This window comes from Populus nigra, chromosome 3 (genome assembly GCF_951802175.1).
Source record: "Populus nigra chromosome 3, ddPopNigr1.1, whole genome shotgun sequence".
Classification (NCBI taxonomy): Eukaryota; Viridiplantae; Streptophyta; class Magnoliopsida; order Malpighiales; family Salicaceae; genus Populus; species Populus nigra.
Window position 1 is genome coordinate 2,555,511 of NC_084854.1, and position 70,373 is coordinate 2,625,883.

General features: G+C 32.3%; 7 protein-coding genes, 1 long non-coding RNA gene and 1 pseudogene across 11 annotated transcripts in view; 4 read left to right on the forward strand and 5 right to left on the reverse strand.

The window, feature by feature from the left end:
* The first annotated feature begins 4,703 nt into the window (after nt 1–4,703).
* LOC133688772 (probable 2-oxoglutarate-dependent dioxygenase AOP1) lies at nt 4,704–7,565 on the forward strand. The gene is made up of 3 exons (XM_062108384.1): nt 4,704–5,305; nt 6,665–6,989; nt 7,112–7,565. The coding sequence occupies exons 1-3, from the start codon at nt 4,926–4,928 to the stop codon at nt 7,349–7,351; spliced, it is 945 nt and encodes a 314-aa protein (XP_061964368.1). The 5' UTR covers nt 4,704–4,925; the 3' UTR covers nt 7,352–7,565.
* Nucleotides 4,754–6,281, reverse strand: LOC133688773 (uncharacterized). The gene is made up of 2 exons (XR_009841200.1): nt 5,914–6,281; nt 4,754–5,807 (listed from the first exon to the last, which is right to left on the reverse strand). It is a non-coding gene; the product is annotated as an uncharacterized LOC133688773 (long non-coding RNA).
* Nucleotides 7,566–11,569: 4,004 nt separating the features above from the next.
* LOC133688690 (uncharacterized) lies at nt 11,570–16,508 on the forward strand. 2 transcript variants are annotated; one of them, XM_062108265.1, is made up of 9 exons: nt 11,570–11,804; nt 11,913–12,032; nt 12,140–12,319; nt 12,451–12,530; nt 14,189–14,228; nt 14,335–14,442; nt 14,896–14,976; nt 15,333–15,455; nt 16,190–16,508. In XM_062108265.1, exons 1-9 carry the CDS (start codon nt 11,694–11,696, stop codon nt 16,235–16,237), a joined length of 891 nt encoding a protein of 296 aa, XP_061964249.1. In that variant the 5' UTR covers nt 11,570–11,693; the 3' UTR covers nt 16,238–16,508. The 2 variants fall into 2 exon arrangements, with proteins under 2 accessions (XP_061964249.1, XP_061964250.1); XM_062108266.1 differs by having other exon boundaries at nt 14,335–14,430.
* A 4,474-nt stretch (nt 16,509–20,982) lies between these two features.
* On the reverse strand, nt 20,983–23,107 carry LOC133688588 (ammonium transporter 2 member 5-like; annotated as a pseudogene).
* Nucleotides 23,108–24,111: 1,004 nt separating this feature from the next.
* On the reverse strand, nt 24,112–27,609 carry LOC133688986 (gibberellin 3-beta-dioxygenase 1-like). The gene is made up of 2 exons (XM_062108673.1): nt 26,973–27,609; nt 24,112–24,929 (listed from the first exon to the last, which is right to left on the reverse strand). Exons 1-2 carry the CDS (start codon nt 27,440–27,442, stop codon nt 24,371–24,373), a joined length of 1,029 nt encoding a protein of 342 aa, XP_061964657.1. The 5' UTR covers nt 27,443–27,609; the 3' UTR covers nt 24,112–24,370.
* A 9,661-nt stretch (nt 27,610–37,270) lies between these two features.
* On the reverse strand, nt 37,271–42,475 carry LOC133689876 (protein TIFY 8). 3 transcript variants are annotated; one of them, XM_062109964.1, is made up of 6 exons: nt 41,701–42,474; nt 40,592–40,779; nt 40,038–40,483; nt 39,834–39,921; nt 37,695–37,890; nt 37,271–37,597 (listed from the first exon to the last, which is right to left on the reverse strand). In XM_062109964.1, the coding sequence occupies exons 1-6, from the start codon at nt 41,984–41,986 to the stop codon at nt 37,518–37,520; spliced, it is 1,284 nt and encodes a 427-aa protein (XP_061965948.1). In that variant the 5' UTR covers nt 41,987–42,474; the 3' UTR covers nt 37,271–37,517. The 3 variants fall into 3 exon arrangements, with proteins under 3 accessions (XP_061965948.1, XP_061965947.1, XP_061965949.1); XM_062109963.1 differs by having other exon boundaries at nt 37,271–37,600; nt 41,701–42,472; XM_062109965.1 differs by lacking the exon at nt 37,271–37,597 and having other exon boundaries at nt 37,748–38,064; nt 41,701–42,475.
* A 7,129-nt stretch (nt 42,476–49,604) lies between these two features.
* Nucleotides 49,605–52,968, reverse strand: LOC133689726 (pentatricopeptide repeat-containing protein At5g11310, mitochondrial). Its single transcript, XM_062109728.1, has 2 exons — nt 52,344–52,968; nt 49,605–51,781 (listed from the first exon to the last, which is right to left on the reverse strand). Exons 1-2 carry the CDS (start codon nt 52,933–52,935, stop codon nt 50,553–50,555), a joined length of 1,821 nt encoding a protein of 606 aa, XP_061965712.1. The 5' UTR covers nt 52,936–52,968; the 3' UTR covers nt 49,605–50,552.
* A 90-nt stretch (nt 52,969–53,058) lies between these two features.
* Nucleotides 53,059–55,351, forward strand: LOC133689727 (photosynthetic NDH subunit of subcomplex B 3, chloroplastic). The gene is made up of 6 exons (XM_062109729.1): nt 53,059–53,338; nt 53,430–53,543; nt 53,779–53,832; nt 54,131–54,193; nt 54,437–54,499; nt 54,992–55,351. Exons 1-6 carry the CDS (start codon nt 53,132–53,134, stop codon nt 55,025–55,027), a joined length of 537 nt encoding a protein of 178 aa, XP_061965713.1. The 5' UTR covers nt 53,059–53,131; the 3' UTR covers nt 55,028–55,351.
* Nucleotides 55,352–64,499: 9,148 nt separating this feature from the next.
* LOC133689021 (cyclin-A2-2-like) overlaps nt 64,500–70,373 on the forward strand; it is a 7,091-nt gene continuing 1,217 nt past the window's right edge. Inside the window, exons 1-10 of the mRNA XM_062108723.1 lie at nt 64,500–64,623; nt 66,271–66,630; nt 66,817–67,099; nt 67,365–67,498; nt 68,047–68,139; nt 68,872–69,005; nt 69,159–69,234; nt 69,963–70,039; nt 70,135–70,168; nt 70,261–70,373. The exon at nt 70,261–70,373 is cut by the window's right edge and continues 37 nt beyond it. Coding sequence (XP_061964707.1) covers nt 66,331–66,630; nt 66,817–67,099; nt 67,365–67,498; nt 68,047–68,139; nt 68,872–69,005; nt 69,159–69,234; nt 69,963–70,039; nt 70,135–70,168; nt 70,261–70,373 — 1,244 coding nt within the window. The 5' untranslated portion in view covers nt 64,500–64,623; nt 66,271–66,330. The remainder of the gene's footprint in view (nt 64,624–66,270; nt 66,631–66,816; nt 67,100–67,364; nt 67,499–68,046; nt 68,140–68,871; nt 69,006–69,158; nt 69,235–69,962; nt 70,040–70,134; nt 70,169–70,260) is intronic.

Below are 70,373 nucleotides of genomic sequence, written 5' to 3' on the forward strand. Positions count from 1 at the left end.
TACTGTTCAAGTGAATTATAATAATTCACTTGAACAGTAAAACATAACAATGAAAGAACAAATGCATGCAATGACAGAAAAAAATGCAACGTGAACAGAAATTTATGAAGCTTACCTGGTAACTGAGACAGATGAAGAAGATGGCGATGAAACTGCTGCGCAGGATCGGTGGTGACTGGTTCTGGGGACGATGAAGACGATCAACGCTGGGTCTTTTTTTCTTCTGGTTTTTCTCTGCCCTTTTTTTTTGTGTTAGTTCCCAGTCTTCATTTTTTCTTCATCCCTCTATGTGCTTCCCCTGTTTTTTTTTCTCTGTCCGGCTGGTTTGCGTCTGTCTTTTCCTCCAGTTCCCTCGGGTTCTTCTGCTCGTCCCCCCACTTTTATTTTGTTTTTTCACCCCCTTTTTTTTCTTCTCTCCATCTCTGTGTTTTCTTTTCTTTCTTCAGCTTCTCCTCTGTTCTCCTCTCTCTGCTTTCTGTTTTTTTCCTCCTGTGTTTCCCCCCCTCCTGTTCGGTCCCTCCTCTGGCTTTTATAGCCAGAGGATGCATGCGTTATGGCAGGAACATGGTAACGGCCGGCGTGTATTATGGTGGTGAGGAATATCATCCGCGAGACATACCTCCCCTTGATTGCAGCTCCCCTGTCTTCCCCCGTCTTCATTGCCAGCGAAGAAGACAATGAATAGTTTCGGCGCCTTTTTTAAATTTCAAATGGATATTTCTGATTTGGTCCTTGGATGTTTTTACAATTTTATAATCAAGGCCCCAGAAAAAATTTAATTAGATCCCTTGATTGTAGCGCCTTTTCTGGTTTGGTTCTTGATTTCAGATTATTTCAATTAAGTTTCTAATTGGCCATCAAACTTCAATAATTATGCAATTAAACTTCTGATTTGACCAAATTTTAGCTTTTTTTTGGTATTCCAGCTTCCTTTTTTTATTTTTATTATTTTTTTGGATTTCTTTCGAATATTTTTTGATATATTATTTTTGTATTTTTTATGCGGAAATCCAAAAATAAATAACAAGAAGGTTAATGTTTCAAGACAGAAGACAAAATGAACAGATATATTAAAAAAAAAAAAACAAAAAACAAGTTTGGTTAGGTTAGAAAGATAAATACATTTCTAAAATATATTTATATCATTTTAAAATAAAAAAAATGTTTTTAAAATTTATATCGAATGAAAATCTACATTCTTATGCATACAACTCGTTGACGTATATAAGCTGCCAGAATCAAGGGCATTATTTTTTCTTCTTATTTTTTTCAAGACAACAAGCTAGTACATGACTCGAAAAGATACCCTTCTAATTATCTTCTCCCTGTATGCTACAGGGAGGGTGAGAGCTCATTGAACAATATTGGTGCTGGTTAAACAGAAAGAAAAAAACAGAAAGAATACAAAGTTGTAAAACTTTCTTACGATCAATGTCTCTGGTTGGGCAATAGAGATAGTGACGGAACCCTAAATGTTTATCTCATATTCATGGCAACGATCCTGCCATCATGTGGCAAAACATTGTCAGTCAGGGATGATGGGTGATGCTCTAAGAAATTATGAAAACCCCACCCTATATATATAGAGTACTGGTCATGACTATACCTGTTTTTGAAAAACACTTAAAAGTTTAATTTAAAATAAAAAAAATCAAATTTTAACAAAAAAAAAAAGAGAGAGGTTGAGTTCGTATCCCGAGATATCCTATCCTATACCACAACTCTGACCTTGTGATTTGAGTTATGATTTGATAGTCTAATCAAACACATGGTGAAGCAGCAGAACAATGCTAGCTTAGGCAAGAACTTTTTTGCTACGCATGCACATGGTCTACAGTGTGAGCCAAACTTATTTTGATTGGATTCCTCTGTTATAACCCTATCATACTTGCATATATGTGTATACAGCTACAAAGGTGACCCATCAGAAACTTTTGTCAGCGTATATTTATAGCTAAAACTGGCTTCATTAGCCATTGTAATTTTGTGTTTTGGACCTCCCCCACTCATACCAGATATGGTAGCAACTAGCAAGATAGAAGACAAGGAAAACGTTTTATATATATATATATATATATATGTGTGTGTGTGTGTGTGTGGGCAATATGCTGTGAAATCCCTTTATCTTGTGGAACCAAATTAAGGAGAGTAGGATCCTTTGAGCTAGGTCCATGTCTTCCCCTCTTATTTTTTTCTCTCCTTGTGTGCGCAAGGGAGTAGGTACAGAAGTTAGTTGGCACAGAACTGAATTAATGAAAGATGCAGCCATCACTTAGGTCCAAGTGGAAAGGGACAAAGTTATAGTCACCCTTTCTTTACTGTAAGAAAGCAAATCCTCGTGTAATAAATTACATTGAATTAAACAGCTTCCTGGGGTACCTTGTGCAAAACACTAAATGGGTGTTTTTTTTTTCTATTTACGAAGTGTTTTTTAAACTATTTTTTATTGAAGAACATTAAATTTAAATCATTCATTTTTATAGATCTTTTGACATGTAGATGTTAAAAAAAAAATTTACCATATTTTTAATTAAAAAGTATTATGCACCCATTACTAAAACACACAATAACTTAAACAACTTCTCAAGATAACTTGTGCAGCAGATATTTCAATTTCTTCCAAAGCACAAATCATTCCCTTATAAATTAATAGTGTGAGGGAATTGCAGCATACACAGGGTCGTTATGAACCGAACCGACTTGTGAAGTGGGAGAACCTAGCTATGAAGTTTGCCAATTGTACTAGCCCTAGCACCCGTGTGTGTGTGTGTGTGTGTGTGTGTATATATATATATGTAGGAAAGTGATTTAGATACAGCCTATATAGAATATTATTGTACCGTGTGGCTCGCCATGCCAATATTTCAATCAGCATATATAATTCTTGACGATGTATCATTTTCGTATGCCCCATTAGGGTCAGTACTTGTCTCTCCAGGTTTATGGGTGGCAATATTGCTACGAGACTTCATATCCTTCTCTCTCGTAATCTTCCATTGTAGTACTTGAAGGAAGAAAGGCATGCTTAAGGTTTAGGGTTCTCTCCATTACTGCTATATATATATATATAATGAGGTTTGAATTCACTTGGAGGTAGCTAGTGTATGGTTCTGGACCCTCCTTAAAAATGTAGCTAGTGTCAAGATTTAATGCCTTCAATGGGACTACAGGAGACCTCTCTGGCTAGCTAACATGTGAATGCCACCTTTTCAACAGACCAACAAAGATAGATATAACCAGTCATGTTGTTATGATCATGTGTAAATGCATCCAAAGAGACATTTTGGTTGTTTATGTTGGTCTCGTTACTCATTGATGAATTGAGTGAAGAGAGCTCTGGGGGCCTACATTGCCCCTATTTCCCAATACATTCATTGAATAGTGGTGGTTTTATTTCCCAAGTCTTCACAATAAATATCTAGTTTGTATCGCTTTTTGAAACAGTGACGGCAAGCACGAATTATGCTATTATTTCATCAATATTTTAATTTTTTTTGTGCTAATAGCACAAAACCTTCATTTTTTAGTGGATTAAATTGATTTTTATTGAATTAGTTGGATTTATTAGCAGATTGAGTTGACTTTAAGTAGCTAGGTACCCTAATTGATTTCATTCAAAATCCACATATATAAAGTTTTAGATGTCTAGATTAACACCTTATATTATAACCTTAAACACTAAATTAAGTAGTAAGATTTATTAGTGGATTCCATCCAGTGGCGGAAGTAGAAAATAAAATTAAGAGGGGCCAAGATTTTAATTACTTTATTACTTAAGCTAAAATTATACATATCATAAAGGGAGGGGCTGGAAAAAAAATTCCTTGCAGGAGCCGGGGCCCTTGCTAGCCCCTTCCTGGCTCCGCCTTGATTCCATCCATAACCTACTCACCTAAATCTTGATTATCTTTAAAACACTTTGGATCATAAAAATTTAAATTTAAATTTAATCTTCTTATATGTTTCATGTATACTTAATATATATATGTATGATCATTCACTATCATGGAACCACGGTGGAAACAAAAATGGAAGATTTGTATGGGTCATTGACAACATAAGGATTGGCTGGCCTCATTGTCTAATTTCATCAAATAAGTCCTTGAAACTGACTAAATAAGCAAAGCAGTTAAACTCATTATTGTCTGGGTACGTTAATGTCGCAGTGCCCTTGAGTAGAATGTGTTTGCTTCTGCATATATGGCAAAATGCATTGACGGTAAGTAAGATCATCATAAATACCCGAACAATACAATACAGGCATAAATGTGCTGCCTCTCTAGCTAGAAAATCATTTCGGGAACTTAGGCTATGGGCACCCACAAATTCAACAATGGAACTTGTTAGATTTGTAGAGAGCTGAGCTGTATTCTGAAGGAAGACCTTGCTAGCAAGCTAGATAGATACTAATCACATAATGCCTCGAATTAATGATTTTATAATGACATGTTTTGGTTAATTTAAAGAAGTTTTTTTTTTAATTTCTTGAATTTAAATATTAAAATCAACTTAATATTCTCTTAAATATATTATAAAGTCGTTTTTAAACTTATCTTTTGTGTTTTGAAAAATTAAAATGATTTATGATGTAAGATACATGGTAAAATATAGAATATAAATTATAATTTTTAAAAACACAGGGAATATATAAACAACTAAATTTTTTTCTAGAAGTCAATTGCCACCGATATAGAGCCAGAAAATAGAGAGACATCCACACATGGAATAGTGAAAATAAAGAGCAAGCAAGGACTAGGAAGCAATGATGGGTGCCCAGATCACTTCTTCGAAAGTAAAACCCAATTTTTGGACATACTTGAACTACTTCCTCTTATTTAATGAGATATACCTCTCTAGCTAGGAGTACTTGTACTACAGCAAACAACAGCATTGAGAGAGTGAGAGAGTGAGAGAGAGAGAGAGATATGGCTGTAGCTAAGGTCGAAATCCCATTTCTTGATTTCTCTGAAGAAGCTTTGACAGGCTTAGAAGTTAAGAGTGAGAAGTGGAAAGAATTGTGCAACCAAGTTAGAGAGGCATGTGAGACTCATGGGGTCTTCTTTTTGGTTTATGATAAGATCCCTGGTAGCTTACGTGAAGAAATGTTTGGTGCCGTGAAGGCACTGTTTGATCTTCCTGAGGAGACTAAGAACAGGCACGTTAATCCTAAGCCATATCGAAGTTACTTAGGTAAGTGTCCTGTAATTCCTTTTCATGAGAGCTTTGGTGTTGATGATGCTCCAACTCTTGATGCTTCTCAAGCTTTTACCACCCTTATGTGGCCTGAAGGGAACCCAAGTTTCTGGTAAGAGTACTACTCTCCTGATCCCATCACCGTTCTTGATGTTTTCTTCTTTTTCATGTGGTTGATGTAATTTATGCAAATGATTGAGTTTCTCTTGAAGACGTTGCTTTTCTCTCTCTAAGATTATCATCAAATTCCAGACTATAAATCATGAGTTCTACCCACAACAAAAACTAATTTAATGTGTAATGGCTTTATAGCATGCAATTAAATTCTATATTTGTTGACTGTTTCTAGTTGATTAGATAATAATCAGTCATCACTAAATGATTGTCTTCTCATTAATGCGTACCTCTTAATTCCTTGGTCCTTATCATGACACACACAAGAAAGAAACTGCCCCACTTCTTTAATTAATTTCTTTCAAAGCCAGCTTTCAGATAATTAATTTCCTTTCTTGGTTGGGATGTTCCAGCTGTTCTTCATCTTCTGACCTCTAACATGTGTTAATGTCATGGCCAGAGACCCCTGATCGCTATCCACGGAAATTGATCTCCAAAAACTGCAAGAAAAAGAAAAGGAAAAGGAAAAGTCAATAAAATAAAATTATAGCAAAAACATATGAAAAGGGTACGGTACAGCTATCATAGTATTTGATGGGATCTCACCTTGGCCAGTAGAAAGTAGAAACTAAGAAATAATGGTGGTTTGTAGCTTTTGTCACATCAGTAGCTATACTTATTACTTAAACATGATAATGGCTGCTACCAGACAGGCGCTTGCTAGCTGCCAATGCACAATTTATTAGGGGCTTATCCTTTGAAACAGATTGAATTTATTACAATGCCAGCTTTAAAATGATTGTTCTAATTCAAAAACTCTTGCACATGTCTTAGCAGGAGGAAAAAAAAAAAAAGGGGCACCACAGAGATAGAAGACTTAGCTTTTCTATAACTGTTGGCAGTTCCATTAAATTCCATGTGGTCTTATTATCAGGTCGTGTGCAGTAATGCCAGAATCCTGAATTTAATTTTTTGTCATCATTCATCATTACAGGTGAATGATTCTATTTCTTTCTTTAACAGCTGAATTCTAAGTTTTCTACGTGGTAGTTAAAATTGTGAGTGGAATAAAAACACATTTCTTTATGGTTTTTCATTCCGATCACGGCGGCATATTGTGTAAACAAACAAGGGATAAATCATATTAAAGAGAGGTGACTGGCAGCCCGGGCACCAACCAATTTTTATTTTGTTCTTCTAAAAGTCAACACAATTTTTTTTTTTAAAGGACTGATCTCAAAATCTGCCGCGTAATCCTGTTAGTGTTGACATTGTGGTAATAAACAAGAACAATATGCATGAAATGTGCCCAATACGATATGGCTGGCAGCATTAATTTTTTTTTTTTTGGGTGTAGCGAGACCATCCATAGCATGAGCTCAAAGATGCAAGAATTGAATTTTCTGGTGATGAAGATGATTTATGAAAGTTTTGGCATCGAAAAGCTCTATGACTCTTTCCTTGAGGAAACCACCAGTATACTTAAGGTGATGAAGTATAAAGTTCCTCCAAGTGATACTGAGTCAGCCATTGGTCTAGTGGCTCACACAGACAAAAATGCTATCACCATTTTATGCCAAAATGAAGTTCAGGGTCTTGAGGTTCAAACCAAGAATGGAGATTGGGCTCAAGTCATGGTTCCTGAAAATGCTTTCACAGCTATTGTTGGTGACACTGTCAAGGTAAATCTTTTTTTTTTTTAATCATAATTCAGACAGTCATTCATGTGGAACGATTTTGCCGATCTACCATTAATTATACACATAAATGCGAGACTGAGATTGTATGCTAACTGGTGTTGCAGGCATGGAGCAACGGGAGGCTTCATGCAGCAAGGCATAGGGTGGTGATTAGCGGGGACAGAGACAGGTATTCTTGTGGGCTGTTTTCAACGCCAAAGGAGGAAGCAGTAATCGAGGTGCCAAATGAACTTGTGGACAAAGAGCATCCTCTTCAATACAGGCCGTTTAATTTTTCAGATTATCTCTCCTACTTTGTTTCCAAATTAAGTGATGATGCGCTGGAGATATATGCTGGCATCTGAAGACTTTGTTGGGTTATATATATATAATTAATTAAGCACTCCTTCCTTCTATAATTAATACTATGTTAATGTTGCTGATCAACTTAATTAGTTTCTTTACAATGTGTTAAGAGTTGTGAATGTGCATTCAAATGTTTAAGATAGCTTGCCTAGATCCTATCATGGGCAATTTATAATTTTGTTTTTAATAATATACAGCATTTCATGAGGCTCAGCGGATCATCTATACGGAATTATTCTGTTCAAGGGAGATTTTTCGTCGTAGCTTCGTGGGAAATAGTGAATTTATTAATGACATAATTCCTTGACCTCGTCTTCTAGTTAATCTTTAATGATTTCAACTGTAGTCCAAGTTGATGGGATTTTCGTTTCGAAGGAGGGGTGAATTACACATGTCGTCCTTGTGCTATGGTCATTTGATTATTTGAGTCCCTTTACTACTAATTTGATGAATCGAGTCCCTCTGCGTTGTATTTTGTTTGCAATCAAAACCTTCCATCCAGTACATTCATGGTAGTGATTAGTTTACTTCCTGCCAAAGTTTTCAGACCCGACCCGGTTCAAGGTCCAGATTTCGGGTTTTGACTGAGTCACCACGTTTTGACCGGGTTACTGGGTCGGCTGGGTCAATTTTTTTAAAAATCAAAGCGACGTCGTTTTAGTAAAAAAAAAAGTCAACGAGTTGCAACCAGGTTTTTGACCGGGTCACACTGAATTTTTCCTTACCCTATTTTTTCTTCAACCCGGCCTGATTCCAGCCCCGGGTCAACCCACAAGGCTGGGCCAGGTTTTAAAACTATGCTTCCTGCTACGTTGCAATGTGAAAAACTCTTTGATATTGTCATTAAACCCGATATAATGATTCAAACTTAAAAAATCCTTACTTGGGTCTTTGTCAATTCCGAGTTTTCAATTAAATCATGTGGGAATTGTCTTGATGTTACTTAGTTGACTTGACAAGTCAAAAGATAAAAAAAATCAAAGGAAAAAAATAATGAAATAAAAACCGAAGGTCGAAATCACAAATTTAAATACAACCTGAATTATTGGTAAAAAGAGCTTGACTTCTAAAACAACTAAAGTTGACATCTTTTTTTTTTAATATTGAAATGATGATATATTGGATCAATTCCGGTCAACCCAGTTTAACTTGTCAAACTTCGTTACCTGGATCGTGGATTCCAATGGGTTCGATAATATTTTTTTATTTTAATTATATCATAAAAAAATAAAGAACAATTTAAAATCAACCTAATATTAAATTATTATATTTAAAAAACAATAAAAAATTAATTAAAAATCCAATGCGGGTATGTTTGGTATTGTGGTAGCTTTTATGGTTGTGGTTTGAAAAAAATTATTTTATAAAAAGTACTTTTGGTTGAGGTTGGTTTTGTATTTATATATATTTGGTTAAAACTGTGGTTGAGATTGAGGTTGAATAAAAAGTAGTTTAATGTATTTGGTTAAAAATGCTTTTTAAATTGAGGTTAAAAAATAACTGAAAAAGATATATATATAAAATTTAAATATTGTAGCTTTAACTACTACTATTACATCACTAAATAAATAATACTTTATATCAAATATTTTTTATTGTTCCATTAACCTATTTACAATTCCATCACGTATGAAATTCATTCGATAAGGACTATAGTATCCATGGTTTTTTGGGTGTGCAACAAAATCAGATAAAATATTATCAGAAACAATTGCGTTCTTCTTCTAATTTATATAGCGTCATTCAATGATGTTAAACACTGGTTTTTCAAGTAAAACACAATTTAAAAAAATTAAATTTTTTTTATTAGGTCAGACGCGGTCCAATACATTTAAGTTTGGGCAAGATCCGATCCTGCCATGAATAGTGAAAACGTTCTCCATTCTTATGCAAAGTGAATTAATTCAATCTACACACGCGACACGGGGAGAAGCAGATTGCAATTACTTTCGGGTAACCTGCGGTCAAAACATAAATGATAACGAGTGTCACACACAATAATTAACATTTTATATTTTACTAAATATTATGTTTATATAATTTACTTTAAAAGCATAAACAACCAAGAAACAAATACTCTCTAATTAGTAATGACAAAATCCTATGGCCTGCTTAACCTCGTCTTCTAGTGAATCTTTAATGATTTAAACTACAGTCCAAGTTGATGGGATTTTCATTTCAAAGTAGGAGTGAATTACACATGTCATCCTTATTTTATGGTCATTTGATTATATGAGTCCGTTTACTACTAATTTGATGAATCGAGTCCTTCTACATTGTATTTTGTTTGCAATCAAAACCTTCCATCCAATATGCTGTTAGTGGTGATTTATTTTGTCATGCTCTCGAAACTGGATATAAACATGCCTATATCATCTAGCATTCAACCTTAGAATATCAAAGCTAATTTTACAAAGTTCACAAAAAACCACAAATACTAAATCAAAAGCTTTTAAATATATGCATTTCATAAATAATCACATAATAAACATTCTACTAAAGATGAAGTACTAACACATCCTCAAAACTATTAATAACAAATATCTAATAACAAGTCAAAAAATATTCTTCATTAAATAAAAATCATTTAGCTCGGCAAACAACATAAACTAGTTATGTAAACGTTTTTTAAAAAAATTATCTTACACACAGCATAACACAGACTAATGATCTGATCTCATCGTAAAAATTTAAACTATGAGTTAAGATTCCAAGATATAACACCATTTTAAGTTAGAGTTCTTTGAGTTTGAAACTTGTACAAGTCCATCACTACTTTGTACTTAATTTTATCAAATAGAACGGGGGTGATGAAATTTGAATTGTTGACTGTTTGATCAGTAAAATTTTAATATCATATCAAAAAATCATTTCAACCTAAAACTATGAAGATATAAGTTCTAAAACTATGTAATTTTCTCCTCTATACGTTCTCATTTATCATGTAAGACATCAATAAGTGTTAATAATGGTCTACTTTGTTAACTATCAGATTTGAATCACACTAATATCAATTTCTCAATTTTATCAAAATTAGTTTCAACTACTTCCTTATTTGAAATTGAAGTTGAACCTGCTTTTCGTTAAAATTTGAAATTTTAATTCTACTTTAAATTATTTTTTTAGTGTTTTTGGATCGTTTTGATGTACTGATGTCAAAAATAAAAAAAATATATATTATTTTAATATATTTTCAAATAAAAAAACATTTTAAAAAACAACATATACTATCCTCCAAAATAAATCATACTTCAATAAAACAAAAGCTCAACTGAATAGTGCCTCATCCAAGTATATGATGGAGTTGAAGTGGAAAAAGAAAAATAACATATATTTTGATATATAATATCAGGAATTTCAGTTTGATTGTAATTTTAATTCCTAAAAAAATATTACCATTTCACTTAGTACAGTTTTATGGCTCAGATTAAATTTTCTGATAATAATACTAATACTAATAATAATAATAATAATAATTTATTTTCTTTATACATTCCTTGCCGTTAAATCCATATGTCGAGCTTAGACGAAACGCAGAATTTTACATGGATCTTAGATGGCTATTTAACTTGAATTTTTTTTTCATTTAATATAAAAAATATCATTATATCACTTTACGTGTTAATTCGATACTAAATAACAAGAATAATAATTTAACTCGAACCGAATCATATTGTATTTTTATGAATAATTATTTTATTTAATAAATAATAAATATAATATAAATATTATGAAACCGACTTGAAATACAAACAAAACATATATATGATCATACCATGCCGAACACACGAATATTATAAAACAATATAATTATGACACTTAACATTTTGGAATTTCGAGAATGAACTCGTAATTAAAATGACTGTTTATGAAGCTTCAATCAACCAATGGCCGAAAGATTAATCGTACGTTTGATCCCTATTCTTTTACAATTTTATTTCTATGGACCCTTTACTCCTTTTCCTTTTCAATTGATCCCTCAACTCAAGAAAAGTTTTTAATCTAGCCTCTCCATCCAATTTATCATTAGATTTGAACACGTGGCATGACATGCTCTAGAGAAGTGTCCATTTTTCTTATATGTTTCTTAAAATGAATGGAGTTTGGATAAAGGGACCATATTGAAAACATTAATAGAACTGAAGGACCAACAGAAATATAGTTAAGGGATCATATAAAGACAATCTCAAGAGTATACGGACCAAATATACGATAAATCCAACAACCGAAAAACTCTTTAATTTCCCGTAATCATCATCTGATTTAGGCTAGCACACGCCCTCTTCAATCTTTCATAATAAAAAGAAACCTTAAAAATACCCAAGTGATTTTGTCGTACAAATGCAACAACAACACGATGACGATCCTAACAAGGTCACGCGATTTGAAGAGGAAGAGCTACAAAGTGCAAGAGCTTCAGTAGAAACACTGACTGCCAATTTGGACAATCTGGTCAGCAAATTATTTATTAAACATGTATTAATCTAGGTGGATTTTTTTTTTCTTATTCTCTTGTGGGTTATTAATTTTGTGCTGTTAAATTTGATGGGTTCTTGTTAGAATCAAAGAAAGGCTGATGTTTTGAACAATTTGGAACAATTACGAGAAAAAATCAATAAAGAAGGCGATGCTACTTATACCGGGGTGCAGAAATTAGTCCCTCTTTTGAAGTCACTAAAGGTAGTAAAACACTAAAAGTTAACTAATCCCACTTTGTTTTGTAAGGTGTTAGTGGTGAATCTTGAGAAAAGTTCTTTCCTTTTTGTGTTTTTGTTTTGTTTTTATAGGATTTGGAATCGCAAGAATCTGTTTTGCAATCTGATTGCGATGTGAAGAGAACTGAATTGGAAGCTGAAGTGTGTAATTTGGAGGAGAAAATAGCTGCTGGGATGGACAGTGAGGGTTTGTGTAAGGACTTAGATTGTTTATTGAGTGATTCACTGGAGAAACTCAATGCAGCAAAGAAGGTTTAAAAAACTTAAATAAGTTGCTCTTTCTGTTACTGTTTAGTTTGTTTAATTCTTTTTGGGAATTTGAATTGATTTGCAGTTAAAGTTAAATTCTTCAGAGATGGTGATGTGGTGTTTTGTTGTGTTAGGAATTAGCAGCTAGATTGAGGGCAGTGATGTCGGTAAAGCGGAAACTTGGTGAAGTGCCAACACAATCCGAACTTATCCAGTATGTTGATTCATTTTCCTTCTGTATTTTTAACTTTTGTTGTCTAGTTTTATTGCCCTTTAGCACTTCACATATCTAGTACACAAGATGTTCTAAAACTTGGAGCAAGTAAAATATCATAGATGCTGAAATGCCATGGGGTTATTTTTAATCATGTAACACATGGGCATTTCATTCACATAAATTGTTAGAAGTCGGCTGCAGTATTATTGGTGTTTCTATGAGCTTTAGCAAAAATCAGTTGTAATTTGGTACTCTTCAATTTAGTGATCATGGTAAATCATAATTCACCTTACGCATTAATGTTGAATGTACAAACACCCCCACACGCCCCAAACCAATCTTCATGTTCCATAATGTCGATTAAAAGCAAATCATTGTCTTCCGGAAATTTCTCTTTGCTTTTTACATTACAGTGGTGATTGGAAATTGATGCTAGTGATTCCTCCGTAGAGGCACATTTATTGATCTAAGTTTGCCATGGCTTCTTTGTCTCTAATTTTCTCCTTTTGCCTCAATTTATTTTTTTCTATCTGTTTCTTGTTGACAACAGATATTGTCAATATGTTCAAGAGAGATTTTCTCGTAGCTTCATGGGAAATAGTGAATTTAGTAATGACATAATTCCTTGTCCTCGTCTCTAATCCTTAATGATTTCAACTATAGTCCAAGTTGATGGGATTTTCATTTCAAAGGAGGGGTGAATTACACATGTCATCCTTATGATATGGTCATTTGATTATTTGAGTCTCTTTTACTACTAATTTGATAAATTGAGTCCTTTCGCATTGTATTTTGTTTGCAATCAAAACCTTCCATCCAATACATTGTTAGTCGTGATCTATTTTGTTTAAAATCAAGTCCTCTATATTGAATAATTTTTTTTTTTTGAAGTGTCGTAGATGTTGTCTTTTACAGTGCTTTTCGCTTGGAAATGCATCAAAATAATATTTTTTTTTTATTTTTTTAAAACTTATTTTTTATATCAGCACATCGAAACAATCCAAAAACACAAAAATAATAATATGAAGCTAAAACAAAACTCAATTTTTTTCAAAAGGGCAGTCCAACCACAATCTCAAACACCCCTTAATTTTGCTTAAATCTTTAGTTTGAAAAGAAGAATAATTTTCTATAAAATGAAGATCGATTTTTAAAGGGAAAATTACCCATAACTTACTATAGTTTGGTCGAAATTGCACTTACCTGCTGACTTTTGAAAAATTATATTTTACATCATTGGTGAGTGTAAAATAGATTAAACTATAGGATTTTAGGATGAAAACTGACATGCGGAGCTTTTATAAGTTACCTCTTTCAAATATGAATTTCTATCCCATTGCTTAGACTTCCATCTTATCATCATAGCTGCAAGAAATGCCTTTTCTGATTCTGTTCCAAAATTTTCCACATTCTAAGGTTGAGTGTGCCTATACATCTGTCATTTTACGTATGAGTGTAATTGCTACTATTTGATATTACGCATTTTGCTAACTATTTTATAATGTTTGATATTGATTGACACCTGATCCAATGCTGCATCTGTCATTCTATGTATGAACGTAGTGGCTACTATTTGATTTTACGATTATTGCTACCTAGTTTAACTTTTTAATGGCTGATATTGATTGACTCCTGATCCAATGCTTTCGTTTCAGGTATGAACGTGGGTTTTCAGATGTGAATGATCATATCCAGGTTTAAGATTCCACATGTTGGTTTGTTGGCCTTCATTTGAAATTTGTGTTGGATCTATCTTCAACTAGTTTCTTTAATCACGTGTTGTTTGTTTGCTAATTTACAGGAAAAACATCGACAAACCCGCAAATATTATGCAACCTATAATACTCTTTTGGAGATTAAAGAATTGATGCTAAAGGAAACTTCTTTATTGAATTCAATAAGTTCACAGGTATTTGTCAGCAACATAGAATCTGCATCATCTTGCATCATCACTATTTCTTTTTATGAATTCAATTCTACTAACAAATGCATTTATGATGCTCTTTGACTAATCCTCTTTTAATTTGTGGGGTTTTTTTTTTCCTTGCTAATTAGTTGCTGCAGTTTGACCTGTTAAGGAACAAAGCGATGCATAACTAAAATTATTTGACTCTGACTGGAATGTTATTGTGTTGTTATATGATATCAAAGTAACAAAGACTGGTGCTTATAAGTTCCCTTAAAATGCATTTACCTCACTTCTGGAATTCAATCTTGAAAAGCCCACATTATGATTATTTCAATGATGTTAAACTTTTGATTACTGAGATAACACGTATAATAGATGTCTTCACTTGCACGGATCTGGCCATGATCTGTTAATTTCAATGTTGCTGACTTGTTTTGCATGTTGAATTCACAGTTTCAGGATGCCATTACAACTACCAATGGTTGCACAAAACTGATTGCTTCCATGGAAGGAATTGTCAAGGGCAGCCAACAGGTAATTGAAATCTTTTCTTATATATGAACTTAAGTAAGGTGAATTGAGAGTTCATTAATTTCCTGTGAGGATAAGGGTCTGGATGCTTGACAGTCAGAAAAGAAGGATAAGGTCCATAAAACTTTGGTCTATTTTGATATGCCTGCCTGTTCTATTTGTTTTCCAAGAGAGAAACATCCTCAAAGTAGTTTATTGATATTACTAACACTAGTAGTTTGGTGGAGAAATGCAGTTTTGGCCTACTTTAAGTTCTTGGATGTGTTTTCATGTTCTTTCTTCAAAATACTGCTCACTTTTTTGCATGATAACGATTTTAATTATTTGAGGGAGTAATTACTACCGCATCCATCTTGCAGAAGCTGCAAAAGGTCGAACTTGGGCTTCAAGAAGAGCAGAAGGTTTCTGATGCTCTCAAGAAGAGGTATGCTGCAGCCATGGCAGAGCAAAGGCGCTGCTATTCCCTCTTGAAGGCTTTTCAGGTAAGCACTGGTCATTAAACTATGCTAGTCATAATGGTTATACTATGCAAGAACAAATTTCACAAATACTTCACCGTGTCTATCTGATAGTAATTCTTGCTGGTTTCTGATAGTCTGAGCAAAAAACATTTTTAAGACTTTTACAAGAATGTAGCTTAATGTTATACTCCACTGTCCATCATTTTCTTTTAAACTTTGGCACCTCCGAGCCTGGACTTTTCTTGGCAAAAGAAAAGCTATTTATTGTCGATGAATCAAGTTAATCATGCGGAAATGCACTGGTTTATTTTTAAAGAACTATAGAGTGGCTGTTGAGTGGTTCAGTGGTGAAAGACTTGGACTTGCAACCACAGGTCCACAAGGGCCCAAGTTCGAGTTTTGAGAATAGCTCCTTCATACAAATCACAATTCTTCCACCTGGGGCTTCATTTAGATAGGATGTTAACTGGTAGTGATGCTTATTAGACAGCACTTTTATTTATGATATATGCTAGTTTGTCATATTTAACAAAAGGAAATAGTTACCTCTTTAACAAAAGTGGTTCACGAGTACGACCTATTTCATTTCAATTTCTTTGTGTCACTACACGTGCACGTGGAAATTGTTGCTGGACAAGAAAATAGAAATTCAGTGGGGCCTTTTTTTTACTGTTTTATTTATTTATTGTGGTAAAACAAACTCTGTTCCTACTTCGCCCAATTTACATCAATAGAGGTTTTTTTTTTATTTCCAGGAAGAATGTGCAAAGAATGAGAGACTTCGGGGTCAGACTTCTGTTTAAAACGCCACTGCTGCCTCTCATCTATTGTCGAAACGTCCAAGTATCAGCGCATCACTATTGACTCTTGAGCCGTGCCATAACTCTTGCAGTGCTGATCTCTTAGATCAGAAGGAGAGCATTATTGCCATTGAAAATGTAGTTAAACATTTTTTTTCCCTTGATTTTCCTTTGGAGGTTATATTACTGTTCTCATTTGTACTGTACCCCATTTTTTGTTTTTGTTTCTAACACAATCCGAATAGGTTTTATTAACCCACTGTCTTTTAGATAACGATGCCGATCTTATTCCTTGGAGGTTCTTCATACAAAGGTAAGTTGACTCCATATATTATCTGCAGTAAAACCTAACAGGATCCATTTAAGAGAGGAGAAAAACCAGCAGGATCTCATCTCATTTAGTTTCTCATAGAAATGAACACATTTTGTTAGAATTTTGAGTAGGCAAACGTCCATGCTGCTTAGTTTTCCTTGCTGGAATCCAGATGCAATTGTGATGTGATGCAATCGGTGATTTAGACTGTGTAAATGCTATTAAACATGTTTTAGGTTCCGTTTCAATTGCTCTTCGCCAACCTTTTCTTGGGGTGATTTAACAGCTCTACTGGGGCAAAAGCAACAGATATCGTGAGTTTGATACTTTCCATTCTCATGCATAAAGAATTTTGTATTCGGTATTTGTCTTGCATGAACCTGACATTATCAGTGGAAGAAGTCGATAGCAGGACTATACACGAACCTATACGGCCATACCCCTAAAAAGCATCTTAAATTTAAATTACTTTCCTAATGGCTACCGTTTATGTGAAAGCATTGAGCGGGAGAGACTTCATTTTGTATGCTCTTAGAACATTAATGAGAGAGAGCAGCAGGAGCAACAGCTGGATCACGATATCTCCTGAAAAAGCTGGTAACTTCAGTATCCATCACCTGACTAGAACTTTTTCCCTTTTCTCTTTTTCTTGGCATTAAAGTTAAAACATCCCTTGTCCTATTTGTATGACAAATTATCTCCCCCGGGGCCACCAACCTTGAGAATTGGCTTATTAGGCGAGTATGATTAAGGTCAGTTTTCGGCTGTCTGGTTGTGGTTTCGATAAATTCGGTTCGGTTTTCGGTTAACCGAGTCAAAAAAAATCAAAACCAAACCTGAATCAAGTTGCTATATGGTTTTCGGTTCTCAGAATCGAAAATTTTGGTTTTTTTTTTATTATTGAAACTGAATTTATATATATATATATATATATATATATATATATATATATATAATGTTACGATTATTGTTTCCTTGAAAATCATTTTTGTCATGGGATAGATTTTCTATATTTCATTTGCTATGTTTAAAAACTCATTCTTAGACTTTTTCATCAATTTATTTTGGAAAAGAAAATTGAAAAAAAATACCAATAAAAAAGAACTAAAATCTTCAATTGACTTGTTTTTTCAATTTAAATCAATAGTGCTCTCCTATCTTGTCTAGAGAAAGTTGTTTTAATTTTTTTCATAAATTTTTTAGTTCGAGGATGAATAATCTTTTTTAATTGAATTACTAGAAAGTAGATACTCAAACAGGATAATAGTTTTAGTGCATGTTTAACACAGTATTTTTTTAATTATTTTTTATTTTAAAAAATAAATTAATATTTTTTTAGTGTTTTTTTGTTTCAATGTTATGATATTAAAGATAAAAAAATATAAAAAAATTATTATTTTAATTAAAAAATATGACATAAAATAAAGATACACTGTATATATAAAAGTTGGCCTCATATATATATATATATATATATATATATATATCCCACCCCCACCACGAACCCCGAAAATTGAAATATAAAAGCAGACAGTCAATGATGAATCTCCTAGCGTCCTGCCTCCAAGTAACCTAAGAAAAAGATGATCTGTTTCTAGAATCACATGCTTCATTTTTTTATTCCCATGGAAATTGAACTCTTTCTCAAGAAGACAAGCTTACGGGGGCATGGGAATAGTTTTTCACAAAAAAAAAATGGACAAAGTTCTTGACAAATTATTATCTTTGTCCCTAATTATATGTTTATGATGGCATGTTCGTTTATATCTATACTAGTTTGATTTTATGTGTTGTGTTGTTGCGCGAGATGAAGTATTTTTTTTTCAATGCTAGTGCAACCCATAAAAAAATATATTATGGGTACTACAATCCACCATAAATTATTATTTTTATGTTGTATTTTTATTAAATTTTTAATATTTTTTCATCTTGCATTGTCTTACATATTTATAATTTAAAATATGTTTCATGGTTTACTAAGGGTTAAATTTATAAAATTAAACTATAATTGTTAAATAAAAAACAAAAAATTACCATAAAAAACGATGTAAATGAAAAAAAAAAGATTGAAGATCTCAATAAAAAAAAAACAAAGCATGCAAAATGAAATAAAAAGATTTGAGGTGGGAAAGAAAAGGGCATAACAATAAAAGAAAATTCAAATGAAAGGAAAAAACTTAGGTGGTTTACTTATGAACAATGCAAGTTTTTTAATGTCCAGGTTTTATAATGAATCAAGTGGGATTTAATATGATAAATTCATAATTAGATCAATTCATAAAAAAAACTGAGTAAGATTATATTTAATTCTTTTAAAAAAATGATATTATTTTAATTTTTTTAAAATAATATTATTTTAAATTAATACGAATACACTCACCTAACTCATAAATTGAATTGGATAATATATTTGATCCCGTTTTATATTAATATAGAAGAACAAACACCAGAAAATCCAAGCAAAACAAGTGTTGTGTTACTTTTTCTCCAAGATAATGTCTCCCTTTCTTTTTCTTTTCTTTTCATGTGGTTGTCATCTAAAACAAAAGTATCAATTAAAGACAAGTCATCTGGTAGGCTTGTTTTGTCGTTTCTGTTATCTTTTTAATGATGTCGTGGTAATGTTCATCAGCTTGTTTATAATATGGATTATGGAGGGCTGAAAGAAAACAAAACATCTACATCAACACAGACAAATGACGTCAGAACGAATATTGTAAAGCCTAGCTTCCTAGCTAGCTAGCTAGTAAAGATACTGCAAGGAAAATGAATTTAATTAGAGCTTAATTATTGTTTAAGATCATAACCTCTTTTTGTGTCGTTTAATGAACGATTTTGTCAATTGTAATAAAAAACAGATGAAGAAAATTTATATCAAATCACCTTGATAAAAAGACAAGCTGTCTTTTTTTGTGATTTCTACATCACGAGAGATAAAAAAAAAGAAGAAAAAACTACTGTATGTATGATCATCAGCTTAGCAATGGATTCTAATATTATTAATTAAATTTATTTTATAGATTTTTATAATGTAATTGATCACATAAAGTTTATATAATAACTATACAAAGATAAATATCTAGTTTTTTATTATAAAAAAGGTTTTGAATTCGATATTTTTAGGGGAAAAAAGCATTAATATTCGTTTAATTTTGATAAATCAAACTTATATGATTAATCAATTGTTATGATAAATGATAATCTTAATTATCAAGTTAATGTTGAAAGCTTTTATATACATATCAATATGCACATTGATAGGTTAATTTTGCCCCATTTGTGATAAAAATAACATTGTGAAAGAGTTATATAATTCAATACCAGTGTTGAACTTAAAATAAAATAAAATAAAGATTTAATTACTTGTTATGGTGAATCTTAAAAAAAAATTTAAACCAAAACATGAATATTGAAAGGCTGAGTGTTAAGGTTGTTGAATTTGTGATAACAAGAGTTTGATTCATGGCAAAATAAAAGGGGGAAATGTGTTGTTTTCAGCATGAAAAAAAAAGATGAAGAAAATGAAAAAATGAAAGAGTAGGAGAGGGAATCTGACATGTTATAACTTAAATATTACTGATGGATTTATCAATAAATATCGACGGTGGTTGTATTTTATCAATAATTCTGTCTATAATTCTGATACTCATATTTTTTATTAGAAATCATGAGGAAATATTTGTCCAGTTTTTTTATTATAAAAAATTTTCATCAATAAATACCAATGAAAACAACAACAATGTTATATTTCATTGATAAATGTCATCATAATTTACTAACAACATTTTTTCTTTCTGTTAATATTTTTGCTTGTGTTTTACAATTTTCTAGTAGTGACCCTTGTGCGTTCAATAGAGACAACTGTTGTGAGCTTAAGGAAGTGAATAATACAGGATATTATATATATATATATATATATAGTAACCTTTTCTATGATCTTGGATTGATAGCACATGACATGGGGTCATGGAAGAAAGAAATGACCAAATTTTGTATGAACTTCACCCAACATTTGTATGAACTCACGATGATTTTAAAGATAGACTCTCCATATTGATTTGATCTGATGTATTTAGAGAAATTTAATAGATTTACTTTCATAATTCAGAAATAAAATTAAACATAATAAAAGTATGCTAAAAACAGTCTATAAAAAGCATATATAATATTTAAGCCACCAAGACCAACATCATATTCTTCTTCATATTAATAAAAGTTAGTCCAACATTTTAAGCCATGCTAATTTTATCTTGTAACCATGGATTGTATTATTTTTTTTAATACAAAAGTAATTACATCTAGGCTTTATTTTTCTCCCAGACCATGCATTTGATCATTCAAATCATAAAAATGATTTGAGATCCCCACCAAAAAAGAAAAAGAAAAGAAAGAACATGATTATGTCATCTCAAGAACTTGACGAACAGACCTATAATTAATTTGTGGTCACTGGCAACTCAAATGCAGCATTCACCGAACTTGGATAGAAAGAATTTTCATGCCTGTCTCCACTACCCCAAATAGCATAAGCTTCTTCACCATGAGCAGCATCGTCACCAATCTCCATATCCTCATCGGACATTCTTAGCGGCACCACCATTTGTATCGAAAGACATATTATGGTAGTAGTCAACACATTAACAAAGACAACAAACGTTATTCCAGCAAACTGAACTCCCATTTGTCGAACCCCAGAACCAATTCTACTTTTGTCATCAAAACCATAAAATAAACCGATATAGTGCGCAGAGTCCCCAAAGAACAGCTTGTTCAGGTTCGGTTTAGCAAAAAGGCCCGTAAGAATACCGCTGAGGCTACCGGCAATGGCATGTGTATGCAACACAGCCATTGTGTCATCAACCTTTTGAAGTATTTCTGAATGCTTGTGGATAACCATCATGGTTGTCCAAGGAATCGAGCCTGAGCATAACCCCATTATTAATTACTGCTGCCCATCCTTCCACAACCCCTAAATCAAATTGCAATTCATGTATGTGAGGAATTTACTTAGGTACACGTGTTCGTTGCATCATAATTGCCAGCATCAATTGCAGTTTCGGACCATATTAATTTGCATTGCAAGAATATACATCAGATTTAAGACTTGATATTGCAAGTTTTTTTTTTTTATGTTGGACTTACCAGCAGCTGGAGTGATGCATACTAAACCAGTGATCATGCCTTGAACTGCACCAATAACAGATGCTTTTCGGAAAAATATGATGTCAAGTCCTTCCCAAGTAAGCAAGCTAGTAGCCGTGCATAAATGGGTGTTCAAGACTGCCAAAGAAGCATCAGAACTTACTACATAAGGATCTCCTCCGTTAAATCCTGTCCAGCCCATCCACAGCAATCCTGCCCCAAATAGCATAAGAAGGATGTTGTTTGGTGGAAATCTCTCTCTGTCCTTAGTCAGACGTGGACCGACCTGCAATATACATGTAGTAACAAAGTGATCGGTCCATTTAATGATTAAATAAAGTTAATCAAACCTGAATGCATGACGTGCAACATGTGGATACGTTAATGGATCATACAGCAGGAAAAATCTACGAGGAAGCTTGGATGTATCAAGTGCATGATGAAAACTTTGTCGAGTTTAAATTTTATCAAATAATTCTATATATAAATTATCTATTCTTAAATTTAGCAAGCAAAGATCCGAAAAAAAAGCCTGGAAAATGTTGATTTTGCTACTTTAATTATTTTTCTAGTTAATTTTTTATTTTAAATATTTTTTCTATTTAGATATGGATTCTTTATATATACATGGTTGGTGTGTTATTTTTTTTATTGGATTATTGAATTACATACTTTTAGAAAATATTAATTTTCTCTATTTATTTCTCTATAGTTTATATTATTAAATTTCGAGAGCTCTAATTTTTATCAACGTGCGTCATTAAATTAATATAATGTAGTTTTATTTTATAGAACATGGAAAATTAGAGCAAGTTTTACCCAATATGCTGCTGTGTAACCTGCTACGCCTGAAGACAAATGAATCAATAGCCGCCAGAATAATCTATTAGTCCCATCTTGAAGAGAAACCCACTTGGACACCACACCCTCAAAGCTGTGAAAGTATATGAAAACGTTAGCCATAGAGGTACAAACATCATCCAGGCATAGAAATTCATCCGTCCCAACACCGCGCCGGCAATCAAAATCAAAGTAATCGCTGCAAAAACAGATTGGAAATACACCATTGTTGCGTTGGGGAACATTCCAAGAAATGCTTTCGAAAGAATATATTTTTGATCCAGAGCGACATTATCCTTTCCCCAAAATGGTAAGAACTTAGAGCCAAAAGAAATTCGATAGCCCCATGTAACCCAACAAAACATCACACAAGCAAATGCATAGAGCACCATAAACGCTGAATTTACTGCCCATTTTTTCTTCACTCCACCACCATATAGAATCATTAGCCCCGGAATACTTTGTAAACCAACGAGTGTTGCTGCTGTTAGTTGCCATGCATTGTCCGCTTTGTTAAACCAGTCTGGACTGGCCTGATCAGGCATTAGATTAGGAGGGAAAGCAGTCTCGTTACTCATTTTTACTATCCCAATATTCTTTTTTCTTGTCAAGAAAATATGAAGGTTTCAAGATGGCATAGTGCAGACTCTTGATGGGCTTATAACTAGATGAATAATGATTTTGTTTATAACGATAAGCTGTCTCTATGTTAAATTAGTTCTTTTCACTCCATTGTCCACGATCCATTGTCATTTTCCTGTTTTCTTAACTGCTGCGCATGATTTTGAGATTGTTGGCGATCAATCCAACCAATTTTAACGACAATTTCAAGATCGCTTCATGTGTTTTCAGCAGTTTCGCTGATGTCCCATTTTGGCAATCACGATGGCATGATACACACACACACACACACACACACTCTTTGGTTACAATGGAAGGCATCGAGCCGACATCGTCCTAGTTTACTAGTAGAGGGGAAAAGAGAAACCACTAATCGTGTGCTAATGTTTTATAAGAAAAAGATGAGACATCAACTTCGTCAAAAGTCTTTAGAGGATGTTAACATTTTATTTGATTTTGTCCCATTTGCAATAAAACAAATCGTTGTGAGTTTGTCCCTTTCACAGGTAATCAAGATTCTAATTTATATTAGGGGAATCAATTCATATTTAAATTACAAGAGGAGTGGAATGAAGATTTGAAATTGGAAGGCTCCCCAACACCCACATTATTATATATATAAAAATTAAAAGTAGGTGGTTAAAGTTTAGAAGGCAGCCTAATATTTATGTATTAAAAATATTTTTGAAAAATATTAAAAATATTTTATTTTAAATTAATATTTTTGTGTTTTTTAATTTTTTTATGTATCAATATCAAAAATAATTTTTAAAAATTTAAAAAATATTATTTTAATATATTTTTAAATAAAAAACACTTTAATAAACAATTATATCATAATCAAACAACTCCAAAGCTGTCATCCACTCAGCTTAGAAAGGTGAATAGTATGTTTATCAAGGTTGGCATCAAATTGTATAACGAAAATCTTATGTATATTTAGATTCCCAATCATGGAAACTAAGGCAAAGCATCCACGTATAACTTGGATCCATCACATTGATCACTAGCTAGCTAATTACAATAATATATATGAATTTACACATACATGAACAAGCCAAAACAAGTACTGTAATATTACACGATGTATGGAATAGAGAGAGCTTTCGTTAATTTTAGGCAATACGATCGAGAACTCATCCTCGTGTCTTTGCTCCGGATTCTATCCTTAACTTTTATGTAGATAGATGCACACATATATCACAACTAATACCTTTCCCCTAAATTCTGATCGAAGATAGTGCTTTCTCAAGATTCTTAGCCTTGATGCCAATATAATCTCTGACCGATACAGAACGATATAGAGGCATTTGGGTAGAATTCAAAGCCAGAGGAGAGACATGGAAATCAGAAGGAAGGCAGTAAAAATAAGCCAAGGACAGCCTTTGTTGGTTCTCTTTCATAACCACACGATGAAGAACACTAGGAAACTGAGCATTTGAGAGAATATGCAGGAGATCACCCACATTTACTACAAGTGATCCGTTTGTGGGAGATACTAGAACCCAACCAACTCCTTCTTTGAAGATTTGCAAGCCATTTACTGTACTTTGGTGTAGTATTGTCAAGAGGGAAGTGTCTCTATGGGGAGCTAGACCCATGGCTCGATTTGGGTCAGGACATAATGGATAAGAGTTCAGCTGTAAAGCAGTGCTGTCACCTCCAGCTGAAACGACTCTACTTATTTCTTCTTCAGATATGTCCAAGGACTTCAGAACTAGATGCATTAGGGTTATGGCTAGCTCCTTCATTTTCTTCTGATAATCTTCCATGACATCGCTGTTTATATATATATATATATATATATATGCATGTAATTATATTAGGAAAACTGACAGAATTAATTAGATCAAGAGATCAAATGTTTCTTCTTTTTTTGTAATTTAATCCCTACTTGAAACAATATAACTAATTTGATTACTAAATAATTTGTTTATTGCACTGTACAGTTGTTAGGGACTAATTAAACTAGAATTATGGAAATGAGGCCACTATATAGCTAGTAAAAATAAAATAAAGGAATTAATTAAGATTTGAGGGTCTAGCTTGAACTATATAATTTTATATTGGGGACCAGATGAGAAAGTATTAAATATTATGACAATAATTAACCTTCATAATTCAAATATTCTAAACATAAAAAAAAAACATGGGGGAGCCAGCCATGGTCCTAGCCCCACAGGGAATGTAGTTTTGCTCTAGCTGACAATGAGATGAGTATATATACTATGGTTTGTAGAAGAGTCAATCTTTGAGTGGTTTAGGATTTTTGGATCTTAAAGCATCATATGTTGTAATTTATGACAATGAGTATCTAATTGGATTTTTACTGTATTTATATTTTATTAATTTATTTATTTAGTATTTATTAAATAAAAAATTTAGATATTTATATCCAATTTATCAGATTTTGCATTATATCCATTTAGATATTTATTATCCAAATATTATTTATTATTTAATATAAAATAAAAGAGAAATATGTGTGTATTGAATAATGAAAGTATAAATATTATGCATATATATATGTATTATATAAATATTAGGATATGTAAATATTTTATTGGATTAAAAAACCACAAATTTTCTACATGTGTGTGTATTGTAAATGTATATATATTGAGTCAGATTGAGATGAGGATTTGGATGGAATTGGACAATATTTATAACATATGATCTATTACACCACAAAGGGTAAAATAATTATATAAAAAAACTCACTTATTCAAATTGATTCTAGTTAAATTAAATTCATGTTAAATATTTATCATCCTTGCATACAAATGATTTTTAACCAATCAGAAACTGACACCTCTATGATATTTGCATACTATTATATATGTTCTCAACCCTTTCCAAAACCGCAGTTATTTCTTCCTTGAACTTGTGCAACTTTTCTTCCCAGAGGGAGGGGGGAAGAATTAAGTAACATCAAAGCACTAAAATTGAGAATTTCAAGTCAATTCAAACTTGTGCAAATTAAGCCTTCTTTATTCATATCATGAAGTTTAAATATCAGTTAAAGTTTGTCTCTTTTTTTCCCTTCAAAAGCAAAAGTTAGAGTTATTTTTTGAATTATGATTTTATAATTCAAAGATTCTTAAAGTATCATTTGCCGTTTGGATTGTTGAAAAAGCTTAACAAGGGATGCCCAAAGGAAACCATTTTTATCTTCCCTTATTCGTTCTGAAAGCACATGATTCCACAGCAATGGCTACGAATAATATTATACATGGTATCTAGCCATTAATTATAGATATCTTTACTCCTTATTTTTATTATAAAAATCAAGGTAACAGGATTATACATAGAAATTAAAACCGTTTGATAATCAAAACTCTAATATTATATATATAGTAGAACAATTTCAATCCAAGAAATTAGATTCTTAATAAATTCCAGAGTTATGGTTGTGCAAATTAATTAAAACATGATATGTCGAATATAACACCAACAAGTGATTGATTGGAAAAAATGCTGCACAAATTGTATCATACGAATTCAATACCATAATGATTGATATATAACCGTGTGATAATTTCGTGATTGGAAGCTAGTTTTGCTTGAGAGGGTAAATTTTGGAGATGGGAAGGGAGACATATGTAAGGTGATGAGGACAACTGATCATGGTTTGAGCTTCACCTTGGCACCTCGAAAGTTGAAACATGTTGATTAAGAAACTCTTTCTCGGTTGATGACTCAAATCTTACTTAGTGATTACTTCCTTGTTAATATAATATAAGCCTTAATTACGAGCAATTAAGATGCAATATGAATTACTTCCATAAATTTCTCTACGTGCATGAAAATGCATGGACTTACCAAAACCTTTGGTAGTCATTGGGCCAGAGATCCCTAGCGTGATCAATAGAAGAACCCATGATTGTAAACCCTTCATGCCACATATACTTGTTGAAGAATGGCGAAATCCGAGCTAAGCCATAGCCGGTGGCTCCACCAGGAGACCTTAAGGCCTTCAATTTCTGTCCTGTCGGGAGAGAGAAGAGTCTTCTAGCCTCGGACTCAACTTCATGGAATAGGTCCAATGGAATGTCATGGTTTGTGACTTGGAACGCGCCCCATGCCTCACAAGCATGCCCTATCAGTTTCCCTGCATCAGGATCCTTGAGGTCGACAGTGGGAATCGATAATCGGTCTTCGGACTCAGAGGCATGGGAAGTAGGCTGCCATACATGCGAGTCGGGCAAGGTTCGGACTGAATCAAAGTCTAGTGGGATAATATGGTGGGGATGGTGAGGAAGGTCTCGATAGGCTTCAGAAAGAGTGCTCATGGTAGCTAGCTATGCTTGATTAATATTAATGGGGGGAAAACAAAGTAAGCTCGGGAGAGTTTTTCAGAACATAAGTACGCATTAGATTTAATGGATCAATGCAAGGGATTAGGTTAAATAATGTAGGTGGCTGAGGGTGGCTTTTGTCCTGAGCGATGCCTGTTTGTGAATTTGGAAGGATATGGGGATCGGTTGAATGAGACAAAAGCAGGAAGAACCAATGAGAAAGTTGAGGCACATCTCAAAAACTCCAAGCTGTTTGTTTGTTTGGAATTTGGATATGATAAGAGGGACCCTCTTTTTATCTTTTGCTTTTGTGGACAATAGACGTGCCTTGTCCACAAGTAAGAGGCTGTTGAAAAGCAAATCATTTATTAAGCTTGCAATAAATCATATATATTTATTTCTATGTATGATGTCGGGAGTTATCTTAATAGTGTTTGATGATTTTTCAATATACAAGTGACTCTAAAAGGTATTAAAAAAATAATACAAAATTATTGTTAGAACGTCGTGTATATATATAGACATGTATTTATGTATAGTATTTTTAAATTTAAAAATCAAGAAGGCGTATTAATTATATTTAGTATTAAAATATTTTTGAACTAGAGAGTCCCAACAACTATATATTTTAAATAGTTTTTTAAGCTATCATCTAAATTTCAAGTCATGAAAAGGGACGAATAGTTTTGTCATAATTGTTTTTTTAATAATTCTAAAATACAAGAACATACTAATTAATGTGAGAATTACTGTTTTAGGACAAGCAATTAAGTTTGGCTGTAAATCATATATTATCTTTCAATTATTGGGTACACCGCAATCGAATTAGGACACGAGAACTAATAATTAATTTTACAAATTAATGTCTATTCAAGGAAGGAGACAGATTATACACTTGCCGGAGGACTTTCAAGTAACGAGCACTGCTCCCTTCCCTAGCTTCCACAGGACATTGCTAAACAAAGACCTGCCGCTAAATGCCAAAAATCGAAAAGCTATAGGATAGAGAGGTGGTCTAGCTGGAAAACTTTTGGTAAAGGCCAGGGAGCTCCATTGTTGGGCCAATTTGCTTTTGTAAAGCCACAAGAGTATGAACTTGACCTTTAATTGAAGATTTGCTAAGATCCAGGATGAAATTATTCAGTCTGACTATTGGTCTCTCGTGAGAAAAATTCATCATTGTGGAGGGGGAAATTCCAATCAACTTTGAAAATTAATTACGGCTATTGAAGATGAAGCAAAACCCTTTTCACTGCTTTCTCGATTGAAGCTGCTTTGCTTTGCTTTGCTTTGCTTTGCTTGTGGGAGAAAATACATGTGAAAGAGAAATTAATTTAGGGAGATCGTGCATGGCTTGTGTCAAAGCTGCAGGGCTTATTAGAAAATGTTTTTCGAAACAAAGTGTGATTAATTAGAAGTTGTGACTTTGTGGCATGCTTTTGATTTATGATCAGGATATATCATGTGCTCTCTAATCTTGATGGCTGTAAAAAAAAAATTAATTAATTTAATAGTTTAAGTTATTAATTGAGGTTTAAAATATGATTTATATTATTTTTTAATACATCTTTTTAAGTGAAAGTCATTTGAATTTGAAGCTTGCACAAACCTATATTATCTTGTATTTAATTTTTTTATCAAATAAATAAAAATGATGAGATTCGAACCTGTAACCGCTTGGTTGCTACCATGTCAAAAAACCAATTCAATCTCATAACTTAAGCTTTTAGGTGAAGTCTAAGATATGATTTATATTATTCTTTAATAATGATGTCATTGATATCGGAGTTTTGATTATCAAAAATTATTATTTTAATTTTTTAATATAATCTTGAAGCTTCATTAAATAATCTAGCTAAGTATTTTAATTGAAATAATTATTTGGATTAATATTTATATCTCAACAATAATTTTTTTAATAATATTTGCTTGCATTCAAGTTTAAAGAAAAGGTTTTTAGAGAATTAATGCATGATGTATATTTGAGATAAGCTCTAGTAGCACAAATTAAATGTTGCACTACTACTTGAATGAGCTTTGTTGGTAAATATACAGTATCAAGTATGAACAATTAACAAACATGATAGTGTTCTAAACATTATAGTAATTAAGAACACAATTGAAAATAAAGAGTGATACTCCTTGCATGAAAAAGATTCAATAATTTTCTTCTTTCTTCTCCCACCAACAAATTAAAAGCATGACGACCAAGTTCATCTACTCTTCTTTCTAAGATGTCATGTGTTATATTTCTAACATTTGACCTCTTAAAACTCACCATAAATTGGTGATACATGTCGAGCATCAAAGTCTTTGAGTTCTCTAACTATTCTTTATGATATCCAAACACCTTCACAAACATAATTTGTAATATATTTTATCTATTTGTTTTTACTTACAATTTATTTTTTAATGTGATATATTTATTGTTTTTTATCAAGTTCAACCTGTTGAAGAGTTGATATCAACTTATATTTTAAATCCAACTCAACAGTTTAAAATTTCAAAATGAAATGATTTTTTAATAAGTTATTAGAGTTTTAATTATTAAATTTGAATCATATCTTTTATATTAATTTTTCTAATTAAAAACAAAATGATGGGTTTATACAAGTTTACAATCTAAAGTTATTACTTGAAAAGATTTGAAAAAAATTAATTTAAAAATGTTAAGATTAATATATATATATATATATATATATATATATATATATATATATATATAGAAGAAACTAAACCAGGAAAGAAAAAAGAAAAATGAGAGCTACGTGGCCTGGCTCTATATAGGCCTGCCGACTACATGTATACCTAGACTTGTATTTCTCGTCCTAAATCACTGGAAATGCCAACGAGGGGACAACCATACCAATCCTTCTTCAATCATTGAAAACATGGACGTAAAGTGTGTTGCTCTGCGTGCCTCATCATGTTTTGGATTATGATTAGATTGGATAGCGTTTGTAAGTACAATAATGATTATTTTTTATTTTATTTAAAAATATATAAAAATAATATATTTTTTTATTTTTTTAAAACAATTATTTTTTATATCAGCATATTAAAACAATAAAAAAAATTAATTTAAAACAAAAACAAATTAACTTGGTTATACTAAATTTTTTCTAGATATATAAAGAAAAAGAAAAAGAAAAACATGAGTTTAGAAAAAAAATGAATTTTTAGATATCACTATCGTACATGTTAGATATTGTTGTTCTAACCTTAAAAGAAATATTAAGATAAATAGAGATGATGATGTATTAGATGATATATTTTTTAAAATAAATATTGAACAATTAATTTAATTTAATTTAATTTAAAAAATTCTTTTAGAAGAAGCTAAATCCAACAAAGAATAAAATATAAAAAGACCCAAGATTTTTTTAAAATTAGTGAAAAATCTTATATACATAAGAAAATATTATGGAGCCTAATATCCAGTTAAATTAAATTACAAATGATAAAATCAAAAAACATGAGTTTAAAAAATAGAAAGAAAAAAAACAATAGATGAACTCAGGTGAATCTTCCAAACTTGGGTTAATCCCTTAAATTTGCAACTCGTTAAATCATAAACTCATAGTTAATCAAGAACCTCAATTTAATGTTGAAGTATGAAATTAAAATAAATTAAAAATTATTATATATTGCATGTCAAAAGAAAAATCTGAAAAAGCTCATAAATAATAGTTAATTTTCTCTTCTTTTAAAGATAACATAATTTCACTATGTAAAAAATAATAGAAAGATTGAAATACCTCTAAACAATTCTAAAATAACAAATTAACATAGCAAAAAGATTATTTTACCCTTGAAAAATAGCACTGCCTGATTTTTATAAAGGCCAATTTTGTCAGTTCACTTTTGTAATCTACATTCAATTAAGGCTAAAATACAATGGTTTCTCCGTACGGTTTCGGTCGTGTAATTGGCTGAAAAAATATCATTTAATTAATAATTGTTATATAATTATCAATCGCAATTTAAAATGTGATTGACTGCATGCATAGACAAATGGAATCTTAGAAAGACTTAAGGGAAAGCTTTTAAATAAGTTTGATTATTTCACGTGAAGATCACATCAATTAACTTCAATTTTTATTAACATGTCTTCTCTTATGGAACACATTTCTAGCAAGAATATCTCTCCAAATATACTTCTTTGACTTAATTAATGAAAATATTGTACAAACAAGTTTTATCACCCATGTTGAAGTCCAAATTAACCAAGTAAATAATGAATTTATATGATCGCATGAGTTAGATTCAACAATAAATGAATTCTACCACCCTAACCTTTTCTTGTGATGTAATATTAACAAGAGTTAATTGAGTAGCTAGGGCTACTCTATGATGTAGATAGGACATAATGCTTGCATGCATGATCTTTATATATATATATATATATATATATATATATATATATATATATATATATATATTTGAAAAGGTATCTCACATATCTACTTGGGAGATAAAGTTTAAAAAATCTTTATAGATAAAGCCATATTTTAGAATTGTTAGCTATATATATCATAATTAGAATCTAGGTATACTATTTAAATTTGTGTTATTTAAACAGTGTTATTAAGCTAGCTAGATTAATCGAATAACTTATTCATCTAGGATCTGGCATATTTAGAATCTAGACATACTATTTAAACTTGTGTTATCTTAAGCAATGTTATTAAATTCGCTAAAATCAACAGATTGATTGAATGATTTATTCATCTAAGACCTGATATATTTAGAATCTAGGTATACTATTTAAACTTGGGCTATCTTAAGTAGTGTTCTTAAACTCGTCGAACTCGACAAATTGATCGAATGATTTATCAATCTAGGACCTGCCATAAGTTGGGTTTCAAATTAAATCAAATAAAAATTAATTTGATCAACTTGATGGGTCAAACTCATGAATCAGTCAAAACCTAGTTTAATTTTTTAAAAAAATCTTAAAACGAAGTTGTTTTAAAATGACTCGGGTTAACTCGCTCTACCCCTAACTCAAATCTTGGGTCAAGTTCAATAACTTTGATCTTAAATTTTGACCACCAAAACCAACCCATCAATTGATGGATTTATTTAAAAAATAAAAAAACTAATAAGCATGGAGGATTCAATGTTTTCCTAGACATATATCATTATTCACCACAAATAGTATAATTATTATTTTATCGTTCAACCAAAAAATCAAAAAAAGTGCTATTGAGGGTAATATGGTCTTTTTTACGGGATCCATTAGCTATTATGATATTGATTAAGGACATTTTGGTCTTTTGACCTTTTAAGAGCACAATGTAACCAAGGTCACGATTTTCTAATATTAACACGGGTTAACTTTGATATTTTTTTAAAAATTATTTTTATTTTAATTTCATCCTTTAAATGTTGATTTATTAAGAATTGGTCTTCATGTTTTTTTTTCAATTTTCTTTCTGATATTATCTCAATCTTGTGTCCACGGTAATGAGTTAACCCTAGTTGATTTAGATTTTTTTTTTGTTGTTAAATATTTTTTTTCAGTTTCTCTTTAACATTGAGTTGTTTGATAATTATGTTTCATAGTTTTATTTAATTTTCTTCTGACAAGGTTACCTCGGTATCACAATCAATTCGCAAGCTTAGCATGCTAATCCGAATAGGCTAAGAATGGGGTTTTTTTTTTATCTTTTTTACTTTGTCAATTTTTTTTCAATTTATTTATTGTCGTTTTATTTTTTATTTGTATTATTTAAATTAACTAAGCTTATTAAACTCAGTTAAATCAATGATCCAAGCCTTAGATTTTTTTTGCTTGTTTAGAAACTCTTGCATTGCTTTAGCATATTTTTTTTTATGCTAAGAGAAAGATTGAGTTGGCCCACAACATGGTGCATATCCTATCTAGTTAGTATACTATAATGTAAATTTTTTTCCTGTTTAAAATCTTAAAAAGATGTTTTCAAATAGAAAAGGCTAGTTCAAAAATATTTTTTTATTAAAAAAATAATTTAATAGATTTTAGAGCAGTGCATTTGCTTGTTTCAAAATGAAAGGGATAGTTGTAATAACAAATTTTTCATATTTTAAACTGTTGATATTTCCTTTTTCCTTTTTAGAGAAAAATCTACCTTCATCGTCTATTGGAAAATTTTGACAAAAGATAACACACAACACGATGAGTCCTAAAATCCAAAATTTTAAGAAACAAGACTAATATGTTGGATAATTTATTGATTTTTTAGTTTAAACAGTCTAAGCCAGGTATTGTACTAAGAGTGGAGAATCCAAGATCAACCCTTTGCTAATTTGTGAAAGGCTCTTTAGCATCACCTGAAGAATGTGCCAAATCGAGACTATACTGTAAAATGGAGGATCTGAGATCAACCCCTGGTGATTGTGAGAATATTGCTCTAGAGAGACCAAGTCAATTCCCTTCAAGGAGAGTGGTCGAAAGCCCCCACTAGAGATCTATAGTTAGAAAATGTATGTCAAATATATATTATTATTATTTCAAAAGTAAACTTACATTCCCATTGAAAATCATACATCATGAGGTGATTCGTTGGGATTCAGGGAGTCTAGAAAGTTTGGCGTGAAATAATGAGATTGGTAATAGAGGTTCATCCCATGGTAGTTGAGGGAGCGTGTCTAGAACACCGAGTATATGCACAGGTACTGCAATAGCGCGAACGACTCTTAGAAGAATTTGGCAAGTATGAAGGCAAAATATTCTTTTAGAGGTCATTATGCCCAAGCTCTTATGGGTAGTGCAATGAGTTACGGGCGCTGGAAGTGGCCGGAGGTGATGGTGATGGAGTCAAGTGTGTTACCATAGTTGCCAAAACTTGTTTAGGTGGTAAAGTATGATTTTGACCTTAGTTTGCCAACACGGTCTAAGTAAATAGTTGCACCTGACTTGTAAGTTGCTGAAGGTCCGGTTGGGTAAAAGTGTTCGTGATAACAAGTAAAATGAGTGTTTAGGTTGTGTGTCATGGTATGACATGAAAATGTCAAAAACAAGTTTTAAAAACTGATAGATTTTTTTATCAGTTTTCCACAAGTTATGTTTAAGTCTTATAACTTATGTTCTCTTGAGAAATAAAATGAAAAGAAATAAGTTCTAACAGATTTTTTATTTATAGAGATAAAACTTTTTTTATATTGATTTTTTAAGATAAATATCTTAAGAAATATCCAAGATATTTTATATAAATATCTAAGTTATAAAATGTAATATAAATATTTTATAAGATATTTATGTGGTGTGTACATTCAATAAAATATATGGGTATTTTTCCATGTATTATCAAATTATTAATTATGTTTTGTTTTAAGAACCGGGAGACGTACCAACGCACCGAAATACATGCATGCATGCATACATACATACATACATTAATCAAATTATTAATTAATGTGACTCATCTTCATCGTCAAACTATCAAGTCTTGAAACTGTTAACTTCAGATCTAAATTCGATCTACTTTTTGGGTTTGTCTCCTTGTTCTTGACTTCGGTGGAAGACAGGCTATCTGGAACCAACTAGACATTTCATAAATTTCAAGTCCATGGAAATTTCAGATTTTTTTTTTTTTTGGTTTGATAATGAGCATTGCATCAAGACTTCATCAACCATAAGTTACTATGGTATTATTTGTTTGTGCGCCGGATTATGCTTTTAAATTTTTTTTATTTTAAATTAATTTTTTATATATTTTTTAAAATTGTACTATGGTAATATTTGTTTGTGCGGCGGATTATGCTTTTAATTTCTTTTATTTTAAATTATTTTTTTATATTTTTAAATTATTTTGATATATTAATATTAAAAATAAAAAATATTATTTAAATATATTTTTAAATTTTAAAAAATAATATATACTACCATCCCAAATGGATATATAACTTCATCAGATTATCGATGGTTTTTCTTTTATAATTATGCGAGTATAGTGGAATGAAATTGATCATAGTATTACAAAAAGAAAGAAAGGGGGGGAGTCGTGTATTTAATGATGCAAAAATCAGTGTTCCCTCTCTTTATGTGAATTAATAACAATAATGTTTGAAAATTAATAAAAAAGAAAAAAGAAAAAGAAACATAAGATAAGATCTATTAAGGAATGGGATCGCCGACTGTGAGTTAATTATAGAACTTGATTAATGAAGATTTATAATTATTGACTGTTATATTTCCATGTCAAACTATTATCATAGCTATTAAACTTAACTTAATCTTAATTTAAAACACTTGTGATTCTAAACTAGATTTAAATTAATTTTAATATTTCTCCAACCAAGTTTGGATGATGGAATAAATTTATCTATATCATGATCAAACTTATTAGCTGAGTCAATAATTTATTTATTTTTTTAAAAAGAATGAAATAGGTATTTTTAATTAAAAAAATAATTAATGGGTATTTTTTATTTTTAATATAAAAAAAATGAAGCAACAATCCGATTAGTTGGGTTTTTTCTGCAAGTCAAATATCACCTTTTCTATGAACAAGATTTGGCAAAATGCTGAAATGGGAAATTCAAGAAAATTCCTATTTCATAAAAAGCAAAGGTCTGACGTCTTATGGATAGGTTCTCTTATTTATTTATTTAATTTATTGGGCCTTACAGTAACACGTGTCTTCTGAAGGATCTCGGGCCCGAAACCCATTGGCTACTGTAAGAAGGATCACGCTGCTTCTGGGCCTGGGGCCATCAGCAGGAGAAACTAATGCTGTAGCGGTACAAGGGCCAGGTAGATGATGGGCAAAAGAACTTCTTCTCGCCGACTATCTTGGAAAAAATCTTGGTTACTGGGTTATCAAGTTAATTTTGAATGAGTTAACGGGTCTATTTAGATTAATTATTTTTATGAAAATTGTTTCATTTATTTTTTTTAAAAAAAATTAGAAGTTATCTCGGCTAGAGTTAACCCGATCAACTAGGTCATAAGTTAATCTGATCGGGTCAATTATATTTTTTTTGTGTTATTATCTTTTTCAATTCAACTTAAAACTCAAATGAGGTTAGATTCTATATCATGAGTTTTTCCTTGCTGGACCAAACCAGGATAACAACCATGGTTGAGAAAAGAAAGCATAAAATAATGATAAAAAAGAGGAAAATATATGATTCCCAATTCCCATTGAATAATGCAATTGTGATTGTGGGTCTACAAGAAACCAGTATATGGTCGTGCATTGTTTGGTTCAACCCAAGAAAAGGAATCGAGTTGCTATGATCTGGTTCTTTCGGTTTGGTTTGTTTGATATTCAGCCTCTTCAATCAGGTAAATCATTTTTAAAGATTCTCTTTGAGAACCGAACAAACAGAAAAACCGGTTTCCTTTTTTTCATTTTAATGATTCTTATAAAAAATCAAAAACTTCTAAATTAGGAATTTTCATTTAAAAACTGGAAAACCATACTGAAAGATTCTGGTTTACATGACTCGACTCATAACAAATTCTGTTCGGTTTTTGAAAACACTCGAACTAAATAAATCAAAACCGAACCGGTCAAACCATTTGCTCAGCTCTATCTAGGTCTCTTTTTTTATCCCAGCAAAACTTGCGTGAGCCAGGCTCGTCAAGAGCCCATAGAGAAAAGTCTCCGACAAAAATATGCACAGGATGGGCTATTGATGAGCCGCACTCAGCACAGAACTCTCTCTTTCACCTAAGCAAGGGTTTGGTGATTGATCGGAGGGTGCGGTGCTGCTGCCACCCAAGCATGCCTGAAATTGCTGTTTATGAGAAAAAGGTTGTGGAATTGTGCTTGCAAATAAATGCCTACTAGTTTTAAGCAAAGGGGGTAGGGCCTTTTTCAAGTTGAGAAATTGATAAACAACATAGATTTATATCAAAAGCTTGGTCATGGTGGCATCTGATTATGATTATGATACAAGTCCTCTATACACAAGAGCTCCCCTCCCCCTTGCTCTTTTCCAAAAAAGAAGCAAGAAAAAAGGACAAGAATGAAGAGCTTAAGCAACACCAGAGAAAAGAGCTCATTCTTCCTAAAGAGCTGTTATCTAAAATAATGTTAGGGCTGTTTCAAGTTCTCAACTTTAGAGTTTAGACCTCTCATTTCTCCTCATTACTGGGTTCGCCTGCCTGAACTGCGTTTCTCGTCTCTTTAGCTATTACAATGCTGCCATGATGACCTCCTGCAGATTAGCAAACGAAAAGAGCAATTTAAGCAAGTCATTTCCTAGCTTTAAAGAGCAAAGGACATTGTGGATGATAAATATGAATATTCACCTGTTGGTGTAGAGATTCGATCACTGGAGCCAACTCCCCGGGTAGCATTGCCGGTGACGGATAGCCTCCCACGGAGTTCATATTCCCCGCCGCTGGTCATGTAACTTTCACTACCTGGACTTGCAGTAGGTTTTGGGGAGTAGGTTGTTGACCATGATCCTCCGTTTGAACCTGCCAGGGCCATTATAACATCTGCCTGAAATAGATCAGACAGCACATAATGGTCAAGGCACCAATTTGGCTATGCACTGTGAGAAAAATACTTGTGCCACATGTAAATAACCGAGTCGAACACCACAGGAAAAAAATAGCATAAATCCCCCAAGGATCCCTGTTACTTTTTGCAGCTTTGACTATGAGTCTCCGAGGCCTTCGCATGCAGGGGTAAGAGGAAGAAATGAATAGCGGAAAGTATTATGTGATTTACCTCAGAAATCTACAGAAAACCAATTTTATTAATCTTCTCTGAGGCCTAGGCTGACAAATACGCAATTGGTGCCTTTATCGGAACATTAAAGCTGGTCTTTGGCACAAGATTGCTACCCAGCATCTTCATGCCAGGATTTAAATTTTAAAAAGTGAACAAAAGTAACATAAATATTGTCATTCATAAGCATATTAAAGTATTAGAAATTGTAAAAATGAATAATAGAAACAGTTCCTACAGGGGCCACATAAAGATTTAGCAGAAAGGAAAAGCGCCCATCATCATGAAAGGAATAGGAAGTTATGTACATAATGATGGGCAGCTTTTAATATTCAAACTTGTAATGAAGATATTTCACCAGTTTAAGAAAGAAACGATGCATTTTATAGAAAAATGGTCAGGACAATTATGACCCAATATGGCTATCTTAACTTCTTGAGCAGAACTACAAAAATTGAAGCTTCCGTATTGAAAGCCTAGATAAATCAAAAGCACAACGTTCTTGGAGACCACTATGAATCACTTCACTGCTATCATGATGGGGATAAAAAAGTGAAAACATTAAGCACACTTTATGGTAGAAAACAGGCAACAGATTTACGGAAAAAATGCTATATGATGGACATCCACTAAAGAATGAGGAAGGCACATTAGCAAGCCCAAGCAACCAGTAAAAAGTAGCCTTTCCATACAGTTTTACCCAGTTTGAAAATTGCTGTGATTGACAGAAATAATGATAGTGGAGTGCTGTACTGAGCATATAAAAGGTGACAAAAATGGAACCACAAAGTTTAGAGAGGAAGGAAAGAGAATAACGTGATATCAATCCTCTCTTAAGCTTCACCAAGGAATAAACACACCAACTGTATTAACACACAATAAGCAACTTAAGATGAACAGAATTCAAAAGACACGACTGAAAAAAAAAGGTTGGGAAGGTTAAGAGAGATCACAACTTAAAACATGGATATGTGCTCACTTTAAAGGAAAAGGAACTACTTGAAACATAGATACTCATGTCACTCTCTGTTCACTAAGGGAAAATACTGCCAGGTAATGTATAAAAAGTAATCCTACCACTCTAAAAAGAAACCATCATCGGACTTTCTCACTTGAGTAACTGCAGTCTAGTGAACTAGGCGTCAGTTTGTAGCTCTGTTTCGTTTTCTTGCCATTGTATATGATAAATTAATTCAAAAGAGAATTCTGCTACTTTCAACATGTATTCAACCAAGTCAACTCTTAACTTGAGCCGTGAGGTGTATCTGGCCATCTGGAATCATATTCCACAAAGTGAACAAAGAAATTCTAAGAAATCCATCCCTTCCATATTAATATGACACGTTTCCAACTGTAAGATCAAACACAATTCGTTCATTTCACATGCACAGTTCAGACAACAGAGAACCATTTTCCAAATAAGAGAGCACAATATTTATGAACATATTTGCAGACCAGAACTAATAACACAACTGCAACTGCTTCCCTGGGCATAGGTTCACATTCTCAATGACAGAAGGCCGCAACTGCAATTTTTATACGACTCAACCAAGATGCTATCAAACATATGCATTTTTCTCGAGGTGATTCACTAGCATAAACTGATGCAGGTTGCACATGAGCATGTAAAATAAGCTTTCCATCCAAGAAACTGTATAAACCAATGAGATTAAAAAGGTTATCCTTTATTAGCAAACAAATGGAAAGCAAACCTTGTTTGGGTGGACATCATCAAAAACATGAGCTTGACCACCATAAAATATAGTCATCTGGCGGCTGGCAGATGCTAAACCCTGCCGACTGCCATAGGAACCAAAGAGATATGGTATCAAGTTCTTTTTAATGGGCGATAATTAGCATCAATTAAACAATTAATATTGACAAGCGAAGATAATGTACTATATTATATAATTCACCTTAAAGGATTTGAAGATTCTGGCTCTGAAATATGAATCCCAGTCTTGGGTTTGCCACCACTAGGCAGCCCTCTGGATGAATTTTTCTCAGAGATACCGCTGCCAGCATTTATAGAACTCAGAATTCCAGGGCCTTTGATTCCAGTTCTGGATCCTTCATCGGCAGCAGATTGTGAGACAATTGAAGGACCAGCATTTGTGTCTCTGAATCTGTTTGTGGGAACTTGATGCGTAAAAGGAACAAATTGACCACCACGCGGAGGATATGCACCTATCCCCATGGGAATGGATCGATCTTGTTTGGAAACGTTGGCATCAAGTCTACTGCCAGCAGAAGGTTGCAGTATGAGAGATGCAGAACTCGGCCTCATTGGCTGCATACCATAGAAAACCTCGTCATCGTTGGACCTTCTAGGCCGTTCTCTGCCACCTCCATTTTTTAGCATCTGAATCTCAACATGAAAAATTAAATGTTAACAAAAACAAACGACATGGGAAGTTCTTCTCGTTCATTAAAATGGAAGACAAACCACAAGATTAAATCTCAAAGCTACCTTCATCAAATGCAGGCTCTCGATGGAATCATGAGCCATTTGTGGAATCCCATCCCTTGATCCTGTAAAGGCAGAATCTGAATTGCTCCGCTTACTTCCTGCTAATCTGTTGCTTATCTCAGGACCAGAAATATCACTCCTTGGACCATAAAATGGAATCCCCTCAAGATGATTTCCAGCCTGCCTTTCTATTAATATCAATGATAAAGTATCAAACTTTGAAAATGATTGGTAGGATCATGAAACCAGAAAACACAAGCAATAATAAATATAAAGCAATTTCAACAACTAAAGTTCAACCTTAGCAATGTCCTTTTTATCTAGGTTGTTGATGAAAAATCTCCACAAAAGGAAAAGTAACATGTGTAAGCTACAATTACAAAAGCCCTCTTCCTCGACCAAAATGCATATTGGCCTAAATTGCAAATGACGTGCTTAATTCAGTCCTTTCAACTTGCAATGTGGAATCTTTGAAAGGAAAGGAGTATATACATGAACACTTTCAATTTTGTTCCTACTTCTTTAGGAAACAACATTCGAGTAAAGAAAACCACAAAACACCACATTTGGAAAAATCCATTAGATGAAGATGTTTTAGTATACAAATCAAGGAAACACTAAAAAAGTGGCAAGAAGTTGCAAATTAAACTTTCCCTACTGAAAGATCAAGTTTAGTAATAAAATAAAAGAAAGAAGACGAAGTGAAATCCTGCCGAAGCTAACAACCTCACTAAAACTAATCAACAAAAGAATGATCCATCTCTCTACCTGAAAATAGATAGTGTTCTCTACATCACATGAAAAATCAAGACGGACCATCAAACCTTTCTCTCTCTCTCTCTCTCACACACACACGCCCCGCTAGATCATGGAGGAAAAAAGAAGGAACTCCATTTCACTTGATAATAACGAGATGAGAGGGAAAATTAACTAAACATAAAAAAAACATAATTAGATAAAAGAACCCACCAACTAAATAGAGAAAGAAAAAGAAATTCTTGAAGAGCTTCAACGTCAATAAAGGGAAAACAAAAAATCAAAAGGACCCATTAACCTATAAGGCTCAAGAAAAAAGACAGAAGCTTTCAAGTTGTAGAGCAAGTACTGACCAGAAGCTAGATCAGAGGTAGAAGAGAGAGGTCCACGGCCACCACCAGAAGAAGCTCCAAATGAAGCAGAAGCAGAAGGAGACCCATCTTTATTTTTTGGAGCTAAAACAACTGGTGAATCTGTAGTTCCTTTCATGCCCAAGAAATCATGAAACATTGCCTTCAAATCTTGTTTTTGTTGCTGTTGGCTTGTTGCAGTACTGTTGTTTACATAAACACTATTATTATGGCTACTGTTGGCATTGTTGTTCTTGCTTTGTTGTGCCATTGTCAATACTACTGCCATTTCCTCTTCATATCAAGCTTCTCCTTCATGGCTTCTTCTCTCTTCAGCTTTAGAGGGAGAGGGAGTAAAAACGAAAGAGAGAACGATTTTCAAGAAAGTAAAGAGAGGGAGAGAGAAAGAGAGAAGGGGCCTCAAAGACTGAACTTTTAAGAGGGGCAGAGCATTAAAAAGCAAAAGGTTCTGTCTTTCTCTGGGAAAGGAGGATCTTGTTCAATTTTTTTATTTTTTAATTGATTAATTATTATTTTTTCTTCTCCCTGCACTAACTGTCTCTGTGTCTGAATATGTGTAGGCTTGTTGTTTTTGTTTTAAAAAAAGGTATAAAGGTTGTGTGAGAGTGTGCTTGATTGTCGTTGTTCTTGCAAAGGAAAGAGAGGGTTTTGCCGTGTTCCTTGCTGCTATTGGACCTTGTGTTCTAGGGTTTTGTGTTTTTTGGCAGGGATCCCTCTGATCTGTGATTACTGTTCCTCTCTATCCATTGCTTTTTGAGGCACGGTGGTGATTTTATTACGGTTTCACCTTCACGTCCCACGTGCATTTGTTTTATGTCTAATCACCGTGTTCTCATCATGGGAAAAACTGCAAAACCCAACCGGGGAGTTCTAATCATTCATGTAAAGACTGCTTTTTTATCTTGATATAAAGAGACGGTATGTTTGTTTCCTTGGCTGGATTTGCGTTTTACCGCAATCATAGATTCTGGGGTTTTTTTTCTCAGTATAATAACAGTGTTTTTTTTATAAATTTATTAAAATAATATTTTTTATTTTTTAAAAAATTATTTTTGATATCATGTTATTAAAATAATATATAAATATAAAAAAATTAATTTGAGCAAACTTATGTTTTGGACGCATTATCAGACAGGGGCTCAATTCTATTTGGTTAATAAAAATAATTGTGTGGTTTTGGGCGGATACTGGTAAATTCTTTCTTGGTCTTGGTTAAGAAGAAGCTAGAAATTATTTTAAAAAAATTATAACTATAAAAATTACAAAAAGTTTTGGTAAAATAACATGTTTTTGAATGTTGTGGTTCTAAACTATGACATCAATTAAATATTGTAGTCACAACTATGATAAAATTTTAATTGATGTTATGGTTTACAATTGCGACATCAATTCAATTCCAATACTATTAAGAATGACAAACTGGTCAACCAGTTCATAATGGTTAGTTAAATCAAAAAATCGGTTGACATTGGAAAGATGTATATTGGACTTGGTTTTTTAGTCTACAAGTTGGACAAAGATATATATTTCGATTCATAAAGCATATTTGAAAGAAAAAAAATCATAAAATTATGGTTTTTATGTGAACCGGTCAATTGGTTCATATAACTAGTTCAATCGGCCGACTGGTTGAGCTAAAGGATTAACAGTAAGGCTACTGCCCCTCCTAGTAACAAATATCCTCAATATCTAAATCTAACAAAAAATAAATTTATTATGAAATTTATTATTAGGTTGTTAATCTGAAATTTAATTTAGTTAATGATTTTAGAGAATTAAAAATTTTTCAATTTTAACAAAATTTTAGCAAAGTTTTTTTTGTATAAAAATTATATAAAAAATTTTATCTCACTTAAAAAAAATCTACAAAAAACCATAATAACTAAACTCAATAAATTCTCACACTTCATAATCACAAAGTAACCCTAGGATTGCAAATAAAAAAACATATATACATGCAAAGTGAACCTCAAAACCTTAAATAATACAACATTCTAGTAATTAAAATCCCAAAATATATCAACATAACCCATCTATTTATCTACGTCTACATCGTTTGCTAGATGATTTGGCCTCATCAACAACATGACTGGATCCAGCTCTTGCCCCTGTCTAAGTGGCCTTGTTCTCTGTCATGGCATCATTAATGGTTAACCTTTCTCCAAAGGTTTCAAGTCCAGTGCAGCAAAAAATGAATCACCGAGACATATAGGTGTATCATTTGTTTTCTTCATTGATATTATGAAGCATATATGCGGCTTCTCGACCCTTTGATAGCATGAAGTCAACTGAATATTAATAAAATATTAATGTCAAATTAAAAGATCAATAAATAAAACTCAAAGTTTAACATATATTCATTATATAAAAGATTTGATTATGATATTTTGAATCCGCTGGATATGTTGCTTATATTACATGTATTCAGTTGTAGAAACCTGATTAATGATTTATGATGTGCAAAGCATCACTCATATTGATGTCGACTGGGATACATTGTTTGTAATTAAATCATCGTATTATTCAATCTGGATAATGTAGCTCAACCATCTCAAAAAAATATTAATGGGACCATTGATGTCTATATGTTCATCTCACTAGTGCAAATATATAGCCGAAACAACTATCAATTTTTCATCCAAATAAGGCGTTCACATGACTTGTGGAATACAAGTTTCTTAAATATTAAACAATAATAATTCGGTGAAGTTAAGTTTTTTTTTTTAACAAATGATTCAAAAAATATATGGATAACATGTTGACTATCTAACTCGTTTCGATAAAATATCAACATATATGCTAAATTATTATCAAATACTTTACCAGCACACCGCATAACATTAAAATTATGTCAGTTTAATTTCATTTTTAAAAGTTATAATTAGACAATATAAATGCATAAAATTGCAAAATAACTTTGTAATGTCTGCATCCTAGTAGGAGCTGAAGTGTAACCCCCTTCCACATGAAGATGCTTTCATGACCATAATTGTTATTAAATAAAAACAAGTTATTGGACAAAAAAGAAAAACAAGTGTTTGGTGGGTTTTTTTAGAGAGATAAGGGTCGAGGGCATCAGTTTGAAAAGAGAGGGAGAGAGTTGTTGCATCTGTGTATTCTTTGATCTGGATATATTTAAATTTCATAATATGTCATACTTGAGAAGCACAAAAATTATCTTATCACGTTTAAAAATAGCAGCATTTAATAAATTTTGAGTTTCAAAAACGCAACAAGATGAAAGTGTACTATTTCATAAAATCGTTTTTAAATGATATTATTCTTCCAAAACTTTTATCTTACTGCATGTAATACATTTTTTTTAAAAAAATCATTATATTTGTTGTGAATGTTACATCTACACATATTATGACTGATATGCTTGTGTAAGTTGAGCAATGCCTGGAAGATGGAGTGTTGTCTCAGACACGATTGTTCTCAGGACCAACCTCTAAGAAAAAAATAGTAATGAATCACTCGGTGGTATATATATGCTTACTGAAACTTTGCCCCTAGGTTTCTTCTAGTCGCGAGCGAAAAACTTGTTCAATTTATTTTTATTTTTTAAAAAATGCATAGTTACATACGATTAACTTTATTTATAGAGTAATATTACATAAAAAATGAAAATGAAAGGTTTTTCCAGTCATTTAGGCGAGGCTCGAAAGACTGGAAACCCAGCCTAGATCGATGCATGGTTGAAAACGCAATCCATGCATTGCCAATTTTTCCATGCTTTCTTGTAAATCTTCTCTCTTCTTCTTCTTCCTCTTCTTCTTTGCAATTCTCGGCACACAAAACAACACGTAGTTTGTCATCCAATCATTCACAAAATACTCTCACCTGATCCTTGCTTTCTGGTTGATATATATCACGACCAATCGAAGCGCTGGTTTTTGTAAAGCTAAAACTGACAGTTACAATCACAGCGGCGAGCGAGCTACCCTGGCCGGGCCACCCTACGATAACAAGCTATTCCCTTTCGTCTTCACGAGCAAGTCATGGTGAGGTATTTTCATATACATGAAGAAGACATAGGGGACTTTGTTTTGCAGGTTACAACAACAACAATAAAAAAAACATACCGAGCAAATCCATTGAAGTGTTTGGTATTGCATTCTAAATGAAAGTTCAATGAAATTTGAATTTTTTTTATATTTTTAAATTGTTTTAATATGTTAATTATTTTAAAAACGGCTTCTAAAATTAAACAAATATTTTAAAACATTTTATAATAAAAAATAATTTAAAAAACAATGGTCATCATCCCTCAAAACCACATCTTTTCTAGAACTTCATCATAGAGTTATATACCTTAAATCTTATTCCCGACATAAAATACATGAAGGGGTTTTTGAGAAGTCAAAGGCAAGTTAACATGTTAGTTAAAATACAGAGGGCTGGTGTTTGTGACTTAAAAAAGCAATGATCCATCAACCTATAGTTATGTGGTGTGGGTGCTACAAGATCAAGCCTCCTCGTATTTATTATGAAATTGGTATTTATAATTAGTTTTTGTGGATAAATTGAGCATGTTAACAAAAAAAGTAGTAAAAATATGTTTGTTTTTTTTTATTTTTTATTTTCTTATTGGGTATGGTATTAATATCTCATTTTTTATAATTAACTATTATCACTTATATATTTTGTTCATTATCAATGTTTTTTTCATCATATTATTAAATTAATTGAGATTATTGAACCCAATCAATTCAATGATTTGCATATTTCTTTTTACTTTTATAAAAACATTTTTTATAACAAAAAATATATATACATGGGTTCAAAAACCTATATTACCATATTAAAAGATTTTTACACGATGATGGGTGTATTTTTCCTATAAATTTAGAACCTTAATGTTTACAATGCGTGAAAATTATTTGCATCCACCAATTTAGAACCTTTTGTAAGTTAGAATGTCAAGAATTAAGAGATGAATTTAATATCGAGAATAACAGAAGACCATAGAATTAAAGAAGGAAGAATGGCGTCATAGGTGGGAAGAGGATTTGTGGGCAATAATAAAGCTTGGGTGAGGTTGTGGTGGGAGAGTAATGGCCACTACGGGAGAAGAGGAGAAGAGAGGGATAAAATTGGAGGCATTGATTCTCTTCGAGCGAATTTGTTGACTGCTGCCACCATTCCCATTAATAATCTTTATCCAATCACAACTCTTGCCATCCCTTTCCCTGTCCCAGTTGCCCACCGTGTAAGACACGCTTTGTTTTTTGAATTAAAAGTATTTTAAAATTTTTTAATCTTTTTTACATTTTAAATTATTATTTTTAGATTAATATAAAAAAATAAAATTTAAAAGATAAAAAAAATATATAATTTTAATGCATTATCAAGTAAAAAATACTTTGAAAAATAACAGTTACTACAATACCAAACGAGCTCTAAAAACCTCAGAACTTTAGTTATGGTTCTGTCTTCCGTTTGCAATTGCAACCAAACTCTTACTATAGCTATAAGACTTGGCCCGTCTATATCTGACCCTGACCCAAGATTCAAGTCATGTATTATACTAAATTGATAAGAGTCAATTTAAAATGATATAATTTTATTTTTTAAAAGAAAAATTAAAATGATACTATTTTTTAAAAAAAATAAAAAGTCAAGTTGGGCTCACTCATATTTTAATTGGGTTGATTAGATCATGAATTGATTTACCAGGACACCGAGTTTGACTTAATTTGAGTTAGATTCTGAATTAACTCATCAAGAGCTAAGTCGGTCTTATATTTTATAAATTATAAAAAAAATTTTAATTTTCTCAAACCACCAAAATAGATTTACAGTTTTTATTTCTCAACTAAGTTTGACTTAACTTGAGTTAGATTCTGAGTTAACTTATCGAGAGTTAGGTTAGTCTTGTAATTTATAAAATATAATTTTTTTTTTAATTTTCTCAAACCATCAAAATAGATTTATAGTTTTTATTTCGATTGATAATTATGTCAATTCGATTTATATTTGTTTAAAATTTATTTAATCTGTGTAGAAAATAAATGAGAACCTTTTCTTTATCGTAAAAAAATACTGTAAAGTACATGAATATCAAGTACAAATGCTTGTCTAAAACCCAATGGAGAAAAAAAAATATTTTCATTATATAAAAATTTGACCAAATGGTACTTTGAATTTAAAAGATCACTATGTTAATCTCATTTATAACTAGCAGATAGTGACCTTAGTTTATGTTGGACCGGAAAATCAATAATAATTATTGTATATTTAGAACTAATTTTTATCATATCAAGAAGACTTCTCTTGTTCTTAGACTAGCCAGATAAACCAAGCTTTCTCCGGACGACAATTCAGATTTTTTTTAATGTGTATTTTGTATTGTAGTGAAAAATATTTTTTTTATTTAAAAATTATATTAAAATAGTTTTTATTTAGATTTTTTTATTTTTAATATCTTAATATTAAAATTATAAAAAATATATTAATTTAATATTTTTTCAAACCCACCTTATATTCTTCCTTCAGTAATGAAAACTGTTCGTCGTGGCAGGACGTTTGGATGCATTTCTTTTCCATTTTTTGATCATTACGAGGGCAGATTTTTTAATTTGGTGGCAAAATCTCTCGAGTGTTTGTACCAAGTGGACAATGATCATGAATGACAATATACATGTAGGTGCCCACAATATCACACACAAATATATTATTTATCATTACATTATTGGATAAAATCAGAAAAACCAATCATGGCAAAATAAAGGAACATAACAAGGCTATCATTATTAGTCCTTATTTTCCATTACAGGCCCTTTTTGCAGCTTTACTTTTGAGCCAATTTTACAACATTTGTTTGAATAGAGAAGACCTACTGAATTTATTGCAGGAAAAATAAATTATAATACAAAAGAGATAGACAAAAAAAATCTTATTTAGAAGGACCTGGTATGGTTTTTTTTTTAAATTTCCTTACAGCGCGAACGCCATCTGAATATTACACGGCAAGGATATTTGAGAAGCTTGAAAAGATTTGAGCTATTTATAGCCTTTTGATACGAGATCTGTAAGGATTGCACAATCAGCTTTTGGTCATTACCCAGAGTTGACATTAAACTCTATTTTGAAATGAGAGGTTATGTATTCTGGATTGATGTAAGATATTGGGATTAAATTTCACTAACAAATGAGTGTTTCTTGGACCAAAAAATGGTATCCCAGCAATGATTTTAATTTCTCATGCAGTTCTGCCTGTGTTTATCAGTAGTCCCCTTCACTTGCACTTGAAATGGAACTGTACAAAGTATTGAGGAAAAGGGCAACCTTGCCCTGTGTAGCATGAGCGCATTAGACAAAGAAAAAGAAACAGGGGTCCGCAAATGGCCCTTTGCACTCCCATCAGGAGCAAAGGCGAGGCACCACAAATTAGGTAGAAATCTAGTAGCAAATGAAGGAATCCACAAAGATCCACATTAATGGCTACATGCCTACATCTATAATTAAGCCAAGTCTTTCTCAACCAATCCACAGAATGCCATGCGTAAGATACACATCACATCCATCTGATTGCAAAATCCTAACCATGTTGATGGGAAACCACAAAACAGTAATCTAACCGGCATAATTGAAACTTTTTATAATACATTATACCGGATGTGAATGACTTGTCTACAATGTGTTTGCCATTGTGGTAGCTTTTTGCTGTCACGGTTTGAAAAGGTAGATTTAAAAAAAAGCTACAAATAGAACTCATGCGAAACTATAGTGTGTAAATTGTGTGGGGGCAAAACACAGTTTTAACCATATCTCACCACACTATCAAACATAAATTTAGTCTTATATCATGAACACAGACTAATGCCCGAATCTAGACTCAAGGATACCATGACCATCATGAAAAAGAAAGAGAAAGAAAAGGATTCCACTAACTCCAAAAGGTTTGATCTCATTCCAGCATCTTAGCTACCACTATAACAAAATATTTCAGTTGAGAAGGGCATTGCCGATCTATAAACAATTTAAAGAAAGCATCCTTTCTTTATTACATCATGGTATCATTAATCTATAAATTATTCAAAGGAAGCAACCTTTTCTAATCTGATTAATAATAGAGGAATAAGTGAGGTGATTAGCAGAACATTAAGACCCCACCAATAATGACCAGTCGCATCTTGAGATGGAGCAAATTAAATTGTTTGTCACTCTCGGTTGGTGTTTCTTACACCCTTCGTATACTCCAAAATGGACCATACATTTTGTCAAGGCTCAATTCCATCACTGTATTAGATTCCCACAACCATAAGCGTATTGCATACTCCAAAATTTCAAGTTGAGAGCATATAGCATGAACATAAATAAGGATCTCCAGTGATGTATGGGCTCTAAAAAAGATTCATGTAAAAGGTGATGTAGTGAACATCATTCATTGGCCGATAAAAAACAACAATTTACCTGCAGGTTGCATCCCAAAGTTCATTTCAACTGGTAGCATCGATTAACTATTTACCTGTAAGAACTTCAACACAAACTGTGGAAAGGTGCAGCATCAAAAATATATTTAAATGCTTAAATATCCTGTTCTCCAAGTCCTGACCAATCTCCATTACCATCCAGCTCCCTTTCATTAACTCATTCTCCACGTTTGCCAGAACCCAGCATTCCACTTTGCACATGCTGAGGCTTTTGTTTTCGCAGAAGCTGTCTTCATATTTGTGCTGAAACAATGCTACTTAATTATGTAAGAAGCAATTCATCTCTAGAAACAGGATTCTTCAAAAACCACATTACAAAAAGTTTTCCCAAACTGATTGCAAAGTTCTCTAATTTCACATGCCTTCACAGGGTATTACCATCTAGAGAGTGAGATGTCATGTCTTTGCTCTCTTTTTTATATCCTCTATCAACTGATTTGCACTTGATTCGGGATTCTGAGATGAACTTCTGTGCTTAACAAGTTCTCTAGGATCATTACACGTCTTTAGTATTTCAGACATTACTCCTGCCTTCTGCAATATAGATTTTCTCCTTGCATGTCGTGACGCATCTCTATCAACATTATATGTATTTGGCAAGTTTTTTGAATGTGAAACAGAAGACATCAGCTTACACAGTCTCCGTGCCAGCTCGGTCATTCCCTGTTTCCTGAACTCATCATTCAATCTATGGAAAGTAAGGTATTGAGGAACTATACCTCTCCGTAACATGTCCTCAAATTCTGCAAATGCCTCTTCAAATCTCTGCATTTTACAAAGCAAATGAGTAAGCATGGTGCTAGTGGCCAAGTCCATATCACATCCCCTAGCTCTCATTTCCTTGCTAATCTGAACAGCCAAGTCCAATCTCTCCTCCTCGCACAACATCTTCAACAAAAGATGGTAAGTGAGTCGATCAGGGGTGTACCCAGATTCAATCATCTTGGTATATAGGTTCATCCCCTCTTCAATTTTCCTACACTTTGAAAAATGCCGAAAGAAATAATTATAAGTTGTAGGGGTTGGGAAGACTTCCCTGCTAATCATCATCTTAAGGATCTTGCTAGCCCCAACAAGGTCTCCAGCCTTACAGTAACCCTTTACCAAAGAATTGTAGGTGGAGATAGTGGGGCCTTCCTCACACAGAAAAAAGTGCTCCATCATCCCCAAGACCTCCTTAAACCTACCGGCTTCTGCTAATGCATCAATAATGGGATTATATACAATGGCATTTGATTTAATCCCTTCTCTTTTCATTTCATCAACCAATTCAATAGCCCTCTCAACGCGACGCATACGACAGTACCCTTCTACCAGTGTACCATATGTTACAACACTCGGTTTTACATTCTTCTTCTTCATTTCCAGCCAAAGCCTCTCTGCATGCTTGAGCTTTCTTGATCTAAACCATCCATTTAACAGTATATTATATATCCGAACTGATGGAACCCAGCATGGGTCCTTTTCCACTTTCCTATCAAAATAGTCTGTAGCCACCCTAACATGCCCCTCCTTACAAAGTGAATCCAACAAAATTTCAAACAAGCTCGTTCCAGCTTCAGAATTATGAATCAAATCTAAACTGCTCGCGTATTCAAATGTTCTAATTGCAGCTTCAGACATTCCTGCACCAATGCAGAACCATTTAGTGAACACAAATCCAACAACAATAAGATGATGTAACTGCAAATCAAAACCAGCCACAAAACCTTACAATAATGAAATCTCCCTTGCACTAATTCAAATTCCATGCAAAACTCAAACATTCCAATTCCAACAAAATTTAGAAGTCAACCAAAAGGCAAAGCTTGGACCAACTACAAACACACAAAGATAGTAATTGGTAACTATACAATCAAATTACAATCTCAAATTTAAAAACCAAACAAGAAGCTGGCTCCAAATCACAATTTGACATTCGAAGTCAATAGCACACACGTTTCAAGCAATTTCTAATTATCAAATCAAAACCAAGCTCAAATTTTTAATTCAAAAGACACAAATCTAACACTATAAACCCTTTAATATTCAATGGAAATTACCTATGAGAGTGTACCTAATCGAGCACTGTAACGGCGAGTACAAAACCAAGCAAATTTCTTTCAGTTCAACACAGCAGCACAAGTTCCAAACTATAACTCAAAAAAACACAACTCAATGTCGCAAAAACCCAAAATTCCATATTACCTGCTCTAGTATACCTTCTGATCAAAATCGCAAAAGTGTCACTAGAAACCAAATCCCCTCCATTTCCACCAATCCTATCAAGCAATAAACACCAAGCAGAACCAAATTCTCTTGCTTTACCAAGAAAATTCACCATTGAATTAAACAATGCCGCAGAGGATTGAAACCCAGGTTTCTTCTCTGCCCACAGAAATACGCTGTGCAGCAACTTTGGTGATGAATCAAAATGGTCAAATACTGCCTGTATAAGACCCAGTTCCGGTTCAATTCCGGTCCGGTCCAAAGCGGTTCGGAGGGATGGACCGAGCTGGATTTTGGGGTCTTTGAGGATGTTGCAGAGGGTAAAGAAATCATTTTGATGGTAATTAGGGTTTGAGTTTGAAGTTGGAGAGGAGTTTTGCTGGTCTGCTGATGGGGATGGGGCCAAGTTGGGGTTGTGGGGCCACTTGATTAGAGGGTTTCCTTGTACGGACAGCCACGATTCCGCGCAGGACACGGCGGAGAAGTGGCGGTTATGCGGCGGTTTTCTGGTTGTTAAAAATACATAAAGTAGTGTTGTGTTTTTGTGGAAGTTAATGAGAGACGACTTCATTTGTTAGTTAGTGCCCTAACAACTGATTATGTCTTTCAGGTGGCAAAATATAGATCACAAGATTAATAGTTTATTGAATTACGAAACTACCCTCCAAAGAAAGATTGAGAAAGTTCTGTGCTTGGTTAAAATGGAGAGGAGAAGAGTCAGAGAACAAGAAAATTTCTAGGGAAGAAGACAGTAGTGAAAGAGAGAAATGGCCACCATTAATTTTGGTGGGATATCACTCATGATGCCAGAGTTATCTCATGCTAATGGAAAAGGATATGGGAAATGTGTTAGTGTCAAGGTTGTGCCAAGAAAGAGACTTGTTTCTGTCTCTGCTTCTGCTTCTGCTAAATCAATGGAGTCTTCAGGGAGTGTTACTGATCAAAAGCCTGAAATTGAGCTCGAGTTCATTGGGGTACGACTATCAGTGCTTGAGAACTCCTGGCATTGATAGTCTTTAAATGTTTAGCAATTATCTTTTGGTTTTGATATTTGCTGTATTGCAGCCGAAGCCGGAAGCTGATGGGAAGTATCCGGTGGAGAGAGCGAAAGCGATTAGTGGAGAGAAGTTGTTGAGGAACATCATGTCGGATAACAAGATTGAGCTCTACGCTACCTATGTAAGTTTGTGATTTTCAACCTCCTAGAATCATTACAGGCGTGCATTTTATGGTTTAAATAAACTTGGCAGTGCATATCATCATATCATATATATTTAAGCTTTAACCACTAAATTAGGTATATGAATTGGCATCTATACATTTTTTTTCTCTTCCAAATTGTGTTTCAAGTAGTTATGGTTAAATTTTAGCTCTTAATTTGGTGCATGTAATTGTTATTTTGAGATTCCAACAGGGGAAAGTGATGAACTGTGGAGGTGGTGGAAGCTGTGGAACTTGCATTGTGGAGGTATTCTTTTTTAACAATTATCTCGCAGCTTGTATCAATCTCTTCATTGAGTCAATAATTGCAAACATCTGGTAACAATACCATTGCCAAGTACTTCAATTCTTGAATGATGGTATCTGGACTGTTGTGCATGCAGTTCCTTTGTTGACCAAACCATTTGAGACCAAAATTTTCTGCTTCGACCTAGATTTTCTATGTTGCCTCCTGAAATCCTTGTCCATCACTGGAACTTGAATTGTTGCTTGTTTTTATTCATGTCCTCAACTTGTGTGCATCCTCCAATGTCCTTCTCATGCAGATTCTTGATGGAAACGATCTTTTGAATGAAAGAACAAATACCGAACTCCGGTATCTGAAGAAGGTACTCCCTCTGTCCCCCTCTGATGCACCGATGAAATTAAAACCTTGCACTTTGTGAACTATCATGCTGTCTAACCTGCTTGATTTGAATGCGATACCCCCACCAACTCCTTCCTTCAAGAGCCGCACTTTCATTAACTGTTCTTATCAGTATAAAATGGTTATCTTCATCTTACCATTTTTCCTTTTTTTGGTGGCAATATACTCCCTGTAGAGTTCATCCTTTGACTCTCTGATTGTGCAGAATCCTGAATCCTGGAGGCTCGCTTGTCAAACAATTGTTGGAAACAAAGAAAACTCTGGCAAGGTAATGACATTTATCAGATATGACTACTCCTGACATTGGAGTTCCCAAGACACCTGTCTTATAAAAATATTTAGCACATGATGCTCTGAGAGCTACAGAAAGAACAATTTAAAGACGGTGCCTTCTACAATGCTTTGCAAGGCTGAGTAATTATAATGCCTTTCTCGCATTTTTGTGATCCAAAACTTTCTGTGATGTTGCAATAATATTCTGCCAGTTTTTAGAAATTTGTCTTAACTGCATCCACCTTATAAAATATTCAGAAATATTGCACTATCATTCTGTGACTATACACAAACCTTCTGTCACCATCTTGGAAAATTATATGCCTTTTGTAATGGCTTCAAAGGTATTCTAAAATCTCCCGTGTTAAGACGCCCGATTTTTCTTTCAGATGGTATAATAGGAATGTTTGGCCTTGAGGACAACATAGTTTGGTAAGATTCTGAATTTGATAGATTTAATGGAGTACTATTCCTGTGGTTGTATCAGGTTGTGGTTCAGAGGATACCCCAGTGGAAGAAATGATTAGAAGCAAGGCATGGTCAATGACTGAAGCCAAAGAACATTATGATGCAGCATCAAAACTTTACTGGTAAATTTTTTGTCAGAAATCTTAGCTTTGCGTGCGTATGATCATGTGGAATGGTGCAAAAGGATCCACATAGCTGACCCCAACTGGTATGGGACCCAGGCTTGGTTGTTGTTGTTGTAAATCTTAGCATTTCATGCTAATGCACGTTGTCTGCATTTGGAAAATGCTTCCTGTATTCAGTTCATTGCTTTTGCTGTGCACATCATAGAACTGGCTTCTTCAGCATTCTCAACTTTTGTACTGGTGTTTTAAAGCTATAGGCCTGTCTTCTGATGGTTATTAGCAGGGTAGGCAGATCTTATAATCAAGCCAAACCCATTAGGAACTGCAATACTGGAGTACTGGACAACGAACACTCTCCCTTGTCCTGAATTCTGCGTAATACGTTAACCTAGCCGAAAAAATTATAATACTTGAAGTTGACAATCGTTCCAGGTGACTTGTTTAAGGTTGTTCTGTTGATTGACAAAAAAACTAGACGGAAAGACAAGAAATTATACGCTCTCTGTCATCTGTTTCTTAGTCTTTTTGAAAATTAGAGTATGACTCCACTACTGAACTCACCCTAATCTATGACTATTATTGCTGAAGACAACGAATTTGTGAGATGAGGTTGTAGTGGATGCTCAGGCTTCTCTTAAGTAACTGGCTGGAGAGGTTACTTCTCCATGCAATTTGCTATCAGTTCTTCAAAACCTCCTGTATACTCTTGCAACGTTTCACATTTGTGCTTCTGACACTGCTCCAGCTCCAAGGGTTCCTCCCAGGTCCAACTCTAAAAATGTGTTCATCAACTTTTGAGTTTAGGGTATGTTCATCAAAGATAATTGTGTTTATGACAGGTAAATAGAGTGTTTGAGAATGTGGTAATGGTTGTGGTTTAATATATTTTTCACTTGAAAATATATCAAAATAATATTTTTTATTTTTAAAAAAATATTTTTTATAGCAGCACATTAAAATGATATGAAAACATACAAAAAAAATTTTTAATTTTTGCCCAAATTAAACACTGCTTATTATTAGAAAAAAAATGGTTTAATGTTGGATTTTTTTATAAGATATAATTAATTTACATTTTCAAATGTCAAACCCTTGAACTATTCATCAATATATGTTGTGCGTGCGTTGTACATTCTAAATTATATATGTTATACGTGTAAATAAGAAATTAATATAAACATCAAATACATCTATTTTCAAGAAAAAATATCAATAGTTTTCAAAAAAATAAAAATAATAGTATAAGAATAGATCAATAATTTATGCAATCTCATTTGTTTTCAACAAAAATAAACAAGCTATAAGATATTAAAATATTAAAAGAAAAAGTAAAGAGAGAAATGTGAAATGATAGAAGAAGGAAAAGTTAAAAATTTAGTTTACTTTCATACCCTCTAATCCAATTTTTATTTTGAGTGTACTAGATTGTTAGCTTGCGGAGCCAAACAATAATATTAAAAAATGTTTATCTTTATATTTTAAAAGTATTTAAAAAAAAAGATTGAATTTCTTTTATTTTTTTATTTTAAATTATTTTTTATGTTTTTATATTGTTTTAATATATTGATATCAAAAATAAATTTTTTTAAAAAATATTATTTCGATATATTTTTTAACAAAAAATACTATAAAAAACAATTATTATCACAATATCAAACGTGATCTTACTCAATTCTAGTATTCGGCTATATACAGGGTGTTAAAGCTTGTTTCTCTACCAGCTTAGTTGAGATACAATTAAGAATAAATTTTCTATAAATTAAAAAATATATATTAAAAGAATGTTTAGTATTATAATAGTTTTTGTCATTACAATTTAAAAAATATATTTTAAATTTTAAAAAAACATATGTTTGGTTAAAATTATTATGAGATGGATTTTTGAAGGCTAAATAAAAAAAAACAAGTCTATATAAAAAAAATAACTTTTACAAAATTAAAATTTAAAATGCAACTATACTTATTTGAAGTAAAGATAAAACATAAAAATGATTTAGTTAGTCAAAAAAAAAATTATATAGTTGGGCAAAATACACATAGAAGGTATGGTAATAATAACAAACTTCCTCCAAAATCGAATCTCCTTCTCTACAGTAATGCAATTGTGGTCCTAACGGTTCTGCTGCAAGAGACCGAACCTTTTACTTTTTGCTCTGACATGTAAGCATAGTTATTAAACCTGACTCAGTCCGGCGGGTCGACCCGGGATCCGGTTGACCAGGTGGCTAGACCGGTCCGGATTTAATAAAAGACCGGCTATAGCAACAGCCCAGCCAAACCCGGGAGACCCGGCTGGTCAACCCAGGACCCGGGCGACCCGGGCAAACCTGGATGAGACCTGTTTTTTTTTTTTTTCAAATGTGAGATTTGAAACTCATTGGTATATATACTCTATGTTCCCAAGAAAAAAATCATGTTTTTTCAATGTGGAATAAAAAAAACCTTTTGGTTTAAATACTTCAACTTAAAAGGATAACATAATATCTTTTCAATGTGGGATTTGAAGCCCTTTCATTTATATACTCCATATTCCCATGAAAAAATTTATGTTTTTTTGATGTGGGATTTGAAACCTATTAGTATATATACTCTATGTTCCCAAGAAAAAAATCATGTTTTTTCAATGGGGGATAAAAAACTTTTTGGTTTAAATACTTCAACTTAAAAGGATAACATAAAATATTTTCAATGTGGGATTTGAAGTCCTTTCATATATATACTCCATGTTCCCATGAAAAAAGTTATATTTTTTCGATGTGGGATTTGAAACCCATTGGTATATATACTCTATGTTCCCAAAAAAAAAATCATGTTTTTTCAATGTGGGATAAAAAACATTTTGGTTTAAATACTTCAACTTAAAAGGATAACATAATATCTTTTCAATGTGGGATTTGAAGCCCTTTCATATATATACTCTATGTTCCAGTGAAAAAAGTTATGTTTTTTCAATGTGGGATTTGAAACCTATTAGTATATATATTCTATGTTTCCAAAGAAAAAGTTATGTTTTTTCAATGTGGGATAAAAAACGTTTTTAGTTTAAAGACTTTAACTTAAAAGCTTAACATAATATCTTTTTAATGTGGAATAAAAAACTTTTTAAAATATTCTTTTAAACTTCATAATATATATAATCTATATTTACATGGATTCTTTCATATGAAATATTAAATTTTTTTATTATTATTTTTCCGGGTTGACCCGAGTTGACCCGGGTTGGCTCATGAAACCCAAGACCCGACCCCTTAACCAGATCAATTCCCAGACCGGATTTAATAACTATACCTGTAAGGACGGGAGGCCGGTTAGCAACCCCCACAAACTAGACTTGGTCTGCCTGGTACCATTGAAAATAGCAAGCAACATTTTAAAATTATATCCACTGCCCGTTTCCTGTTCCCAATATTCTTTTTTATATTTCTCAAAATACTAATATTGAGTTATTGTATCAATTTGTGATTAATTAAATTAATATGAATTATTTTTTATTAAAATAATATTTTTTATTAACCTAGTCATATTTGAATTGAGTTTATTCAGGTAAATCAAGTTACTAAAATCCCTACCAAGTTAATTAGATTTCATTGTATAAGTGTGTGTTTTTAGAATATGAAGGTTTTGATTTGGTTTGTTTTTATGTTTTAAAAAAAATTTGAAAATATTTTTTTTAAAAAATTCTTTACTTCAAATTGTTAGAAAATAATATAAATCATATATTGGAACCATAAAGGTTGAGATTGTTTTTTGATATAGTATCAGAACCTTGATGACCAAGTAGTCACGAGTTTGAATCTGACCACCCTCATTTATTTGATAAAAATTAAGTATAAGATAATATGAGTTTGTGCAAGTTTCAAGCTCGAAAAACCCTCACTTGAGAGGATGTGTTAGAGAATAATATAAATCAATATAGGAACTTCATCTAATAATTTAAATTTTTGAGTTGAGTTGATTCTTTGACATAAATTAATATTTTTTTGATATTTTCATATCATTTTGATATATTAATGTTAAAAATAATTTTAAAAAAATAAAAAATATTATTTTAATATATTTTTAAATAAAAATATTTTAAAAAATAATCGCTATTAAATTTATAAATATATTCTTTAAATAACCATGGAATTAGGAGTAGGAGGTTGCTTGAAACCACAAGGAAAAAAGAGAGAGAGAGAGAGAGAGAGAGAGAGAGAGAGGAAATTTCCCGGTGCTCCCATGTTTTGAACTGGTGACACACTTTTTAACATTTTGGCAGCTAGTGTTTTTTCTTCAAGTATCCATCACATGAGGGATCATTGGGGGGCGGTTTATCATATCAAAGGTGACCATATGTTTTTGTTTTATTTATTTTCACATTTTAAAAGTATTTTTAAAAAAATTAATTTTTTTTATTTTTTATTTTAAATTAATATATTTTTTAGTATTTTTAAATTATTTTAATGACCGGTGTTAAAAATAATTTTAAAAAAATATATAAAAAATTATTTTAATTGTATTCAAACACATTTAAATCCTGAAGGTAGCCATGAATTTGGTGGGGGTGGGGTTTGTTTTTATTTTGTTAGCTCAGCATTCAAAACAAATGGTTGAAGTATTACTATCATCCAGGGTCCTACTTCATGCTTCATATTTATGTTTTTTATTTGAAAAAAATATTAATTTAATATTTTTAAATGATTTATTCATACTGGCATAAAAAATAAAAATATATATTATTTTAATATATTTTTAATTAAAAATTATTTCTAAAAAATAGCATGCATTGCGCAATGTTGACACTCTATTTGTTTTTGCGTTTTAAAATTTTTTTTTTGAAAAAAAGTAATTTTTTTTATTTTTTCTTTACTTTAAATTAATATATTTTCAAATTATTTTGATGCGCTGATGTCAAAAATAATTTTTAAAAAATAAAAAAATATATTTTTTTAACATATTTCTGAATAAAAATCATTTAAAAATTAACATTAACCACACTTCCAAACATTCATAATCCAACTACTTCTTTAATTGCATTCTTGTTGGGAGTTTGGCATGGGACAATGTGTCTATTGTCTTGAACTTCAAATTGCAACTATCAACCTTTGACTCTGTACAAAGTTGGGTTCGATGATCATGTGAAGATTCAAACGAGACATTGACTTCTTTAAACGACGAGTGTGCCTAAATGTGTGATTAACTAATATTTTGCCCTAAATTCATGCGCCTGTGGACCATTCTAAGGCACCCTGTCTAGCTTCGAGAGCCATTCTTTAAAAAACCTTTCTTCCCTTTCCCTATATCGAAAGGGCTGTCGTTCCCATTGCCACTTCTCGCTTCCCTTTCTTGCCCGCCGCGCTAATAAATATGCAACTAGATCAGCCGGTCTGGAACAAACGATAGTGTCGTGTAGTGTGGTTGGTATTTGGCTTCAAGTTTTCACCTGGCAGCCAATAAGCCAGATCCACTGCTACTTTCCTAGCGTATAAAAAATGGCTTCTTCCAGGTGTCGATGTCTCAGTGATTTCTTCCTTGACATTTTACTTTTGAGATTATAATAGTAATGAAAATTTAAAATATTTTTTATTTAAATATATATTAAAATAATATTTTTTATTTTTTTAAAATTATTTTTAATATAATAGATCAAAATAATCTAAAAATATAAAATAAAATTTATTTTATAAAAAAATAAATTTTAAAAAAATACAGCGTGTACACATTTTTAAATATGCTTATAAAAACCGATCTAGGATAAACAGGCCCAAGATCCTACTCAAGTTTCGGGTAAATTAATTGAGTCTAATCTAAACATCTAAAAAATATACATGAAATAATATTATTTTCAACAAAAAATATAATTCAAATTAAATATTTTTCAAGATCAATCATCAAGTGGATCTTAAAACTATGAACTTGCGTGCTCCCAACCCTTTGTAAATTGCATTCTTTTACCTATTTCTTTATTTTATTTTAATCGGATTCTAGATGCTGCCATATTTTTAATATAATAAATAAATGGGCCCGGTAGGAGCCTCTTGGGCTAACAAATAAAGTATAAAAAAAGGCTTAGACCTACCTATCTTTCTGATTTAAACTGGGGGTCCACCATGCAGACGCTGCACATGGGCCAGACGTGGACTTTAATTTACTGAAATTCGAACACGCTCTTGGTCAATGAGTGACTCAGCAGGGAATTCAGTGAAGCACTCTCCTTTGCTCTTTGTCAAATCACACACTTTCATTTCTTGAAACAAAAAAGAGAGGACAGTTTTATATATATATTATAGTTTAGGCTCCGTTTGTTATCTAAGTTCATGCTTCTGTTTTGTTAGAGTAAAAAACAAATGAAATAATGTTTTTCAATCTATTTTCTAACCCGAAAAATAAAAGCATTAGCTTGGACAAATGAACTCCTAGGCAACGCGTGTGGGAGTGCATTGGAACGAATTTTTCCAATTTTTTGATGATTTTTTAAAATACTTTAAATTAATATTTTTTAGTATTTTATTATTATTTTGAAATACTAATATTAGAAGTATAAAAAAATATATTTTGATATAATTTTAACAAAAAAAAACATTTTAAAAAAGACTCTATACTATAATCCCAAACAAGTCATTAGTTTTGTTACCAAGCTTGAGGTTGAATTGATGATGATTGGCATTATTGTCCTTCAAAGTTCAAAAAAGTCCTTCAAAATTAAAGGGTGTTAAAATAGCTCCAAATATCTTTTTCAATTTTCAACATCTCTCTTTACCTTATTTTTTTAATAAATGCCTACACGCGCGTGCGCAGGGCAAAATTATAGCCGAAAGTTTCACACTAATCCAACCCGTAATCAAACATATCCTAAAATGTTATAAATATATACATTAATGTTCATGTAAATAACACTCAACACACATATATTATGAGGAGTGATCGTTTTTTAAAATATTTTTTACTTAAAAATATATTAAAATAATAATTTATTATTATTTTGTAATATTATTTTTTATATCAACACATCAAAAAAATCCAAAAATATAAAAAAATTAAAATAAAAAACAAAATAACTTTTAAAATTTAACCAACCCCCATTTGAAATGCAATGTTAAATGGGGCTATGTAAAGTACGGTTGGAGGTTATGATAGGATTATTAAAAAAAATTTAATTTTCATTCCATTTATTTTAAATGTTCTTTGTCTTTAGAACAATCTTTTTGCAACAATTTCTTCTTAGTTGTTGATCTTGTCTATTCATTTTCCTTTCAATTTGTCGTAGGAGAGGCATTTATCATCAACCTAGAAAAAATACAAAAGGTTTTTGAGAAAACTAGAAGGAAAGGAAAGAAAAATCAATCTTCTGGTGATTTTTTAAATATATAGCCAAATTTGAACTTTCTTGGAAGATAAATTATTGAAGCGAACCTGTTAACCTTGAAGGATTATTATAGAGTGAATTGGTATTTTTTTTTAAATTAACTTATACGTGGTTTTCAAGACTGAAAACTCTTGTTAATGGCATTAGTTACACCAAATCAAAATTTATACAGGTCTAATACAATATTATTATTAAAAGTTAGGTTTTATATCAAATTAAATGAGAATTAACTTATTTAAACTCGATCGATCTAATAGATTAACTTGTGCAGTTTAAAATTCAAGTAAAATCTGATTTAATTATTTAAAATGATAATATTTTAACTTTTTTATATTAAAATAATATTATTTTAAATTAATTTAGATAAATTTAAATTAACACATTAAATTTATAACTCAAATTTCGAGTCGGGTCATTAACCAAGCTGGCTTCTATGGTGCAGTGTTTTTTTCAAATAGAAAATATACTAGTTCAAGATTGCCATGTTTCCTTGCAAGATATGGTCAAGACATAAGAATGGCAGGTTTCAAAGATTTAAAATTGACCGTGTGAGTTAATTATGGATCGCACCTGTAGCTATTTACAAGTCAACTTAATTAACAGCTGTGATATCCACATGTATAATTAATAAAAATAACTCGGAAAATAAATAATTGGAATCTAACAGGAGCCTTCCCTTTTTTACTTTTTACTTGTTTCATTTGATTTTCCTTGTAACCAATTCTGGCTCAAGCACTTACTCGTATTTTTTTGCCACGTTTTCCTTGTATCTAGCATCGTGATCTCGAGGCTCCCTTTCCTTACACGCTAAAAACGACAATTAATTACCATATAAATAATCGTAACCAGTAATTCTCTAAAAAATAGAAAAGGTAACAAGCTGTAATATTGAAATAAAAAAATCGGTAAAACTAAAATACAGTCAAAGAAGCATTTTTTCGTGCGTATATCGGATTGTGAAATAGATTTTCTCTTTAAAATTCATTAACATAATTTTTTTTATTAGCATATTAAAACCATTAAAAATTTATTTTAATGTTTTTAAAAAATATTAAAAAAATATATACAGGCATTCACAAACATGCCCTTCAAATAGGCTACTTGTAATGTACAATAATTTTGAAAAACACGATCTGATTTTATTTTATTTTATTCATTTTATTTTGAGAAAAATGTCATTCCACCCCACCATCGCATTTAATGATTTAGGGCAATTCAAATCGTACAGAATATGACATTAAGTGCTGAATTTAGTGTTAATTTTTTTTTTGTTGGAAAATAACTATCGATTAATAAAACGATATTAATCCTCATTAAGATTCAAATGACCTCATGATTAGGTCTAAATCTTCTATCCCACATTCTCATCCACCCAGCCGTTTTTTTTTAAAATACAAAATTATGTGCTTTTATATATAAGTATAATCTCTCTTTTTATATATATAAAAATAATTATGTGCTTAACTTGGAAAAAATACTAAATTTATATTTTTTTAATATTTTATGATAATTTTAATATATTGATATTAAAAATAAAAAATAAAAAAATATTTATTTTAATATATTTCATATTAAAAAGTTATTTTAAAAAACATTATGTATCACAATCTTAAATACCTATGAATTGATTAGGAGAATTATACATTTCTTTGGAGTTTAATGTCACTAAATTCAAAGTTAAAATAGAAAAAATATTAATTTAATAAAAACTGGTTGATTTAGATATGTTTTTTTATTAAGAATAATTTTTTTAAAAAAATATATTATTTTTAAAAAAATTGAATGATCAAAATACTTTTACTCTTACAAGTCAGTAGTTATCAAATTGGGATTCGGATCACGAAAATCACAAATGCACAGTGACATGGGAATTTGCCTTTGCCACCTAAAAAAAGTGATCTGGAAATAGCAAAAAGGAGTGGAAATAACAATTTGTTTGAGAAGTTTAAACTGTGACCCCGTCCCGCTCACGCAGCAGTTATCACTCTCTCCTAATTAATCATATCACCAAACAACACCGCACAAAACCTCACTCTCTCGCTCGCTCGCTCGCTCACTCTCTTTTAAAACAAAAACCCTCTCTCTCTCTCTCCCCCCCTCTCTCTTTTTCCTTCTTTCTTTTCCGAGAGAGCTCTCTAGAGACCATCACTTTTAGGTCTCCTTGGAGCTACCAAGCACATGGTAGGCTCTCTCATCCTTCTCTCTCTCTGTTTCTTCTCTGTTTTTTTTTTCTTAAGCTCTACACACCACCAGTGATTGACACGTTGCTGTTGGATCGATAAGAGCTACAGATTTTCTTTCTCCGAAACTGCATGGCGTCTCGTGTTTGTCTCTGTAGATCCGTGAAGCATACTCTAATTTCAACCATTTTTGCGTTTTACTGCTTCGTTTCTCTAAAAACGACTCTGTTTTGAAATTTTCTGGATTTTTGAAACTCATTGTTGCTTTTTCTTTATGCGTTTGCAATTTTCTCGATTTTTGAGCGGCTTTGTTGAGAAATTTGTGCTTAGAAAAGATAATTTGAAGCGTTTGTGTTATATATATATATATATATATATATATATATATATATATATATATATATATATATATATATATATATATATTGAGTTTTGAGGCATTTGATGCTGTAATGGATTAAGTTTTAATAGGATAAGAGTTTTTTTCTCACTTAATTTAGTTTTATTATCTTTCTGTTGTGTTGTCAATGCTAAGATCTTTTAATAAACAGTAGGATCTTAGCTCAATATTTTGAAATGTGTCTGTTTAGTTACAGTGAAAATGCGTGAATAAGAAAATATCTTATTTATTCGGTTTTTACAGCTACCTGATGGAGGTTAAAACCGTAGCAAAAAAAATTTTTGCTTGTTTCTGTTCATAAGCTAATGGAAGGTAAGTTTAAGGACATTATGTTAAAACTTTTGAGCGAGGTTGAATTCACCTAGTCGATGGGCCATGGAGTAATGCTATTCGTGCCGAAATATTCAGTTGGTGTTACGGTTGTTGGTGCCTTGCAGAGCTGCCTGGTTGAATCCAAGCCGTCAGTGGTTGATATTATCCGGAGATGGATATTTCGGGACAAATAACATTAATCTTAATCTAAGTTGTGAGAATGAGTTCAAACTTATAGAGTTTTGATTGATTTTTTTATCCGAAAATTGGTGTAATGGTACGAAACATTTTGAAGCGTAATAGTGCAGATACGTAGATTTTTTTATGACTATCGTGTGAACTTTTGGAGAAAGAATTAAGGAAGAAGAGAGTACCGTAACTTGAAACGGATTTTTGGTTGAGTTTATATGCCTGAAATTGGATTTCTTTTGACAGAACTTTTGTCAACTTGAAATGAAACTATTTACAGGTTTTTCCATGAGGTTTGAAACAGTACTATTTCCTTTGGACAATGCACCTAAGCCTGGATATATAATCTCAAAATAAGCATGAATTTGTTCCACTTTCGATGTCTTTGAAACATTTAACCTTTTTGAGCTGAAAGTGTAATTCAAGTGGACTTGTTCCGTGAATACGAGCTTATACTTAATATCTCAGATCATCGTAGCATCAACCTGTTTATATTTCATTCCTTTGATTGTTCTATGGTGTTGCCCTTGCTTTTTTGTGATCTTGAACCCTAGATTTTCGACAAAAAGATTTTATTACTGGCTATTAAATCCGGTGCCCTCTGCTATGATTACTTATGCTCAACTTAATAAATGATCTTGCAGCATTATGGCCAAATTGTTGCTATGTTGATCAATGTGCTTTTATTTTTTAGCTGCTTTTGGAATTTGCTTCTTATCTGACATCAAACTGGCATTGGAATTTCAGGTTCAATGAATAGCATTTCAGTTTGAAATCACGTATTGCGCTTCCACGAAGCAAGCAAAGATGAACAAAGAAAATGCAACTACTGCCAAACTTGAAGAGCCCGCTACTCGAATTACACGGGCACGTGCTAAAGCCTTGGGGGCTTCGGTAGGAATATATCCTGCCTCAAAACCCTCCTTCAAGCAGGAGCAGAGGCATCCTCTTAGAGCAAAGACCAAAAGAGCAGCATCAGATGAGAATAAATCTGCTTCGAACTCGATTGCTGGCTTTAAGCATAAGAGAAGGGCAGTGCTTAAAGATGTGAGCAACATCTTTTGTGAGAATTCTCATCAAAACTGCATCCATGCAACTAAACAACATGTATGCAATTCTCTTGCTTGTATCTCAGTCTTCAAAATTTGTAATTATAGCATAAATTTCTTTATTATATGACATTTGTGTAGGGAATTTACTTTCATCTGTAGTTATTCACTAGTTGCAATTTTTTTTTGTTTTTGAAACTCACTAAGTGAAAGACTATTCTCTGCTGACATGGCTGGTTGACAGACTAGTAAACTGGCTAGAAAATGTCCTCCGAAAACAAATGCAGAGGTGGCTGCTCGTATCTCTATGAAAATTTCACCGGTTCAGGAGGATGTAAAAGAAAAGTTAGCTGAAGAGCTGTCAAAAATAAGAATGGGAGAAGCACAAAATTTTACTTCACCAGCAAAGTTAGAAGTAAAACAAGATAGTTTGTGTCATGGCACAGGAGAAGGTGGTGTAGCAGATCCGATGCTTCTAATACCAGTTTCCACAAAATTTTCTGGAGTTGAAAGCCCTCTAAAGAAAGGTCAGTGTTGTATTATGATTTGGGTATAAGCATTGTCCTCAATCATCTACCAAAATAAAACCAACCAGTTATATGACATCATTTATGGTTTAATTAACCAGAAAGGGACTTCAGTTTCAATTCATTAATATGGAGTTGAATTTATTTTTAAGATGCAATTGTTGATGTGTAAAGGCGATTGAATAGCTTTTCTTTTTTGGGACATTGCTGTTATAATACTTAGTAGACTACCCATAGTTAAACATTTTTAGTTGAATTTGTGCAGAAGTAAACGAGATTTCAAAAAAACTGGATGCCTCAAGTGGTGCAAGCGTAGTGGATATTGATTTAAACATAAAAGACCCTCAGTTCTGCAGCTTGTATGCCCCTCATATATATAACAATATACGTGTGAAGGAGGTTTGTGCTGCAGTTGTTACGTCTAGAAGCATTTGAAATAATTTATTATGAACTTTTATATCCAGAAACTGCTATCTCACATCACAGATATTGTTGTTATTTGATCAATCTTAATGTGAAATTAAAGCTGTTCGTTCTATTGATGAAAACTATCATCCCTACTGAGTACAACTTGGCATAATTTGATATGGTAGGATTCTTGTGAAAGCTATTATCCAATGCCAGTGTTCTCTATTTTGGTATTAAGGCAACATGAAGGCTTTCGTTTTTTTAGAAGTACTTAGCAACAAACAACAGTTTCATTACTTGAGTTTTGAAATAAAGCTATTATCCAATGCCAGTGTTCTCTATTTTGGTATTAAGGCAACATGAAGGCTTTCATTTTTTTTAGAAGTACTTGGCATCTAACAACAGTTTCATTACTTGAGTTTTGAAATAAGAATTGAACTTTAGCTGGGGCTTAAGAAAGGAAGAAATAGTAACTTGCATGTTCCTTGGCTATCATCACCATATTTGGTGCTGACTTTTTAATATTTCTTGTACCCCAGCTTGACCTAAGACCTTCAGTTGATTACATGGAAAAGTTGCAGCGCGATATCAGTCCAGGAATGCGAGGAATTCTGATTGACTGGCTTGTCGAGGTTAGTATAGTCAGTTATATAGATTTAATAATAAGAGCTGTCGCAGGCATATGCTTTAAAATAAATGCAGCATATTTACTTTTTCAAAAGATAAGGAAAAGAAATGCCTCTGTTCATAGAAAGTGAAAATATACTAATTTCCAGTTTTTCTTCTCTACTAAAATGGATACTTTTTGAACTGTTAAATTGGAAGGTATCTTGTTAACTTTGATGGTCTCACTTTGCCTTGGAATTTTTCCTTTCAAATAATTGGAAGGTATCAAAACAAATTGGTTTGATGGTTCCTTTTCCTTTTCCACGTTTCCCATCTCTGTTCTTTTGGTTGTTTCCTAACTTGATGTTCTTTTTCCCAAGATAGAAAGTTTAAGACCAAAGACTACAAAGTTGATTAGGAGATACGGGCTTATTGTGGGAGAACACCTTAAATTTTATCTTTTAAGACTTCGTTTCACTATGAAAACCTCAAGTATTTTCTAGCTTCCATATTTTTATTGAATGCATGTTCGTTTGTTTTGTTGGACATAGAACTCCTAAATAATTATGAAAACTCGATTTGTTAGGATTTTAGACAGAGACAGAATCTTGATCTTGAATTGACCAGAAGTTGAAACATTAGTATCCCGTTCACTTTATTTTTTAAGAGCACCTCAATACTTGAGTGATATTTAGGTCCCTTTATTAGTATTAATGTTGAATGCGTATACTATTGATAATCTATATGAGTTTTCTCAGGTTTCTGAAGAATATACGTTGGTTCCAGATACTCTTTACCTCACTGTCAATCTCATTGATCGATTCCTCTCACAGAACTATATTGAAAAACAAAGACTCCAACTGCTTGGTGTTACTTGCATGTTAATTGCCTCGTAAGTTTAATGTTCGCTTGACATTTAGATAGAATACGCTGGTTTATGTATTAGAAACAGCTTGAATGCATTTCACAGTAAGAATTGCATGTCATGTGTATTTTCCCACTTTAGTCATTGATTCCATTATGCACTTTTCATTTATGATGGCAGTAAGTATGAAGAAATTATTCCGCCAAGAGTGGAAGGGTTTTGCTTCATCACTGACAATACTTACACAAGAGGAGAGGTATGCTCCTTGGAATCCAAACATCATTATGAATTGGGCTCTATATTTTTATGCTTCGTCACTCACTTCTCAATCTTAGTAGTCCCGGCGACATATTAGTCAGCCTTGTCTCTGTTTTCCCATGGCTGTGCACTTCAAATTATGCAAGTCTCACAGTTTAATGAATGGTATGGCTGAGAGGTAGTTCCCAAGAGCATCTTAGCATTTGAGCACCTAACTGGCTGACCTGATCCAAATAACTGGAGTTACAGTTATTTTCTTCCTTACTATAACGTTATAAATTCTTTTAGAGAAAAAAAAATCTTATTGGTAGCTGATTATAAACTAGGATGGAGTCGATTGATTTCTTTACCTCAATCTTTTCATATTGTAGTAAAATTTTGTTTGCTTTTACTTCAAATCTTTGTCATATGGAACTTCTCGATTCCAATTCTAAGAAAGATTAAATTCCGCAAAAAAGCCCTGCGCTCGAGCTTTAGCGAGCCTTGCTCTTGCTGAAATCGTTACTCTTCATTCTCCCTGTCAATGATTTCTTCCAAAAGCATTTGCGGAAAATAAACTACCGTTATCCGAGGTCTTTCTGTCAGCCAATTTGCATCTCCATTCCAATTCTGGTGCCTTCACTTAGCATGCTGGTTTGTGATGCATTCTTAAAAACTATGCTTGATTCCTCCCTTGAAATAGAGTTTCAGTGGATATACAAGGCTTCTAACACAATATTATGGCAGGTTCTGAAAATGGAGAGTCAGGTCCTGAATTTCTTGTACTTTCAGTTATCAGTTCCTACCACGAAAACATTCCTGAGGTGTAATATTGAACATCTTTTACCTATATGTTACCGGTATGATGTCATCAATAACAAATTTACTCATCCTTCTTATTCCATTTTTTATTTTTCAGGAGATTCATTCAAGCAGCACAAGCTTCTTGCAAGGTATTTTAAAATGTTGGCCATTGTACATTGCATATTTTCTTGGAATTTAACTAAACATATCTACTCAGAGACCTGTAATTACTCTGATATAGGTTCCTTGTGTCGAACTGGTGTTCTTGGCAAATTATTTGGCAGAGTTGACTCTTGTTGAGTACAACTTCCTAAAGTTCTTACCTTCCCTCGTAGCTGCATCCGCTGTTTTTCT

What these genes read in the sequence shown, in the direction of transcription:
- LOC133688772 (XM_062108384.1), top strand. Translation starts at nt 4,926, where the DNA reads ATGGCTGTAGCTAAGGTCGAAATCCCATTTCTTGATTTCTCTGAAGAA. An exon ending in GAAGGGAACCCAAGTTTCTG is followed by an intron (nt 5,306 to 6,664) that starts GTAAGAGTACTA and finishes TTTTGGGTGTAG; the next exon opens with CGAGACCATCCATAGCATGA. An exon ending in TTGTTGGTGACACTGTCAAG is followed by an intron (nt 6,990 to 7,111) that starts GTAAATCTTTTT and finishes CTGGTGTTGCAG; the next exon opens with GCATGGAGCAACGGGAGGCT.
- LOC133688690 (XM_062108265.1), top strand. Translation starts at nt 11,694, where the DNA reads ATGCAACAACAACACGATGACGATCCTAACAAGGTCACGCGATTTGAA. An exon ending in CTCTTTTGAAGTCACTAAAG is followed by an intron (nt 12,033 to 12,139) that starts GTAGTAAAACAC and finishes TTGTTTTTATAG; the next exon opens with GATTTGGAATCGCAAGAATC. An exon ending in ATGTGAATGATCATATCCAG is followed by an intron (nt 14,229 to 14,334) that starts GTTTAAGATTCC and finishes GCTAATTTACAG; the next exon opens with GAAAAACATCGACAAACCCG.
- LOC133688986 (XM_062108673.1), bottom strand. Translation starts at nt 27,442, where the DNA reads ATGAGCACTCTTTCTGAAGCCTATCGAGACCTTCCTCACCATCCCCAC. An exon ending in AATGACTACCAAAGGTTTTG is followed by an intron (nt 24,930 to 26,972) that starts GTAAGTCCATGC and finishes ATATATAAACAG; the next exon opens with CGATGTCATGGAAGATTATC.
- LOC133689876 (XM_062109963.1), bottom strand. Translation starts at nt 41,986, where the DNA reads ATGGCAGTAGTATTGACAATGGCACAACAAAGCAAGAACAACAATGCC. An exon ending in GAATCTTCAAATCCTTTAAG is followed by an intron (nt 39,922 to 40,037) that starts GTGAATTATATA and finishes TTCCTATGGCAG; the next exon opens with TCGGCAGGGTTTAGCATCTG. An exon ending in TCGAATCTCTACACCAACAG is followed by an intron (nt 37,601 to 37,694) that starts GTGAATATTCAT and finishes GCTAATCTGCAG; the next exon opens with GAGGTCATCATGGCAGCATT.
- LOC133689726 (XM_062109728.1), bottom strand. Translation starts at nt 52,935, where the DNA reads ATGAAGTCGTCTCTCATTAACTTCCACAAAAACACAACACTACTTTAT. An exon ending in CAGAAGGTATACTAGAGCAG is followed by an intron (nt 51,782 to 52,343) that starts GTAATATGGAAT and finishes GCATTGGTGCAG; the next exon opens with GAATGTCTGAAGCTGCAATT.
- LOC133689727 (XM_062109729.1), top strand. Translation starts at nt 53,132, where the DNA reads ATGGCCACCATTAATTTTGGTGGGATATCACTCATGATGCCAGAGTTA. An exon ending in TTGAGCTCGAGTTCATTGGG is followed by an intron (nt 53,339 to 53,429) that starts GTACGACTATCA and finishes GCTGTATTGCAG; the next exon opens with CCGAAGCCGGAAGCTGATGG. An exon ending in TTGAGCTCTACGCTACCTAT is followed by an intron (nt 53,544 to 53,778) that starts GTAAGTTTGTGA and finishes AGATTCCAACAG; the next exon opens with GGGAAAGTGATGAACTGTGG.